The sequence below is a fragment of the Salvelinus namaycush genome, chromosome 34 (genome assembly GCF_016432855.1).
Source record: "Salvelinus namaycush isolate Seneca chromosome 34, SaNama_1.0, whole genome shotgun sequence".
Lineage (NCBI taxonomy): Eukaryota > Metazoa > Chordata > Actinopteri > Salmoniformes > Salmonidae > Salvelinus > Salvelinus namaycush.
This window is the reverse complement of record NC_052340.1, coordinates 38,525,086-38,589,847: the sequence shown is the minus strand read 5'-3', so window position 1 is coordinate 38,589,847 and position 64,762 is coordinate 38,525,086. Positions and strand designations below refer to the sequence as shown.

Genomic DNA, 64,762 nt, shown 5'->3' with positions numbered 1-64,762 from the left:
TTGTAAATAATCGTTCCCAAATTGAACTGCCTCATACTCAATTCTTGCTCGTACAATATGCATATTATTATTACTATTGGATAGAAAACACTCTCTAGTTTCTAAAACTGTTTGAATTATATCTGTGAGTAAAACAGAACTCAAGTTGCAGCAAACTTCCTGTCAGGAAGTGAGAAATCTGAAATCGGGCACTCTGTTCCAGGGTCAGTTTATTAATTTGCATGTAATCTATGGGTCGACATGCACTGCATACGATTTCCCCTAGATGTCAGTAAGCAGTGAGAATTGGAATGGGGTTGCTAGGTAGATCTGAGGCCGTATAAAAGCTCTTGGAACAGGGGGTGCAGTCTTTTCAACGTTCGTCATGACGCGAGACAGACCTCAGGATGGCATTCTGAAAAGCTCTCGTTATAGGCGTTAGATATATCCGGCTCTGATTTTATTCGATATAGGTGTTAAAAACATCATAATGTAGTTATTTTAAACCGAGTTATATCAGTTTATATCAGTATATTGTGATTTTCGGAATTTTCTTTGTGCTGCGTTATGAAGAGTTGGACACGTCTGCGCCACATAGCTAATGTTTGCTGCTAATTCCAAAGTTGAAGACGACAATCTACAACCGAGCAACGATGATTCTGGACAAAGGACAACTTGCACAAGATTCTGATGGAAGCTCATCAAATAGTAAGAACTATTTATGCTGTTAATTCGTATTTCTGTTGAAAAATGTTAACCTGTTTGGGCTGCAGGGGCAGTATTGAGTAGCCTGGATAAAAGGTGCCCATTTCAAACGGCCTCGTACTCAATTCTTGCTCGTACAATATGTATATTATTATTACTATTGGATAGAAAACACTCTCTAGTTTCTAAAACCGTTTGAATTATATCTGTGAGTAAAACATAACTCATTTTGCAGCAAACTTCCTGACAGGAAGTGGAAAATCTGAAATCGATGCTCTGTTCTAGGGCCTGCCTATAAATGTCCTTGATATTTATTAGAATACATGCACTTCATACGTCTTCCACTAGATGTCGACAGAGAAGAAATGGAGTGTATAACTTGATCTGGGGTCGAATAAAAGCTCTTTGTATGACGTGTCACCAGTTTCCTGTTTTCTGGAGAGCGTGTGAAAGGACCTGGTTTTGCCTTCTGATAAGCTGTCGTTATAGACGACTAATATCTCCGGCTTTGATTTTATTTGATACATGTGACAATATCATCGTAAAGTATGTTTTTTCAATATAGTTTTATTAGATTATTGAAATTTTTTCGGGACGTTAGGCGTGTTGCTTTGTCTGCGTATGTTCAGGAAGGAGTGCTTCGCGCCACTTTGCTAGCTTTCCGTGCTAATTGACTGGAGAAGAGGACATTCTAAATCCAAACAACGATTGTTCTGGACAAAGAACCCTTGTACAACATTCTGATGGAAGATCGTCAAAAGTAGGACCCATTTTATGATGCTATTTCATATATCTGTCGAACATGTTGTACTAGTAGTTTGCGCCCAGAGTTTGGGCACTCTCTCTCTATAACTAAGCTGGATGTCGGAATGAAGTTATTTTTAGAATTCTAACACGGCGATTACATTAAGAACTAGTGTATCTATCATTTCCTATACAACATGTATTTTTTAGTAATGTTTATGAATAGTTATTTGGTCAGAATATGTGGGTGTCAGAAAAATATCCGGACGTTGTGGGAAAAAGATGCTACGTTAGCACAATGTATAACCACTGATTTCAGCTCTAAATATGCACATTTTCGAACAAAACATAAGTGTATGTATAACCTGATGTTATAGGACTGTCATCTGATGAAGCTTATCAAGGTTAGTCAAAAATTATATATCTTTTGCTGGTTTGTTACGATCGCTAACTTTTGCTGCTGGGGAATGGCTTGTGTTTCTGGTTATTGTGGTAAGCTAATATAATGCTATATTGTGTTTTCGCTGTAAAACACTTAAGAAATTGGAAATATTGGCTGGAATCACAAGATGCCTGTCTTTCATTTGCTGTACACCATGTATTTTTCAAAAATGTTTTATGATGAGTATTTAGGTATTTGACGTTGGTGTCTGTAATTACTCTGGCTGCTTCGGTCCTATTTGTGATGGTAGCTGTGATGGTAGCTGCATTGTAAAACTGATTTATACCTCAAATATGCACATTTTTCGAACAAAACATAGATTTATTGAATAACATGTTATAAGACTGTCATCTGATGAAGTTGTTTCTTGGTTAGTTTGGTTGGTTCTTGGTTAGTTAGGTTGGCTTTGTGCATGCTACCTGTGCTGTGAAAAATGTCTGTCCTTTTTTGTATTTGGTGGTGAACTAACATAAATATATGTGGTGTTTTCGCTGTAAAACATTTTAAAAATCGAACATGTTGGCTGGATTCACACCATGTTTATCTTTCATATGCTGTATTGGACTTGTTAATGTGTGAAAGTTAAATATTTCTAAAAAATATATTTTGAATTTCGCGCCCTGCACTTGAAGTGGCTGTTGTCATATTGTGCCCGGCTTCGGGCTTGCAGCCCAAAGAAGTTTATGATTAGTTATTGATTAGATTAGGTGCCTCTCCCAAGATTTCTCCCGACATTTTGTTTGAAGTTTGGCTACTATTGACATTGTATAACCACGATTTGTGCCGCTAAATAAGCACATTTTCGAACAAACTCTATATGTATTGTGTAATATGATGTTATAGGACTGTCATCTGAAGAAGTTTGAGAAGGTTAGTGAAAAAATTAATATCTTTTGCTGGTTTATTCGCTAACGCTAACGTTATGTTGAATGAATGGGGCTGTGTGGTAGGCTATTGTAGTAAGCTAATATAATGCTATATTGTGTTTTCGCTGTTAAACACTTAAAAAATCGGAAATATTGGCTGGATTCACAAGATGTTTATCTTTCATTTGGTGTCTTGGACTTGTGATTTCATGAGAATTTTATTATATGATATCCCTGTCGCTTTAGGCTAGGCTATGCTAGTCAGCTTTTTTGATGGGGGGATCCCGGATCCGGTGTTGTGACTCGTTAGAGGTTAAGAAATCTACAGAACAAAAGACTATACATTCACAGTCTGCAGCTGTATATGTAAAATAGGCTAGGAAACTCGACCCGAAAAGGAGAGAAGAATATTTCCCTATCAAACGACCATTGGTACGTCTGACGTTTTTATTATAACAGACACTCCGAGAAATCTGAGAAGCTCCAGCTACAAAATAAATTGTGACTTCTAAGGAACACAACCAGACTTCTGATGAATTACTCTCCACAGAAAATGGTGATTTCTACAGAGAAAGACAACAAGACATACAAGCGTAAATATGTACATTGCAATTCTTTTCAAATGAGCGGCCGTTCATGTGCAAAGTATTAGCATTTCCATGAGCATAGGTACCAACTGTAAGTAGTGGATCCATTCCGTCTTTCCCGGCTCTTTATCTGTCCCCACCCCTTTCCATTGTCTTCTAAGCCATCATATCGGCTTAGTCCACTAGGGACTTTTCATTGCATTGTGTAGTAACCATGCTTCTACACCTGCATTGCTTGCAGTTTCGGGTTTTAGGCTGAGTTTCTGTACAGCACTTTGAGACATCAGCTGATGTAAGAAGGGCTTTATAAATACATTTGATTTGATTTTGATTTGATCAATGTGTAAGCTATCCTGTTTGTGTGTATATTTCCTTCTGTGTGATTATTTAATTAATAATTAAGCCAATTTGTATATCGCTGATTCATCATTTATGCTAGGTTTTGTGCAGATATCCAAGAGTTTTGTGACATTCCGAATGAGATTGATAGAAGGTAACAACTAATTAATGACTGATTGATGACTGAAATGTAAGAGCTCTTTATATCTTTAAGAGTTCATTCGGAAAACGGTAACTAGTTAAATAAACGTTTTTTCCATGGTGCCCCAAGAATACTATTTAATTAATTGTTATATGTTTAACTTCTAACCTTTGATGATCTTCATCAGATGACACTCATAGGACTTCATGTTACACAATACATGTGTGTTTTGTTCGATAAAGTTCATATTTATATCCAAAAATCTCAGTTTACATTGGCGTGTTACGTTCAGTAATGTTTTGCTTCCAAAACATCCGGTTATTTTGCAGAGAGCCACATCAATTTACAGAAACACTCATCATAAATGTTGATATAAATACAAGTGTTATGCATGGAACTTTAGATAAACTTCTCCTTAACCTCTAACGCCTCCCTAACCCGGATCCGGGATCCCCCCCAACACAAAAGCTGACTAGCATAGCCTAGCCTAAAGTTACAGGGATATCATAAAATAAAATGTTCATGAAATCACAAGTCCAAGACACCAAATGAAAGATACAGATCTTGTGATTCAAGCCATCATCTCTGATTTGTAAAATGTTTTACAGGGAAGACACAATATGTAAATCTATTAGCTAACCACTGTTAGCAAAAGACAACAATTTTCTTACTCCACCATTTTCTTACTGCATCAGTAGCTATCACCAATTCGGCCAAATAAAGATATTGATAGCCACTAACCAAGAAAAAACCTCATCAGATGACAGTCTGATAACATATTTATTGTATAGGATAGGTTTTGTTAGAAAAATGTGCATATTTCAGGTATAAATCATAGTTTACAATTGCACCCACCATCACAACTCGACTAGAAAAAATACAGAGAGCAACGTGTATTACCTAATTACTAATCATAAAACATTTCTTAAAAATACACAGCGTACACTAATTGAAAGACACAGATCCTGTGAATCCAGACAATATTTCAGATTTTCTAAGTGTCTTACAGCGAAAACACAATAAATCGTTATATTACCATAGCACATGTGCAAACATTACCCCAGCATTGATTCACGGCAAAGAGAGCGATAACGTTATCATCGCCAAAATATATTAATTTTTTCACTAACCTTCTCAGAATTCTTCAGATGACACTCCTGTAACATCATATTACAACATACATATAGAGTTTGTTCGAAAATGTGCATATTTAGCCACCAAAATCATGGTTAGACAATGAGAAAAGTAGGCAAGCTGGTCAGAAAATGTCGGGCGCCATATTAGACAGTGATCTAGTCTTATACATAAATACTCATAAACTTGACTAAAAAATACAGGGTGGACAGCGATTGATAGACAATTTAATTCTTAATGCAATCGCTGAATTACATTTTTTAAATTATCCTTACTTTTCAATACAGGTTGCGCCAAGCGAAGCTACACCAAACAAAATGGCGGCATAAGCGTTTAACATTTTTCGACAAACACGATTTATCATCATAAATAGTTCTTACTATGAGCTGTTCTTCCATCAGAATCTTGGGCAATGAATCCTTTCTCCGGTCTAATCGTCTTTTGGTCGAAAGATGTCCTCTTGTCCCGTCGAAATGGCCAATTACGTTCACCATGCACTCGAAAAGTGCCCAGCTCCTCAAAGTGTATCACACAGAAATGCCATAAAATCGCCCTAAACGGATATAAATTGCTATAAAACGGTTCAAATTAACTACCTTATGATGTTTTTAACACCTATAACGAGTAAAAACATGACCGGAGAAATATTACTGGCTAAACAACAGCTTGGAAAGACGGCAAGTCCGATGTCCATCGTGCGTCAGGCGCAGGCAGGTAAAGAAAGCTACTTCCGGTCTTTGGTGTTTTATAGAGGCCCTGATTGCGCAATCGACTCCATTCAAAGCGTCACCACGTACTGACATCCAGAGGAAGACGTAGGCAGTGTTTGTTTCTTCATAGCATTTACAGGGACTTTACAACCGACCTGGGAACAGGGGCAAAGATTTCTGAAATCTCACTCCCTGTCATGAAAAGTGCTGTAGAAGGAGTTCTGTTTCACTCAGAGACAAAATTCCAACGGCTATAGAAACTAGAGAGTGTTTTCTATCCAATAATAATAATAATATGCATATTGTACGAGCAAGAATTGAGTAGGAAGCCGTTTAATCTGAAGACCGATTTATGCTAAGTCGAAACAGCACCCCCTATATTCGCAAGAAGTTAATGCAACCGCTGTGTCAGATTTCAAAAAAGATTTACTGAAAAAGCACACCATGCAATAATCTGAGTACAGCGCTCAGAGCCCAAACAAGCCATACAGATATCCGCCATGTTGTGGAGTCAACAAAGTCAGAAATAGCATTATAAATATTCACTTACCTTTGATGATCTTCATCAGAAGGCCCTCCCAGGAATCCCCGTTCCACAATAAATGCTTGATTTGATCGATAAAGTTCATTTATGTCCATATACCTCCTTTTTGTTCGGCGTTTAGTACACAATCCAAACTCACGGCGCGCGGGAAAAGTCATACTACAGTTCGTAGAAACATGTCAAACTAAGTATAGAATCAATCTTTAGGATGTTTTTATCATAAATCTTCAATAATGTTCCAACCGGAGATTTCCTTTGTCTGTAGAATTGCATTGGATCACAAGCTACCTCTCACGTGGACGCGCATGACCAACTCATGCCACTCTGGCAGACCACTGACTCATTCAGCTCCCATTCCCCCCTCCTTTACAGTAGAAGCATCAAACAAGTTTCTAAAGACTGTTGACATCTAGTGGAAGCCTTAGGAAGTGCAATATGACCCCATTTCCACTGAATTTTGGATAGGCAAAGAGTTGAAAAACTACAAACCTCAGATTTCCCACTTCCAGGTTGGATTTTTTCTCAGGTTTTTGCCTGCCATATGAGTTCTGTTATACTCACAGACATCATTCAAACAGTTTTAGAAACTTCAGAGTGTTTTCTTTCCAAATCTAATTGTATGCATATTCTAGCTTTTAGGATTGAGTATCAGGCAGTTTACTCTGGGCACCTTTTTATCCAAGCTACTCAATACTGCCCCCCTGTCCCAAAGAAGTTAACATACAGTGCATTCGGAAACTATTCAGACCCTGTGACCTATTCCACCTTTTATTAGTTACAGCCTTAACATTGATTACATGTAAAGTGTTCCTCTTCAATATACACACAATACCCCATAATCACACAGCGAAAACAGGTTTTTATACATTTTTGCAAATGTATAAAAAATGCAAAACATAAATACCTTATTTACATAAGTATTAAGACCAAATTGTCATACTTGAGTAAAAGTAAAGATACCTTAATAGGAAATGACTCAAGTAAAAGTGAAAGTCACCCAGTAAAATACTAGTTGAGTAAAAGTCTAAAAGTATTTGGTTTTAAATAATGTAATTCCTAAAATTTACTTTAGTATGAAAAGTAAAAGTAAAAGTTTAAATAATTTCACATGCATTATATTAAGCAAACCAGACACCACAATTTCATTTTTTATTTTATTTACGATAGCCAGGGCACACACACCAACACTCAGACATCATTTACAAATGAAGCATGTATGTTTATTGAGTCCACCGGATAAGAGGCAGTAGCAATGACCAGGGATGTTCTCTTGATGTGTGTGAATTGGACCATATCCCTGTCCTGCAAAATTTTCTAAATGTACTTTTGGCTGTCAGGTAACATATATGGAGTAAAAAGTACATTATATTGTTTAGGAATGTATTGGAGTAAAAGTCAAACTTGTCAAAAATATAAATAGTAAAGTACATATACCCATAAAAAACAACTTAAGTGGTACTTTAAAATATTTACACCTTTGCCTGCAACCTGGTTCAGGTTATCCGTCAACCTCACAGGGTAGTTACAAACAGAACAGGACTAAAGTCATCAGCATGTATTCATCACAAATGTACTAATGCTGCAGAAATTTGCTTGAAAGCAGTATCCAAATCCATCGGATGTTGTCACGATCATCTTGAGGATAATGAGTGGACCAAGGCGCGGCGTGTGAAAAATACATATTTTATTAGGAAGACAAAAACGAACGAAAACAACAAACAGACGAACGTGAAGCTATGAAAGACTAAGTGCTAACATGCAACAGACATAGACAATTACCCACGAAAGCCTACTGTCTATGGCTGCCATATGGCTCCCAATCAGAGACAATGAATGACAGCTGTCTCTGATTGAGAACTATTCAGGCAACCATAGACTTGCCTAGACAACTATACTAAACCCAACCCCATACACTCAACAAAACCCCCTATACAATACAACCACCCAAGACGAGACAAAACATACAAAACATCCCCCCTGTCACACCCTGACCTAACCAAAATATTACAGAAACAAAGAATACTAAGGCCAGGGTGTGACAGTACCCCCCCCCCCCCCCCAAAGGTGCGGACTCCGGCCGCAAAACCTGACACAGAAGGGGAGGGTCCGGGTGGGCCTTCCTATGGTGGCGGCTCGGGTGCGGGACGTGGACCCCCCTCCACCATTGTCACTAACCGCTTTGGTGGCGCCTCTGGAACGGCGAGTCCCGGACTGAATACCATCCCAGAGGGCGCCACTGGACGGAGGGGCAGCTCCGGACTGAGGGGCAGCTCCGGACTGAGGGGCAGCTCCGGACTGAGGGGCAGCTCCGGACTGAGGGGCAGCTCCGGACTGAGGGGCAGATGGCTCTGGCGGATCCTGGCTGACTGACGGCTCTGGCGGATCCTGGCTGGCTGACGGCTCTAGCGGATCCTGGCTGGCTGACGGCTCTGGCGGATCCTGGCTGGCTGACGGCTCTGGCGGATCCTGGCTGGCTGGCTCTGGCGGATCCTGGCTGGCTGGCTCTGGCGGATCCTGGCTGGCTGGCGGATCCTGGCTGGCTGGCTCTGGCGGATCCTGGCTGGCTGGCGGATCCTGGCTGGCTGGCGGATCCTGGCTGGCTGGCGGATCCTGGCTGGCTGGCTCTGGCGGATCCTGGCTGACTGACGGCTCTGGCGGATCCTGGCTGGCTGACGGCTCTGGCGGATCCTGGCTGGCTGACGGCTCTGGCGGATCCTGGCTGGCTGACGGCTCTGGCGGATCCTGGCTGGCTGGCTCTGGCGGATCCTGGCTGGCTGACGGCTCTGGCGGATCCTGGCTGGCTGGCTCTGGCGGATCCTGGCTGGCTGGCTCTGGCGGATCCTGGCTGGCTGGCGGATCCTGGCTGGCTGGCTCTGGCGGATCCTGGCTGGCTGGCGGATCCTGGCTGGCTGGCGGATCCTGGCTGGCTGGCGGATCCTGGCTGGCTGGCTCTGGCGGATCCTGGCTGGCTGGCGGCTCTGGCTGGTCATGGCTGGCTGACGGCTCTGGCTGGTCATGGCTGGCTGACGGCTCTGGCTGGTCATGGCTGGCTGACGGCTCTGGCTGGTCATGGCTGGCTGATGGCTCTGGCTGGTCATGGCTGGTTGACGACTCTGGCTGGTCATGGCTGGTTGACGGCTCTGGCTGGTCATGGCTGGCGGACGGCTCTGGCTGGTCATGGCTGGCGGACGGCTCTGGCTGATCCTGTCTGGCGGACGGCTCTGGCTGATCCTGTCTGGCGGACGGCTCTGGCTGATCCTGTCTGGCGGACGGCTCTGGCTGATCCTGTCTGGCGGACGGCTCTGGCTGATCCTGTCTGGCGGACGGCTCTGGCTGATCCTGTCTGGCGGACGGCTCTGGCTTATCCTATCTGGCGGACGGCTCTGGCTGATCCTGTCTGGCGGACGGCTCTGGCTGATCCTGTCTGGCGGACGGCTCTGGCTGATCCTGTCTGGCGGACGGCTCTGGCTGCTCCTGACTGGCGGGCAGCTCTGACGGCTCGGGACAGACGGGCAGCTCTGACGGCTCGGGACAGACGGGCAGCTCTGACGGCTCGGAAACAGACGGGCAGCTCTGACGGCTCGGAAACAGACGGGCAGCTCTGACGGCTCGGAAACAGACGGGCAGCTCTGACGGCTCGGGACAGACGGGCAGCTCTGACGGCTCGGGACAGACGGGCAGCTCTGACGGCTCGGGACAGACGGGCAGCTCTGACGGCTCGGGACAGACGGGCAGCTCTGACGGCTCTGGGCAGACGGACAGTGCAGGCGGCACTGGGCAGACGGCAGACTCTGGCCGGCTGAGGCGCACAGTAGGCCTGGTGCGTAGTACCGGAACTGGAGGTACCGGGCTAAGGACACGCACCTCAAGGCTAGTGCGGGGAGCAGCAACAGGACGCACAGGACTCTGGAGACGCACAGGAGGCTTGGTGCGTGGTGCCGGAACTGGTGGTACCGGGCTGGAGACACGCACCATAGGGCGAGTGCGTGGAGGAGGAACAGGGCTCTGGAGACACACTGGAAGCCTGGTGCGTGGTGTTGGCACTGGTAGTACTGGGCTGGGGCGGGGAGGTGGCGCCGGATATACCGGACAGTGCAGGCGTACTGGCTCCATTGAGCACTGAGCCTGCCCAACCTTACCTGCTTGAATGCTCCCCGTAGCCCGACCAGTGCGGGGAGGTGGAATAACCCGCACTGGGCTGTGTTGGCGAACCGGGAACACCATGCGTAAGGCTGGTGCCATGTATGCCGGCCCGAGGAGACGCACTGGAGACCAGACGCGTTGAGCCGGCTTCATGGCACCTGGCTCAATGCCAAATCTAGCCCTGCCAGTGCGGGGAGGTGGAATAACCCGCACCGGGCTATGCACACGTACAGGAGACACCATGCGCTCTACCGCATAACACGGTGTCTGCCCGTACTCTCGCACTCCACGATAAGCATAGGGAGTTGGCGCAGGTCTCCTACCTGACTTCGCCACACTCCGTTGTAGCCTCCCCCCCAAGACATTTTTGGGTTTGACTTGCGGGCTTCCAGCCTTGCTTCCGTGCAGCCTCCTCATATCGCCTCCTCTCGGCTTTAGCTGCCTCCAGCTCTTCACAAGGGAGGCGATATTCTCCCGGTTGTGCCCAAGGTCCCTTACCATCCAATATCTCCTCCCAAGTCCATGAATCCTGTATGCGCTGCTCCTGCTGCTGCTTGACACGCTGCTTGGTCCTTGTTTGGTGGGTAATTCTGTCACGATCGTCTTGAGGATAATGAGTGGACCAAGGCGCGGCGTGTGAAAAATACATCTTCTTTTATTAGGAAGACAAAAACGAACGAAAACAAAACAACAAACAGACGAACGTGAAGCTATGAAAGACTAAGTGCTAACATGCAACATAGACATAGACAATTACCCACAAAAGCCTACTGTCTATGGCTGCCTTAAATATGGCTCCCAATCAGAGACAATGAATGACAGCTGTCTCTGATTGAGAACCATTCAGGCAACCATAGACTTGCCTAGACAACTATACTAAACCCAACCCCATACACTCAACAAAACCCCCTATACAATACAACCACCCAAGACGAGACAAAACATACAAAACATCCCCCCTGTCACACCCTGACCTAACCAAAATATTACAGAAACAAAGAATACTAAGGCCAGGGTGTGACAGATGTAGTGATCACCTTATAGTAGCCTTATCTAGGAAAAACAAAGCTCCAAAGGATGGGTCTAATATAGTGTATAAGAGGTCATACAATACGTTTTGTAGAGATTCCCACAGTATGTTGTTGATGAACATCATATTTGTTGGTCCGTGGTGTGTAATGACAAGCAACCAGATGCTGCACTTCACACATTTTATGAAATTGCTTATCCCAGTTACTAATAAGCATGCATTCATTATGAAAATAACTGTAACAACTGTTAAATCCCTGTGGATTGATGAGGAATGGAAATATTGTATGGTTGAGAGGGATGAGGCAAAATAAATGGCAAATAAGTCAGGCTGCACAACCGATTGGCAAACATACTGCAAATTGAGAAACATACTGCAAATTGAGAAATCATGTGACTAAACTGAATAAAAATAAGGCGAAACTACACTATGAAACAAAGAAACATGACTGAAAGAATGATAGTAAAAAGCTTTGGAGCACTTTAAATGACATTTTGGGCAAAAAGGCAGCTCCATCATTCATTGAATCAAATGCCTCATTCGTCACAAAACCCACTGATATTCCCAACTACTTTAATGATTTTTCCATTGGCAAGACATGCCAGCATCTTCAGTGTACAACATAAAACACCAAATAATGCAGGCAGAACAGAATTAGGCCGATAACTGCTAATTATCAAAATCCAGAAAAGAGCCGTTAAATTATACGACCACCTAAAATGAAGTGATTCCCAAACCTTCCATAACAAAGCCATCACCTACAGGGAGATGAACCTGGAAAAGAGTCCCCTAAGCAATCTGGTCCTGGGGCTCTGTTCACAAACACAAACAGACCCCAGAGAGTCCCAAGAAAGCAACACAATTAGACCCAAAAATATATTACTTGACACATTGGAAAGAATAAACAAAAAACTAAGAAAACTAGAATGCTATTTGGCCCTAAACAGAGAGAACACAATGGCAGAATGCCTGACCACTGTGACTGACCCACAATGAAGGAAAGCTTTGACTATCAACAGATTCAGTGAGAATAGTCTTGCTATTGAGAAAGGCCGCTGTCGGCAGACCTGGCTCTCAAGAGAAGACAGGATATGTGCACACTGTCCACAAAATGAGGTGGAAACTGAGCTGCACTTCCTAACCTCCTGTCAAATGCATGACCATATTAGAGACACATATTTCCCTCAGATTCCACAGACCCACAAAGAATACAAAAACAAGTCCAATTTTGTTATACCACAGTGTGCAATCATAGCAGCAATATGTGTGACCTGTTGACACAAGAAACGGTCAACCAGTGAAGAACAAATACCATTGTAAATACAACCCATATGTATGTTAAGACAAAATTTGACATTTGAAATGTCTCTACTATTTTGAACTTGTGAGTGTAATATTTACTGTAATTGATTATTTCACTTTTGTACATCCCTTTCACTTCCCTTTCACTTGCTTTGGCAATGTAAACATACAGTTGAAGTCGGAAGTTTACATACACTTAGGTTGGAGTTATTAAAACTTGTTTTTCAACCACTCCACAAAAATCTTGTTAAAACTTCTCTAGGATGATAGGGGGCAGCATTTTCACATTTGGATGAAAAGCATACCCAAATTCAACTGCCAGCTACTCATCCCCAGAAGATAAGATATGCATATTATTAGTCGATTTGGATAGAAAACTCTCTGAAGTTTCTAAAACTGTTTGAATCATGTCTGTGTATAACAGAACTTATTTAGCAGGCGAAACCTAGAGGACAAACCATTCAGATTTGTTTTTTGTTGAGGTCACTCTCTTTTCAATGAGGTTTAATTGGGAATCCAGAATTCTAAGGGACCTTCTTGCAGTTCCTACCGCTTCCACTGGATGTTAAAAGTCTTTAGAAATTGGTTGAGAGTTTTTCCTTTGTGTAATGAAGAAGTAGCCCTGTTCAGAACGAGGGTCGAGTGAAGTGTACTGTTTGTTAGAGGCGCGTAACCAGAAAGCATGCTACAGTTTGTTTTAATCCTGTATTGAACACAGATCATCCCGTCTTCAATTTTATCGATTATTTACGTAAAAAAATACCTAAAGTTGTATTACAAAAGTACAAAATGTTTTGTCAAAGTTTACAGGTAACCTTTGAGATATTTTGTAGCCACGTTGAGCAAGTTGGAACCAGTGTTTTTCTGGATCAAATGCGCCAAATAAATGGACATTTTGGATATATATCGACGGAATTAATTGAACAAAAGGACCATTTGTGATGTTTATGGGACATATTGGAGTGCCAACAACAGAAGCTCGTCAAAGGTAAGGCAATAATTATATTTTTATTTCTGCGTTTTGTGTCGCGCCTGCAGGGTTGAAATATGCTTCTCTCTTTGTTTACTATGGTGCTATCCTCAGATAATAGCATTGTTTGCTTTCACTGAAAAGCCTATTTGAATTCTGACATGTTGGCTGGATTCACAACCTGTGTAGCTTTAATTTGGTATCTTTCATGTGTGATTTAATGAAAGTTAGATTTTTATAGTAATTAATTTGAATTTGGTGCGATGCATTTTCTCTGGCTTTTGGCCAAGTGAGACAGTAGCGTCCCGCCTAAACTCAGATTTTTGGATATAAATATAAACTTCACCGAACAAAACATACATGTATTGTGTAACATGAAGTCCTATGAGTGTCATCTGATGAAGATCATCAAAGGTTAGTGATTAATTTTAAATCTATTTCTGCTTTTTGTTACTTCTCTCTTTGTCTGAAAAAATGGCTGTGTTTTTCTGTGGCTATGTACTGACCTAACATAATCGCAAGGTGTGCTTTCGCCGTCAATCCTTTTTGAAATCAGACACTGTGGCTGGATTAACGAGAAGTTTATCTTTAAAATGGTGTATAATACTTGTATGTTTGAGGAATTTTAATTATGAGATTTCTGTTGTTTTGAATTTGGCGCACTGCAATTTCACTGGCTGTTGGTTAGGTGGGACGCTACAGTCCCACATATCCCAGAGAAGTTTTAACCTGTTTGGGCTGCAGGGGCAGTATTGAGTAGCCGGATAAAAGGTGCCCATTTCAAACGGCCTCGTACTCAATTCTTGCTCGTACAATATGCATATTATTATTACTATTGGATAGAAAACACTCTCTAGTTTCTAAAACCGTTTGAATTATATCTGTGAGTAAAACAGAACTCATTTTGCAGCAAACTTCCTGACAGGAAGTGGAAAATCTGAAATCGATGCTCTCTTCTAGGGGCTGCCTATTAAAGTCCTTGATATTTATTAGTTTAGATGCACTTCATACGTCTTCCACTAGATGTCGACAAGGAGTGAGAGAAGAAATGGAGTGTGTAACTTGATCTGGGCTTGCATAATAGCTCTTGGCATGACGTGTCACCAGTTTCCTGTTTTCTGGAGAGCGCGCGAAGGGACCTGGATTTGCCTTCTGTACAGCTGTCGTTATAGACAACTAATATCTCCGGCTTTGATTTTATTTGATACATGTGACAATATCATCGTAAAGTATGTTTTTTCAATATAGTTTCATTAGATTATTGAAATTTTTTCGGGACGTTAGGCGTGGTGCGTTGTGTGCCTTTGTTCAGGAAGGAGAGCTTTGCGCTACTTTGCTAGCTTTCCGTGCTAATTGACTGGAGAAGAGGACATTCTAAATCCAAACAACGATTGTTCCCGACAAAGGACCCCTCGTACAACATTCTGATGAAAGATCATCAAAAGTAGGACCCATTTTATGATGCTATTTCATATATCTGTCGAACATGTGAAATAGTCGTTTGCGCCCAGCTTTTGGGTACTCTCTTGCCATAACGTAAACTGCATATCGTAATGAAGTTATTTTTAGAATTCTAACAGGGCGACTGCATTAAGAACTAGTGTATCTATCATTTCCTATACAACATGTCTTTTTTAGTTATGTTTATGAATAGTAATTTGGTCAGAATATGTGTGTCAGGAAAAGTGTCAGAAAAATATCTGGACGTTGTGGGAAAAAGATGCTACGTTAGCACAACGTTAGCACAATGTATAACCACTGATTTCAGCTCTAAATATGCACATTTTCGAACAAAACATAAGTGTATGTATAACCTGATGTTATAGGACTGTCATCTGATGAAGCTTATCAAGGTTAGTCAAAAATGATATATCTTGCTGGTTTATTCGCTATCGCTAACGTGCCTATTGCTATCGCTAACGTGCCTTGATGAATGAATGCGGTAGTGTGGTAGGCTATTGTAGTAAGCTAATATAATGCTATATTGTGTTTTCGCTGTAAAACACTTAAAAAATCGGAAATATTGGCTGGATTCACAAGATGTTTGTCTTTAATTTGCTGTACACCATCGATTTTTCAGAAATGTTTTATGATGAGTATTTAGGTATTTGACGTTGGTGTCTGTAATTATTCTGGCAGCTTTCGGTGCAATTTCTGATTGTAGCTGCAATGTAAACTATGATTTATACCTGAAATATGCACATTTTTCGAACAAAACATAGATTTATTGAATAACATGTTATAAGACTGTCATCTGATGAAGTTGTTTGTTGGTTAGTTTGGTTGGTTCTTGGTTAGTTAGGTTGGCTTTGTGCATGCTACCTGTGCTGTGAAAAATGTTAGTGCTTTTTTGTATTTGGTGGTGAGCTAACATAAATATACGTGCTGTTTTCGCTGTAAAACATTTTAAAAATCGGACATGTTGGCTGGATTCACAAGATGTGTACCTTTCATTTGCTGTATTGGACTTGTGTGAAAGTTAAATATTTCTAAAAAATATATTTTGAATTTCGCGCCCTGCACTTGAAGTGGCTGTTGTCATATTGATCCCGACTTAGGGCTTGCAGCCATAAGAAGTTAACAAACTTTAGTTTTGGCAAGTCGGTTAGGACATCTACTTTGTGCAGGACACAAGTCATTTTTCAAACAATTGTTAACAGACTATTTCACTCATAATTCACTGTTCCAGTGGGTCAGAAGTGTACATACACTAAGTTGACTGTGCCTTTAAACAGCTTGGAAAATTCCAGAAATGATGTCATGGCTTTAGAAGCTTCTGATAGGCTAATTGGCATACTTTGAGTCAATTGGAGGTGTACCTGTGGATGTATTTCAAGGCCTACCTTCAAACTCAGTGCCTCTTTGCATGACATCATGTGAAAATCAAATTAAATCAGCCAAGACCTCAGAAAATAAATTGTAGACCTCCACAAGTCTGGTTCATCCTTGAGAGCAATTTCCAAACGCCTGAAGGTACCACGTTCATCTGTACAAACAATAGTACGCAGTATAAACACCATGGGACCACGCAGGCGTCAAATGTATTTGGCTTAGGTATATGTAAACTTCCGACTTCAACTGTATGTTTCCCATGTTAATAAAGCACCTTGAATTGAATTGAGAGACAGAGACAGAGACAGATATAGATAGTTTAACATGTATAATATATTGTTCTCTCCACAGGTGAGCTACTTTGCGACCTGTACCTGTCTGACAGATAGTTTAACATGTATAATATATTGTTCTCTCCACAGGTGAGCTACTTTGCGACCTGTACCTGTCTGACAGATAGTTTAACATGTATAATATATTGTTCTCTCCACAGGTGAGCTACTTTGCGACCTGTACCTGTCTGACAGATAAACTCTCCTATCCCTCGTTCCTGCGCACTGTGCCCAGTGACCTGTTCCAGGTATGAAGGAAGATGGGAACGTTTTAGACATAAGTAGTTTTAGATATAAGTAGTGCAAAAGCAATGTGTTAAGTACACTTTTATGTCTTTGTGTATTGCTCAGTTTACTAAACTCCAGTTAAATAATCACCTCCTTATAATGCAAATTGCTAAAGAAAAAATATCAAATTGAATCATGGTGCCAGATTACAATGAGGTTTACTGTAAATGTTTCTCTCAAAACATTGCTTTTGCTGCTATGAAAATGTGCCCCATAATTTATCTTATGACATGCTCTCTGTCTAATCCTTCTCTTCTTTATCTCATCCTAGGTTCGGGGTTTAGTCCAGTTGGTGAGCCACTTCGGCTGGCGCTGGGTTGGCATCCTGGGCACCTCGGACGACTACAGTCGCTATGGCATCCAGGCCTTTACCAAGCAGCTGAAGGACCAGGGAGGCTGCCTGGCGTTCCACCTCACCATCCCCAATTCCCCCTCCCCAGCTGGGCTACGTGCCATGGCCGACACCCTGCAGAGCTCCAGGGCTCGCGTGGTGGTAGCCTTCGCTACAGAGGGCCAGCTGCTGGAGTTTCTCTCTGAGGTGAGTTCTCCTCTTTAAAATGTTCTGTCAGGTATTTACTTCATTTTGATTTATTTATCTTCCTTTCTTCTAGTTTTATTGTGCTAAATAAAACTATGTAGAAACTCTCTGAGAACGTGGATAAGCAACATACAATACCAACTGTTTAATTCTTCATCCTCAGCTGGCATATGTACTGGTTCAAAAGATCTGAGTGACACAGAGAGAATTTAATCTAATGTGTCTCGGCTCAGGATAAGACCCAGATGCAGACACAGGGCGCCAATAGTTTGAATCTCCAATATTTATTATAACACAAGAGTAAGGCAAACGGCAGGTCGGGGGCAGGTAGAGGATCGTAATCCAGGTCAGAGTCAGGCAGGTACAGGACGGCAGGTAAGCTCAGGGTCAGGACAGGCCGAAAGATCAGAACCGGGCAGACTAGAAACAAAACTTGAGAACAGGAACATGGGGAAACTCGCTGACCTGACAAGACAAGATGAACTGGAAACAGACAAGGAGAAAAGGCAGGTCTTAATACACAGGAGAAAATGGGTAAAAATGGGAGACACCTGGTGGGGGGTGGAGACATGCGCAAGACAGGAGAAACAGATCTGAGTGTGACATTGAGTCAGGATCTCCTATTGTGTGTGTGTGTGTGTGTGTGTGTGTGTGTGTGTGTGTGTGTGTGTGTGTGTGTGTGTGGGTGTGTAAGTAAGTGTGATTATTTATGAATGTATTTCCAGTAATATTTAATAATACTTCTATGTTACTTGTTTTTACGACATGATCTCCTCCCCTCACCCTCCCCTTTCTCTTTGCTTATTTGAGCTGTCCTTGCCATAATATGTACTTGGTCTTTTACCAAACAGGGCTATCTTCTGTATACCCCCCCTACCTTGCCACAACACAATTGATTGGCTCAAACACATTAAAGAAGGAAAGAAATTCCACAAATGAATTGAAATGCATTCCAGGTGACTACCTCATGAAGCTGGTTGAAAGAATGCCAAGAGAGTGCAAAACTGTCATCAGAGCAGAATAATCTAAAATCCAAAATATTGTTTGATTTTTTTTAACACTTTTTTTGGTTACTACATGAATCCATATGTGTTTTTTATTAGTTTTGATGTCTTCACTATTATTCTACAGTGTAGAAAATAATTGAAATGAATTGAAATGAGTAGGTGAGTAGGTATGTTCAAACTGTTGACTGGTACTGCAAGTAGAGAACAACTTAATGTTAAGTGTTACTCATAACCACAGCTCATAATGGTTGCTGCCAACTACAGTACTTGTGCTCCAGAGTGGTGCAGCGGTCTAAGGAAATGCATATATGTGCTAGAGGCGTCACTACAGACCCTGGTTTGATTCCGGGCTGCATGACAACCGGCTGTGATTGGGAGGCCCGTAGTGCGACGCACAATTGGCCCAGCGTCGTCCGTGTTAGGGTTTGGCTGGGGTGGTCTGTAATTGTAAATAAGAATTTGGTCTTAAATGTCTTGTTAAATAAATAGAAATTGAAGTACTATACATTGCACTAGAAACTATTTGGCTTCTTGAACAGTGTGTGTCTTAATTAACTGCTCTAGTAGGTGATGTAAGCATGAGAAGACTGACCATCACTGGACACTGGGTTGAAGTGTTAATGTGAAAAGGTTGGTTTGTTTGTGATCTGTAATTAATAACATGCAATAAATATTAAAAAACAAGGTATCGAACAAATGTGGATTGACAGGCCAAGCAATCATTGACATGACACCAATATATCTGAAAATGTTTATTATATTATACTACTATAATACATAATATGATGAATTACAATAGCAATTGAACACATGCACTTCAATGTTATATCAATTCATATAAGAATAAAGCTTTTCTCCAACAACATGGAAGTGGTTCCACTCTGTAGGCTACTGCTAATCACATCATTTAGCAGGTCAAATTAGATTTTAACACTCTAGATTAGAACAATCTCTCATAACATTGGAATATCTAAAGTGAACCTGTGTCATGTTACTAGTTACAATGTTACCAATGATTAGCTGCTAAATTGTTGGTCATCTCTGACAGAGTAGTCCTACCTAACTGTATGATAAACCATATAACTGAACGTTACAATGTTTTTTCACCTCAATCATTTCTTAATAACGTGTATCATTGGATGTCTTCTCCATAAGGTGTTTCTTGTTGTTCTTCTCCGGCCTGAACAGAATAATGAAGCATTTAGGAACAAATAATAGAAAGAACAACCCAAAGCTAGAGGTGATGATGGCAAAGATCTCCACAGCTACAGTGAACTTCCCAGGAGAGCTGACATAAGCTGGGATAAAGGTGATCCAGACTGCACAGAATATGAGCATGCTGAAGGTGATGAATTTGGCCTCATTGAAGTTATCAGGCAGCTTCCGAGCCAGAAAAGCCAGCACAAAGCACAAGAGAGACAGGAGTCCTATATACCCCAAAACAGCCCAGAATGCACCTACAGAGCCTAAGTCACACTCGAGAAGGACCTTTTCCTTGTAGGTAGTGAGGTTTTTAATGGGGAAGGGAGGGGACAGGACCAACCACAGAGTGCATATCAAAGCCTGGACAAACGTGAAGGACACTACAGTCAATCTCTGCTGTGGAGGACCAAACCATTTCATGACATTACTGGCTGGAAGTGTAGCCCTGAAGGCCATCAACACCACTATTGTTTTCCCCAGAACACAAGAGATGCAGAGGACGAAGGTGATCCCAAACGCTGTGTGACGCAGCATACAGGACCATTCAGAGGGCCGGCCAATGAAAGTAAGAGAACACAGAAAACACAGAGTCAAGGAGAAGAGCAGCAGGAAGCTCAGCTCAGAGTTGTTGGCCCTGACGATGGCCGAAGTTCGGTGGCGGTAGAAGACAGTTGCCGTGGCGATGGCCAGACAAGCACCGCCCACAGAAAAGGCGGTCAGGATGATTCCGAGGACCTCGTGGAAGGACAGGAACTCCACAGGCTTAAGGATACAGCGGTCTCTCTCAGCGTTGGGCCAGTACTCCTTGGGACAGATCAGACAGTCTGAAGAATCTGACAGGACAAAAGAACAGACATCAAATGTTGCTAATAATAGATTCAGGTTTTATTTATTTACAAATACATGTCCCACAATGCTGCACTTTGTCAGTTTACAATACAGAATGTAGAATTAATGTGCAGCTTACATGAGATAATAATAACAGGAATATGATTGACAGACACTACCTTTGTAGTGCTGGTAATATGAATAAACCACTACTTAGTAAACCGTGATAGAAATTACAACACATTTTTGCCAACTGTTCCTATAGTCCTACCTGTGTTATTACTTATTTCTCCCTCTGCACATTGGATACAGTCATAACAGCATACAGGCTTTCCTTTCTGTACAGCCTTACGAGTGCCTGGGGGACAGCTGTCACTGCACACTGACACAGGTACTTGTGTACTGTTCTTTACCCAGGTGATTTCCTTCTCCATGTTAAACATCTGGTCAGGAGGCATGGACGCATCATAGCGCCCCACTGTCACAAACTCCATCTTACCACTCTCCCCTATCTGCCAGTTGACCAGCTCATATGTGGGAATTGGGTCCCCGTTGGCATCGAAAGACACCTGGTACCCGTTACGAGAGAAGTTCACCGTCCTCAATCTCTCCAGGACCTGGGGGTGGGAAGGGCAAGGGAGAGAGAGAGGGGACAAGAGAGAAGGAGAGAGGGGAAGAGAGATGGAGAGAGGGGAAGAGAGATGGAGAGATAGATGGAGAGAGGGGAAGAGAGATGGAGATAAGGGAAGAGAGAGAAGGAGTGAGGGGAAGAGAGATGGAGAGAGAGAAACAGAACTTTCACTTGACTCGTATATTTCTCAAAGTGTTACTTCAAATCCAGCCGTAATGGCCTTCATACATGTAGTCTAAATAAACATATATATCAGGACATTATACTATCGTCTTGTCATTCACCTGTGTTGGCTTCACATGGAGGTTTTTGTAACAGTTCACAGTGGAGTTTTCTCTCTCTTCGCAAACGATGCTGTGGATGGCGTGTGCTATGGCGTAAACAGCTTTGTACACCATGTTAGTGACACGCAGCTGGGATGTATCTGTGTAGGGGGTCTGTAGCTGCTGTATATCCTCACTGCCATCACACACCTTCTCTTCAACCCCAACACCTGTAGAGGTCCCTACAGACAGACAGAGAGAGAGAGAGAGAGAGAGACAGATGATAGAGGTACAGATAGATAGATAGATAGATAGATAGATAGATAGATAGATAGATAGATAGATAGATAGATAGATAGATAGATACCTATCCCCAGCCGACAGCCAAAGGCTCCCTCCCAGAACTCAGTGAGCAGGGGAGAGTTGGACACCTTCTGTGGGGAGAGGTCCAGGAGGAAGTCCCTGAGGCCGGGGATGACAGAGCGTTGGATGCCAAAGCCGATGGCCCCGGCACACAGGCCGAAGCGCAGCATATCTGGGTCAGTGACCCAGGTCTCGCTCCCGATCCACTGGCGGGGAGGAGAGGGCAGGCGGTCCAACTCCCTCAGCAGGATCCTCATGTCCCCAGTGGCTGCAAATGCAACCACCACCCGGGCTGTGGAGCTGGGGAACATGATTATATCATAATACAAGATTGTCATGTTTGTCATTCATTGGAATGTCTCAGTGAAGTGAACATGAACATTAGTATTAATCAACACTTTTGACATGTTTAAGATATGCAAATCATGTTGATCTCACAGATCAGCTTTGGGAAAAGAGAGAAATTAATAATTGCAGCTTTTACAAATATGGTCTTGCATTTGTGTGAATAAAAAGTTCACAAGTAGTCACGGATCACCTGCGGATCACGTCGGCCACCCGTTGCACTCTGCTGAGTGGGTTGGTACGGTAGAAGGCTTCAGAATACTCCACACAGATACCTTCCTCTTGTGCTGCCTGTAGGAAAGCCGCCATCCCGTTATTACCGTAGTCAGAGTCGGAACGGACCGCCCCAATCCAGGTCCAGCCGAAGTGCCTGATGAGGCGGGCCAGAGCGGCAGCCTGGAACTGATCACTGGGGATGGTTCTGAAGAAGGTTGGATACTGTTTCTTATCACTCAGACACGCACAGGTGGAAAAGTGGCTCACCTAGGTAGAAACAGACAGTCGAAAACATGAGAAAGAACATCACGTCGGCCTAACAACTAGTGTATTGGCTACTTCCTGATTTTTTTCTTTAGCTATGTATTATGATGTTAGGGAGACAATAATAATAAGCCGATTTATTGTTTTTCGTTTTGCCAGAATGAAAAGGATGTACACAAAGTGTGAAACTAATCCCTGGTCTAATCCCTGGCCCATAACAACCTAGCCTATGAAAGATAGTCCTAGATAGGATGTACACATTTCTACCCAAGACCTTGGTCATTCTATTCATATTGATAATAGTTTTATAAGTCATACTGGTGCTGTGAAAAACATGAGTAAAAGGTGTTACAACAATCCCTGGTCTCCCATAACAACCTAGCCTATGAAAGATAGTCCTCAGATCAAGTTTAAATGCCTCCAGACGTTCTCCAGACTCATAGTTCTCAGTCTATGTTGAAATGCCTATAGAAGTTCTCCAAACTTTCTCCACATAATTTCACACAGAAATGTATATTCCTGAAAGAGAGGAGAATACAGTTGAATATACAGGAAGTTAAAAGAGGATTTCTTTCCTGAAAGAGAGGAGAATATATGATTTCTTTCCACAGGAGTTTACCTGAGGAATACCGAAAGGACCGATGATGCGCAACATGCTGATGGTAGGCGTGGAGCCAGACTCGCCCACGATAGCTGTCACCGTAGCTGATTTCAAGCACTGTTCTCCAGTATCAAACATGGGATCCAGGCCGTTAGCCAGTTGGAAGGCCACTTTCACGGCCATGGGGACCGAGGAACATGAGTCATGCACTTGATAACCGAGTGTGACACCCGGTAGAAGGTCAGAACTGTTGTTTATCTCCTCAACTGCGAAGACCATGGCGCGCGAGAAGCGCAACTCACGGGAATCCAAACTGTAAATAGAAGATAGGTGAGTGAGCACCACTTGACTAAATGGTAAACTAGCATATAGAATACATGGTTATACGAGGCCAAACATCTTAATATCTAGCCTTATTTTCCACCCTGTCTACATGCCTACACTTTTGTTATCGGTAGTTGAGGACATTGTAGGATAGCCTGCTTTTTGAAAATGTGACCCTTTGTAACAGTAGGCTTTACCTACTCTCTCAGATACAAACACACTTTTTATCTGTCTTTAAAACACTGTTTGTCTGTCTTTAAACACTTTTTCTATGTCTTTAAAACACTGTTAATCTGTCTTTAAAACATTTATATCAGTCTGTAAACACACTGTTTATATGTCTTTAAAACACATTTTATCTGTCTTTAAAACACTGTTAATCTGTCTTTAAAACATTGTTTATCTGTTTGTAAACACACGTTTTATATGTCCTTAAAACAATGTTCCTCTGTCTTGTAAACACAATTCATCTGTCTCCCCAAGCAGTCACAGTCCTGTCCCCTGTTCCCTCTTGCGCTCACTGACCTCCCTGTGCACTGCAGGGGCTCAGGCAGGCTGGTGTAGCTGTGTTCCACAGTGTGCATATAGTAGTGCATGGAGAAAACACCCCCGATGACAAAGTCCCCGTCCTGGGAGAACGCCGGAGGACGAGGGCTGCCTTGGAGCCTGCATCTAACAGACTCCAGCCCAGAGGCAGAGGCAGAGGCAGACGAGAGCAAGGCAAGCCCACCAGCCACCACAGCTAGATGTAGCAGACCAAGACTACCAGCCAGACTTGGATCCAGAGCAGGAGCCGGAGAGAGCCTCATTCCCCTGATGTGTAGAAGGTATGGCGTAATACAGTGCCACACAGACCCACATAGGTCAGGTTACCTCTCTACTCTGGTTTAAATACCCACCGTACCTCTGTGGGGATTCCTCTGAGGACCACACTGTGGGTATGGCCATGCCAAGGAGGGAGGGGTTAGAGGCTGCTCTGCTCACCCAGTCAGATCATGATTCTTTCAGCTGTAGAGAGAATATGCAACTGCATCAGACCTACGTTGACTGTAATGGTTTAGATAGACATAAACATACATTAGACACAATAACCATCTGGCCCTCTTATATTTCCTCTACAGTCTTGTCCTCTTGGCACGCTGGCTCTAAAGGAAGCTTGTTCTCAAGTGTCTGTCCTATATCTGAGAAAGGTCACAATGTATTATTATATATTTTTTATTTTAACATGTGTTTATATTTGGCACTAAACAGTTCCCATACTATAAAGTCGTGGCCAAAAGTTTTGAGAATGACACAAATATTAATTTTCACAAAGTCTTCTGCCTCAGTTTGTATGATGGCAATTTGCATATTCTCCAGAATGTTATGAAGAGTGATCAGATGAATTGCAATTAATTGCAAAGTCCCTCTTTGCCATGCAAATTAACTGAATCCCCAAAAACATTTCCACTGCATTTCAACCCTGCCACAATAGGACCAGCTGACATCATGTCAGTGATTCTCTCTTTAACACAGGTGTGAGTGTTGACGAGGACAAGCCTGGAGATCACTCTGTCATGCTGATTGAGTTCGAATAACAGACTGGAAGCTTCAATAGGAGGGTGGTGCTTGGAATCTTTGTTCTTCCTCTGTCAACCATGGTTACCTGCAGGGAAACACGTGCCGTCATCATTGCTTTGCACAAAAAGGGCTTCACAGGCAAGGGTATTGCTGCCAGTATGATTGCACCTAAATCAACCATTTATCGGATCATCAAGAACTTCAAGGAGAGTGGTTCAATTGTTGTGAAGAAGGCTTCAGGGCGCCCAACAAAGTCCAGCAAGCGCCAGGACCATCTGCTAAAGTTGATTCAGCTGCGGGATTGGGGCACCACCAGTACAGAGCTTGCTCAGGAATGGCAGCAGGCAGGTGTGAGTGCATCTGCATGCACAGTGAGGTGAGGACTATTGGAGGTTGGCCTGGTGTCAAAAAGGGCAGCAAAGAAGCCACTTCTCTCCGGGAAAAACATCAGGGACAGACTGATATTCTGCAAAAGGTAGAGGGATTGGACTGCTGAGGACTGTGGTAAAATATTTTTCTCTGATGAATCCCCTTTCCGATTGTTTGGGGCATCTGGAAAAAAGCTTGTCCTGAGAAGACAAGGTGAGTGCTACAAACAGTCCTGTGTCATGCCAACAGTAAAGCATCCTGAGGCCATTCATGTGTGGGGTTGTTTCTCAGCCAAGGGAGTGGGCTCACTCACAATTTTGCCTAAGAACACAGCCATGAATAAAGAAGGTACCAACACATCCAATGCACGTTCTCCAAACCATCCAGGAACAGTTTGGTGATGAACAATGCCTTTTCCAGCATGATGGAGCACCTTGCCATTAGGCTAAAGTGATAACTAAGTGACTCGGGGAACAAAACATAAAAATGTTGGGTCCATGGCCAGGAAACTCCCCAGACCTTAATCCCATTGAAAACTTGTGGTCAATCCTCAAGAGGCGGGTGGACAAACAAAAACCCACAAATTCTGACAAACTCCAAGCATTGATTATGCAAGAATGGGCTGCCAACAGTCAGGATGTGGCCCAAAAGTTCATTGACAGCATGCCAGGGCAGATTGCAGAGGTCTTGAAAAAGAAGGGTCACCACTACAAATTTTGACTCTTTGCATCAACTTCATGCAATTGTCAATAAAAGCCTTTGACACTTATGAAATGCTTGTAATTATACTTCAGTATTCCATAGTAACATCTGACAAAAATATCTAAAGACACTGAATCAGCAAACTTTGTGGAAATTAATATCTGTGTCATTCTCAAAACTTTTGGCCACGAATGTACATACTTCCATCATTTTTTATAACTGGTACCGGGGACATTCAGACGAGTATTGTGATGCCTGTGGGTTTCCTCGAGCAAAACAACCAACTAGTCTCACATTTATTAGTGTGTTGTCCAAACGGTTTGGACGCTACAAAACAGAAGTTGGCAGATCGGCTGTACTGAATTCAGACGAGTCCCAAGAGCGTGTGTAGGTCAAATAGAAAAACGGAGAATACCATCGTGTTCGTGAGAGACTCATCTTTCAATAGAGTTCGTAGGCGAACCATTTGGATGCTACAGATGATTTTGTGAGAAGACCAATTTTCGAGATGTCTCATGGTCTGACAAACATCGCTCTATCTCTGTCACCTATCACCACAGATGCGGAAGTGTGACATCCGCAGATTTGGTGGATGGAGACGCATCCAACGCAAAAAAATATCGCTAATCTTAAACTGACAGATTTTTATGGGGATTTTTTTACTATGCTGTTTGAATTTCTGTGGGTCTGCGGAAATCGACTCTAGGGGATTTTAATGTTAATGCTCAGTGGTGCCCAAATTAAGCGGTTTGTTACCATAAATAGTCAGTCAACATGATTTCTGTGGAATTGCAATAGATTTTTCTGGGTGATTATGTGAGTTTCATTTGTTCATGATTTTTCTGTGCTCTAATTTGGAAATTTATATTGAGGTTTTCATATTTTTGTCTCCCAAGTGTACCAATTACAGTAATTAGAGTCGCAACAATAACTCCAGATTAATAAATATACATTTTATTTTTTCATCTTCCATGCAGCAAGATTCTACTCAACAGTTGTTGAGGTGGAAGATACAATTGTTAAACAAAGTTTCACACATAGTACTTACACTGAGTTTATAAAACATTAGGAACACCTTCGAAATATTGAATTGCACCACCCCCCTTTTTGCCCTCAGAAAAGCCTCAATTCGTTGGGGGATGGACTCTACAAGTGGTCAAAAGTGTTCCAGAGGGTTTCTGACCCATGATGACTCCAATTCTTTTAAGTTGGCTGGATGTCCTTTGGGTGGTGGACCATTCTTGATACACACAGGAAACTTTTGAGTGTGAAAAACACAGCAGTGTTGCAGTTCTTGACACAAACCGGTGCACCTGGCACCTACTACCATAACCCATTCAAATGCACTGAAATATCATTCACCCTCTGAATGGCCTAAACCTAAACCCACTCCAATTTGCTTTCCGCCCCAATAGGTTCACTGATGATGCAATCGCCATCACACTGCACACTGCCCTATCCCATCTGGACTAGAGGAATACCTATGTAAGAATGCTGTTCATTGACTACAGCTCAGCATTTAACACCATAGTACCCTCCAAACTCGTCGTAAAGCTCAAGACCTTGGGTCTCGACCCCGCCCTGTGCAACTGCGTCCTGGACTTTTAGACGGGCCGCCCCCAGGTGGTGAAGGTAGGAAACAACATCTCCACCCCGCTGATCCTCAACACTCAACATCATCAAGATTGCAGACGACACTACAGTGGTAGGCCTGGTTACCAACAACGACGAGACAGCCTAAAGGGAAGAGGTGAGGGCCCTCGGAGTGTGGTGTCAGAAAAATAACCTCTCAATCAACGTCAACAAAACAAAGGAGATGATCGTGGACTTCAGGAAACAGCAGAGGAAGCTCCCCCATCCACATTGACGGGACAGTAGTGGAGATGGTATATATATATATATATATATATATATATATATATATATATATATATATATATATATATATATATAATACTTATGTCATGCAATAAAATGCAAATTAATTACTTAAAAATCATACAATGTGATTTTCTGGATTTTTGTTTTAGATTCCGTCTCTCACAGTTGAAGTGTACCTATGATAAAAATTACAGACCTCTACATGCTTTGTAAGTAGGAAAACCTGCAAAATCGGCAGTGTTTCAAATACTTGTTCTCCCCACTGTAAATGATGGACATTATCGAACAAAACTAACATTTATTGTCGAACTGGGATTCCTCGGAGTGCATTCTGATGAAGATCATCAAAGGTAAGTGAATATTTATATTGCTATTTCTGACTTCTGTTGACTCCAACATGGCGGATATGTCCTTGGGTTGATTTTGTCGTCTGAGCGCCGTACTCAGATTATTGTATGGTTTGCTTTTTCCGTAAAGTTTTTTTGAAATCTGACATAGTGGTTGCATTAAGGAGAAGTGGATCTAAAATTCCATGTATAACACTTGTATTTTCATCAACATTTATGATGACTATTTCTGTAAATTGATGTGGCTCTCTGCAAAATCACCGGATGTTTTGGAACTACTGAACATAACGCTCCAATGTAAACTCAGATTTTTGGATATAAATATGAACTTTACCGAACAAAACATACATGTATTGTGTAACATGAAGTCCTATGAGTGTCATCTGATGAAGATTATCAAAGGTTAGTGATTAATTTTATCTATATTTCTGCTTTTTGTGACTCCTCTATTTGGCTGGAAAAATGGCTGTGTTTTTCTGTGACTTGGCTCTGACCTAACGTAATCGTTTGGTTTGCTTTCGTCGTAAAGCCTTTTTGAAATCGGACACTGTGGCTGAATTTACAACAAGTGTATCTTTAAAATGGTGTAAAATACATGTATGTTTGAGGAATTTTCATTATGGCATTTCTGTTGTTTTGAATTTGGCGCCCTGCAGTTTCACTGGCTGTTGACGAGGTGAGACGCTACCGTCCCACATACCCTAGAGAGTTTAATAATGTTTATATATCCTACATTACTCATCTCATATGTATATACTGTATTCTATACCATCTACTGCATCTTGCTTATGCCACAGGGCCATCGCTCATCCATACATTTATATGTACATATTCTTATTCATCCCTTTACATTTGTGTGTTTACGGTAGTTGTTGTGAATTTGTTAGATTACTTGTTAGATATTACTGTACTGTCGGAACTAGAAGCACAAGCATTTCGCTACACTTGCATTATTAACATCTGCTAACCATGTGTATGTGACCAATACAATTTGATTTGATGTGATTTGATTTGACATACACAATCCAATTGTCTCAAGGCTTAAAACTCCTCCCCTTTATATGCTTTTGTGTTACATAAAACGTATAGTACGTCTCAAATAATGTACAATATACACTGTGTATACAAAAAATTAAGAATCACATTTGGCAGCGATTACAGCTGTGAGTCTTTCTGGGTAGGTCTCTAAAAGCTTTGCACAACTGGATTGTATTATATTTTCCCATAAACATTTTAAAAATCTTCAAGCTCTGTCAAGTCGGTTGTTGATTATTGTTAGACAGCCATTTTCAAGTCTTGCAAAGACTTGGCAAAGGATGGATTTTTTAAGCTATGGCAAAGGATGGATTTTTTAAGCTATGGCAAAGGATGGATTTTTTAAGCTATGGTAAAGGATGGAGAAAAAGTGTGACACCAATAAAGCCCAGCCCTTCTGTAGGGGAAATACTATGTAGTGCCAGGGTGCCAAGAGGACTAGACTGTAGGGGAAATGCTGGGTAGTGCCAGAGTGTCAAGAGGACTAGACTGTAGGGGAAATACTATGTAGTGCCAGGGTGCCAAGAGGACAAGACTGTAGGGGAAATACTATGTAGTGCCAGAGTGCCAAGAGGACTAGACTGTAGGGGAAATACTATGTAGTGCCAGAGTGCCAAGAGGACTAGACTGTAGGGGAAATACTATGTAGTGCCAGAGTGCCAAGAGGACTAGACTGTAGGGGAAATACTATGTAGTGCCAGAGTGCCAAGAGGACTAGACTGTAGGGGAAATACTATGTAGTGCCAGAGTGCCAAGAGGACTAGACTGTAGGGGAAATGCTGTGTAGTGCCAGAGTGCCAAGAGGACTAGACTGTAGGCGAAATGCTGTGTAGAGCCCGCGTGCCAAGAGGCCTAGACTGTAGATGAAATTCTATGTAGAGCCAGCGTGCCAAGAGGACTAGACTGTAGGGGAATTGCTGTGTTGATCCAGCGTGCCAAGAGGACTAGACTGTAGGGGAAATAGTCATGAAATCTATGCAGCCTGCTAAGCTCAGCAAAAAAGAAACGTCCCTTTTTCAGGACCCTGTATTTCAAAGATAATTTGTAAACAGATCTTCACAGATCTTCATAGTAAAGGGTTTAAATACTGTTTCCCATGCTTGTTAAAGGAACCATAAACAAGTAATGAACATGCTCCTGTGGAACGGTGGTTAAGACACTAACAGCTTGGTAGGCAATTAATGTCACAGTTATGAAAACTTAGGACACTAAAGAGGCCTTTCTACTGACTCTGAAAAACACCAAAAGAAAGATGCCCAGGGTCCCTGCTCATCTGTGTGAACATGCCTTGGGAATGCTGCAAGGAGGCATGAGGACTGCAGATGTGGCCAGGGCAATAAATTGCAATCCGTACTGTGAGACGCCTAAGACAGCGCTACAGGGAGACAGGACGGACAGCTGATTGTCCTCACAGTGGCAGACCACGTGTAACAACACCTGCACAGGATCGGTACATCCGAACATCACACCTGCGGGACAGGTACAGGATGGCAACAACAACTGCCCGAGTTACACCAGGAACGCACAATACCTCCATCAGGGCTCAGACTGTCCGCAATAGGCTGAGAGAGGCTGGACTGAGGGCTTGTAGGCCTGTTGTAAGGCAGGTCCTCACCAGACATTACTGACAACAACGTCGCCTATGGGCACAACCCACCGTCGCTGGACCAGACAGGACTGGCAAAAAGTGCTCTTCACTGACAAGTCACGGTTTTGTCTCACAAGGGGTGATGGTTGCACAGAGACCTGTACTCTGGAGCGGGATTGATTAGGAGATGGAGGGTCTGTCATGGTCTGGGGCGGTGTGTCACAGCATCATTGGACTGAGCTTGTTGTCATTGCAGGCAATCTCAACGCTGTGCGTGGCCAGTGAACAGCCCAGATCTCAATCCCATTGACCACGTCTGGGACCTGTTGGATCGGAGGGTGTGGGCTAGGGCCAATCCCCCAAGAAATGTCCAGGAACTTGCAGGTGCCTTGGTGGAAGAGTGGGGTAACATCTCAAAACAAGGACTGGCAAATCTGGTGCAGTCCATGAGGACTGCAGTACTTAATTTAGCTGGTGGCCACAACAGATACTGACTGTTACTTTTGATTATGTCCTCCCCCCTTTGTTCAGGGACACATTATTCAATTTCTGTTAGTCACATGTCTGTGGACTTGTTCAGTTTATGTCTCAGTTGTTGAATCTTGTTATGTTCATACAAATATTTACACATGTTAAATTTGTTGAAAATAAACGCAGTTGACAGTGAGAGGATGTTTCTTTTTTTGCTGAGTTTAATTCACTTTTTATAGCCACCGTTTGCTTGCCTCTTGAGCCGTATACAGCATTCCTCACTGAGTTCCTTGAATTCCTATCAGACCTTGTAGTCATGGCAGATGACGTTCTTATTTTTTGTGACTTTAATATTCACATGGAAAAGTCCACAGACACACTCCAAAAGGCTTTCAGAGCCATCATCGACTCAGTGGGTTTTGTCCAACATGTCTCCGGACCTACTCACTGCCAGAGTCATACTCTGGACCTAATTTTGTCTCGTGGAATAAATGTTGTGGATCTTAACCTCTAATTCCTCCCAAACCCGGATCCGGGAGCACCCCCATCAGTAAAAAAGCTGACTAGCATAGCCTAGCATAGCGTCACAAGTAAATACTAGCATCTAAATATCATTAAATCACAAGTCCAAGACACCAGATGAAAGATACACATCTTGTGAATCCAGCCATCATTTCTGATTTTTAAAATGTTTTACAGGGAAGACACAATATGTAAATCTATTAGCTAACCATGTTAGCAAAAGACACCACTTTTTTTACTCCACCATTTTTTTACTGCATCAGTAGCTATCACAAATTCGACCAAATAAAGATATAAATAGCCACTAACCAAGAAACAACTTCATCAGATGACAGTCTGATAACATATTTATTGTATAGCATATGTTTTGTTAGAAAAATGTGCATATTTCAGGTATAAATCATAGTTTACCATTGCAGCCACCATCACAACTCTCACCAAAGCGACTAGAATAACTACAGAGAGCAACGTGAATTACCTAAATACTCATCATAAAACATTTCTGAAAATACACAGCGTACAGCAAATGAAAGACAAAACATCTTGTGAATCCAGACAATATTTCAGATGTTTTAAGTGTTTTACAGCGAAAACACAATATAGCATTATATTAGCTTACCACAATAGCCAGAAACACAACACCATTTACCAGCAGCAAAGGTTAGCGATCGTAACAAGCAAGCAAAAGATATATAATTTGACTAACCTTCATAAACTTCTTCAGATGACAGTCCTGTAACATCATATTACACAATGCATATAGGGTTTGTTCGTAAATGTGCATATGTAGCGGCACAAATCGTGGTTATACAATGTGAGTAGTGGCCAAAACTTCAAGCAATCTGTCCGGCGCCATCTTGGAGAGGCACCTAATCTAATCGAAAACTATTCATAAACTTGACAAAAAAATACAGGTTGGACAGCAAATGAAAGATACATTAGTTCTTAATGCAACCGCTGTGTTAGATTTTTTAAATTAACGTTACTGCGCATACAGCGTGCGCTAAAGCGAGACCGCACCGAAATTCATGGCGGAATTATTGTTTAACATTTGTCAACATAAATACGAATTAACAGCATAAAGACTTCTTACTATTTGACGAGCTTCCATCAGAATCTTGGGCAAGGTGTCCTTTCTCCAGAACAATCGTCTTTTGGTTGAAAGATGTCCTCTTCTCCTGTAGAAATAGCAGCTAACGCTAGCTATGTGCAGGAGAGGTGTCCAACTCGTGAAAGCGCGTGACTAAGAAATTCCAGAAAATCGCAATAAACTGATATAAACTGCTATAAGTCGGTTTAAATTAACTACCTTATGATGTCTTTAACACCTATAACGAATAAAAACATGACCGGATATATCTAAAGGCCTATAACCGGAGCGTTCTAGAGCCACAGCCAGATGTCCTCCCTGCGCCAGAGCGAAGTGAAAAATGGCCGGACACTTTGTTCCGAGGTCTTTTATAAGCTTTCAGTTCTGCCTAGCAACCCCATTTCAACTCTCACTATTCGCTGACACCCAGGGGAAGACGTATGCAGTGCATCTCAACCAATAGAAGACAGGCAGATTTATAAACAGATCTCAGAACAGCAAGAAGATTTATGCATTCTCACATCCTCATAGGAAAAATGCTCTAACTCGAGTTCTGTTTCACTCACAGATATAATTCAAACGGTTTTAGAAACTAGAGAGTGTTTTCTATCCAATAGTAATAATAATATGCATATTGTACGAGCAAGAATTGAGTACGAGGCAGTTTAATTTGGAAACGAAATATTACAAAGTGCAAATAGCACCCCCTATTGAGAAGTTTAATGTATTTCCTCATAATCCTGGACTATCGGACCACCATTTTATTACGTTTGCAATCGCAACAAATAATCTGCTCAGACCCCAATCAAGGATCATCAAAAGCAGTGCTACAAATACTCGGACAACCCAAAGATTCCTAGATGCCTTTCCAGACTCCCTCCACCTACCCAAGGACGTTAGAATAAAACAATCTGTTAACCACCTGAGGAACTTATTTTAACATTACGTAATACCCTAGATTCAGTCGCACTCCTAAAAACAAAAAACATTTGTCCTAATAAACTAGCTCCCTGGTATACAAGCTTCCAGAAAATTGGAACGGAACTGGCACTACACCAAACTGGAAGTCTTCCGATTAGCTTGGAAGGACAGTACCATGCAGTATCGAAGATCCCTCACTGCTGCTCGATCATCCTATTTTTCCAACTTAATTGAGGAGAATAAGAACAATCCTAAATTCATTTTTGATACTGTCGCAAAGCTAACTAAAAAGCAGCATTCCCCAAGAGAGGATGGCTTTCACATCAGCAGTGATAAATTCATGAACTTCTTTGACGAAAAGATCATGATCATTAGAAAGCTAATTACGGACTCCTCTTTAAATATGCGTATTTCTCCAAAGCTCAGTTGTCCTGAGTCTGCGCAACACTGACCTAGGATCAAGGGAGACACTCAAGTGTTTTAATATCTCTTGACACTTTGATGAAAATAGTAATGGCCTCTAAACCTTCAAGCTGCATACTGGACCCAATTCCAACTAAACTACTGAAAGAGCTGCTTCCTGTGCTTGGCCCTCCTATGTTGAACATAATAAACGGCTCTCTATCCACCGGATGTGTACCAAACTCACTAAAAGTGGCAGTAATAAAAGCCTCTCTTGAAAAAGCCAAACCTTGACACAGAAAATATAAAAACTATCGGCCTATCAAAACTCCCATTCCTCTCAAAAATGTTAGAAAAAGCTGCTGCACAGCAACTCACTGCCTTCCTGAAGACAAACAACATATACAAAACACTTCAATCTGATTTTAGATCCCATCATAGCACTGAGACTGCACTCGTGAAGGTGGTAAATTAGTTTTTAATGGCGTCAGACCAAGGCTCTGCATCTGTCCTCGTGCTCCTAGACCTTAGTGCTGCTTTTGATACCATCAATCACCACATTCTTTTGGAGAGATTTGAAACCCAAATTGGTCTACACGGATAAGTTCTGGCCTGGTTTAGATCTTATCTGTCAGAAAGATATCAGTTTGTCTCTGTGGGTGGTTTGTCCTCTGACAAATCAACTCAATTGTTTTCACTATATATTTTACATCTTGGTTAATTTTCACTGCTATGTGGACGATACACAGCTGTACATTCCGATGAAACATGGTGAAGCCCCAAATTTGCCCTCCCTGGAAGCCTGTGTTTCAGACATAAGAAAGTGGATGGCGGCAAATGTTTTACTTTTTAACTCAATAGAGATATTCTATTGAATCTGACAACTAATCTTGATGGTTGTACAGTTGTGTTAAATAAAACTGTGAAGCGCCTCGGCGTAAATCTGGACCCTGATCTCTCTATTGACGAACATATCAAGACTGTTTCAAGAAAAGCTTTTTTCCATAACATAACATTGCAAAAATCTGAAACTTTCTGTCCAAAAATTATGCAGAAAAATGTATCCATGCTTTTGTCACTTCTAGATTAGACTACTGCAATGCTCTACTGTCCGGCTACCCTGATGAATCACTAAATAAACTTCAGTTTGTGCTAAACACGGCTGCTAGAATCTTGACTAGAACCAAACAATTTGATCATATTACACCAGTGCTAGCCTCTCTACACTGGCTTCCTGTTAACTTCTTGCCACTATAGGGGGTGCTGTTTCGCATTAGCATAATTTGCTCTACAGATTAAACTGCCTAGTACTCAATTCTTGCTCGTACAATATGCATATTATTGTTATTATTGGATAGAAAACACTCTCTAGTTTCTATAGCCGTTTGAATTATGTCTCTGAGTGAAACAGAACTCATTCTACAGCACTTTTCCTCCCAGTGTGTGAGATTTCAGAAATCTTGGCCTCTGGTTCCAGATCAGTTTTAAAGTCCCTGTAAATCCTATGAGGATACAAACACTGCCCACGCCTTCCTCTAGATGTCAGTAAGTGGTGACAATTTGAATGGAGTCGATTGCGCAATCAGTGCCTCTATAAATCACCAAATACCGGAAGTAGCGTTCTTTTGGACCCTGCGCTCAACGCAAGAAGGACGTCGGACTGGGCTTTTTCCAAGCCTTGGTTTAGCCAGTAATATAGCGCCGGTCATGTTTTTACTCGTTATAGGTGTTAAAAACATCATAAGGTAGTTAATTTAAACCGTTTTATAGCAATTTATATCCGTTTAGTGCGATTTTGAGGCATTTCTATGTGATGCTCTTTGAAGCTTTGGGCACGTTTCGGGGTCCCGGTCGAACGTTAGTGGGCATTTCGACGGACAGAGGACATCTTTCGACCAAAAGAAGATTAGACCCAAGAAAGGATACATTGCCCAAGATTCTGATGGAAGATCACCTCATAGTAAGAAATATTTAAGATGGTAAATCGTTGTTCTGTCGAAAAATTTTAAACGCATATTCCGCCATTTTGTTTGGTATAGCTTCGCTTGGCGAACCCTGTATTGCACAGTAAGGATAATTTTAGAAATGTAATTCAGCGATTGCATTAAGAACTAATTTGTCTTTCGATAGCTGTCCAACTTATATTTTTTTAGTCAAGTTTATGAATAGTTATCCATGAGACAAGATCACTGTGAAAGATGGCGTCCGACATTTTCAGGCTAGTTTTGCTAGTATTGTCATTGTATAACCACGGTTGTTTGTGGCTAAATATGCACATTTTCGAACAAACTCTATATGTATGTTGTAATATGATGTTACAGGAGTGTCATCGGAAGAATTCTGAGAAGGTTAGTGAAAAAATTAATATATTTTGGCGATGATAACGATATCGCTCTCTTTGGCTTGAATCAATGGTCGGGTAACGTTTGCATATGTGGTATGCTAATATAACGATTTATTGTGTTTTCGCTGTAAAACACTTAGAACATCTGAAATATTGTCTGAATTCACAAGATCTGTGTCTTTCCATTGCTGTGAGTTGTGTATTTTTAAGAAATGTTTTATGATTAGTAATTAGGTAATACACGTTGCTCTGTGTATTTATTCTAGTCGAGTTGTGATGGTGGGTGCAATTGTAAACTATGATTTATACCTGAAATATGCACATTTTTCTAACAAAACCTATCCTATACAATAAATATGTTATCAGACTGTCATCTGATGAGGTTTTTTCTTGGTTAGTGGCTATCAATATCTTTATTTGGCCGAATTGGTGATAGCACCTGATGGAGTAAGAAACTGATGGAGTTAGGAAAGTGGTGTCTTTTGCTAACGTGGTTAGCTAATAGATTTACATATTTTGTCTTCCCTGTAAAACATTTTAAAAATCTGAAATGGTGGCTTTATTCACAAGATCTGTATCTTTCATTTGGTGTCTTGGACTTGTGATTTAATGATATTTAGATGCTACTATTTAATTGTGACGCTATGCTAGCGATGCTAATCAGTGTGGGGGGGGTGGGGGGTGATCCCGGATCCGGGGTTGAGAGGCGGTAAAAGTTAAGACTAGTGCTGATTTCAAGGTTTTACTGCTAACCTACAAAGCATTACATGGACTTGCTCCTATCTATCTTTCTGATTTGGTCCTGCCATACATACCTACACGTACGTTACGGTCAAAAGACGCAGGCCTCCTTATTGTCCCTAGAATTTCTAAGCAAACAGCTGGAGGCAGGGCTTTCGCCTATAGAGCTCAATTTTTATGGAATGGTCTGCCTATCCATTTTGAGAGACGCAGACTCGGTCTCGACCTTTAAGTCTTTATTGAAGACTCATCTCTTCAGTAGGTACTATGATTGAGTGTAGTCTGGCCCAGTGGTGTGAAGGTGAATGGAAAGATACTGGAGCGACGAACCGTCCATGCTGTCTCTGCCTGACCGGTTCCCCTCTCTCCACAGCGATTCTCTGCCTCCAAACCTATTACGGGGGGTAAGTCATTGGCTTACTGGTGCTCTTCCATGCCATCCCTAGGAGGGGTGTGTCTCTTGAGTGGGTTGAGTCTCTGACGTGATCTTCCTGTCCGGGTTGGCGCCTCCCCGGGTTTGTGCCGTGGGGGAGATCTTTGTGGGCTGTACTCAGTCTTGTCTCAGGGTAGTAAGTTGGTGCTTAAAGATATCTAGTGGTGTGGGGGCTGTGCTTTGGCACATTGTGTGGGTTTATATCTGCCTGATTAGCCCTGTCCGGGGGTATAGTCGGACGGGGCCACAGTGTCTCCCGACCCCTCCTGTCTCAGCCTCCAGTAATTATGCTGCAATAGTTTATGTGACGGGGGGGCTAGGGTCAGTCTGTTATATCTGTAGTATTTTTCCTGTCTTATCCAGTGTCCTGTGTGAATTTAAGTATGCTCCCTCTAATTCTCTCTCTCTTTGTCTTTCTCTTCTCCCGGAGGACCTGAGCCCTGGGAGCATGCCACAGGACTACCTGGCCTGATGACTCCTTGCTGTCCTTTGTCCACCTGGTCGTGCTGCTGTTCCAGTTTTAACTGAACCCTGACCTGTTCACCGGACGTGCTACCTTGTCCCGGACCTGCTGTTTTCGACTCTCTCACTCCCCACACCTGCTGTCTCTAACGTTTGAACATCTTGGCCATGTACTGTTATAATCTCCACCTGGCACAGCCAGAAGAGGACTAGCCTCCCCTCAGAGCCTGGTTCCTCTCCAGGTTTCGTTGTAGGTTCCAGTGTAGAGCCAGCATGCCTAGAGAGCAATGGAAATGTAAGAGAAGCAGCGTGCCAAGAGGACTAGACTGTTGTCACGGCCATCAAAGGAAGTGGACCAAAGAGCAGCGTGGTGAGTGTACATATTCCTTTATTTAGGTGACCCCAACAAAAACAATAAACAATACAAAACAACCTTGAAGCTTAAGGGCTATGTGCCAAAAACAAACTTAACTTCCCACACAGAAAGGAGGGAAAAGGGCTACCTAAGTATGGTTCCCAATCATAGACAACGATAGTCCCTGATTGAGAACCATACCCGGCCAAAACAAAGAAATACAAAAACATAGAAAATAGAACATAGAATGCCCACCCAAATCACACCCTGACCAAACCCAAAATAGGTCAGGGCGTGACAACTGTAGTGGAAATATAAGAGAGGAAACATACCAAGGGGACTAGACTGTAGTATAAAAATAAGAGAGGCAGTGTGCCAAGAAGACTAGAGTGCATACCCCCAGGTTGGGAATACCTTATACAGATGATTAACAAAACATGCACATGACAGTATTCATACCTTTTTGTGGTGAATGTGAATGAAAAAACCTGTTTTGATAATGGTTTTCATACACACACCTTGTCCATAATGTAGAGACCTTTATATGTTGAATTTGCAGACGTGTTGCTGTGCGTTTTGTTGCTGTGCGTTTTGTTGCCAACTTTACTTTGCTAGCTGACAACTTTACGTTTTTTTTTTCTTTTTAATTACCGTTTATATTTTTAGTTTTTCCATCGCAACTTTTTTCCCTCATTCAACTTTTTCACTCCGGACGCTTTTTCTGGACATGGTTCATCAGCACCTTCAACAGCCGAAGCTAAGTAGTAACATTAACATGATGTCTTCTAATTGCAGTCGCTGTACTCATAATATACAGGAGAACGATCGCCTTATGGCGAGGATAGCTGTGCTGCAAGCCCAGCTTCAGACGCAATCGTTAGGCAAGGGTAATTTCAGTGTAGGAAAGGAAGAAACAGCGTCTGTGCCACCAGTAAGTACAGATACTAACGTTAGTATAAACCCCCCCGCACAGTCCCCGCAGCCGGACAACTTTCTCATGGCTTCTGGAGGGAAATGCTGTTGGAATGCTCAACTGGTGTCGCTCATTCAGCCGACAGAAACTTTCAACCAGTTTTCCCCATTATGTAGCGAGTCGGAGTCTGAGGCTGAGTCTTCTCTTGTCTCTACTCCTCCCGCTACGGGGTCTGAGACGCCGAAGGCTCCAACCATTAGCTCTGACAAATTGAAAACCCTAGTCATTGGCGACTCCATTACCCGCAGTATTAGACTTAAAACGAATCACCCAGCGATCATACACTGTTTACCAGGGGGCAGGGCTACCGACGTTAAGGCTAATCTAAAGATGGTGCTGGCTAAAGCTAAATCTGGCGAGTGTAGAGAGTATAGAGATATTGTTATCCACGTCGGCACCAACGATGTTAGGATGAAACAGTCAGAGGTCACCAAGTGCAACATAGCTTCAGCGTGTAAATCAGCTAGAAAGATGTGTCGGCATCGAGTAATTGTCTCTGGCCCCCTCCCAGTTAGGGGGAGTGACGAGCTCTACAGCAGAGTCTCACAACTCAATCGCTGGTTGAAAACTGTTTTCTGCCCCTCCCAAAAGATAGAATTTGTAGATAATTGGCCCTCTTTCTGGGACTCACCCACAAACAGGACCAAGCCTGACCTGCTGAGGAGTGACGGACTCCATCCTAGCTGGAGGGGTGCTCTCATCTTATCTACTAACATAGATAGGGCTCTAACTCCTCTAGCTCCACAATGAAATAGGGTGCAGGCCAGGCAGCAGGCTGTTAGCCAACCTGCCAGCTTAGTGGAGTCTGCCAATAGCACAGTCAGTGTAGTCAGCTCAGCCATCCCCATTGAGACTGTGTCTGTGCCTCGACCTAGGTTGGGCAAAACTAAACATGGCGGTGTTCGCCTTAGCAATCTCATTAGGATAAAGACCTCCTCCATTCCTGCCATTATTGAAAGAGATCGTGATACCTCACATCTCAAAATAGGGTTACTTAATGTTAGATCCCTCACTTCAAAGGCAGTCATAGTCAATGAACTAATCACTGATCATAATCTTGATGTGATTGGCCTGACTGAAACATGGCTTAAGCCTGATGAATTTACTGTGTTAAATGAGGCCTCACCTCCTGGTTACACTAGTGACCATATCCCCCGTGCATCCCGCAAAGGCGGAGGTGTTGCTAACATTTACGATAGCAAATTTCAATTTACAAAAAAAAAAAAAATGACGTTTTCGTCTTTTGAGCTTCTAGTCATGAAATCTATGCAGCCTACTCAATCACTTTTTATAGCTACTGTTTACAGGCCTCCTGGGCCATATACAGCGTTCCTCTCTGAGTTCCCTGAATTCCTATCAGACCTTGTAGTCATAGCAGATCATATTCTAATTTTTGGTGATTTTAATATTCATATGGAGAAGTCCACAGACCCACTCCAAAAGTCTTTCGGAGCCATCATCGACTCAGTGGGTTTTGTTCAACATGTCTCTGGACCTACTCACTGCCACAGTCATACTCTGGACCTAGTTTTGTCCCATGGAATAAATGTTGTAGATCTTAATGTTTTTCCACATAATCCTGGACTATCGGACCACCATTTTATTAAGTTTGCAATCGCAACAAATAATCTGCTCAGACCCCAACCAAGGAGCATCAAAAGTCGTGCTATAAATTCTCAGACAACACAAAAATTCCTTGATGCCCTTCCAGACTCCTTCTGCCTACCCAAGGACGTCAGAGGACAAAAATCAGTTAACCACCTAACTGAGGAACTCAATTTAACCTTGCGCAATACCCTAGATGCAGTTGCACCCCTAAAAACGAAAAACATTTGTCATAAGAAACTAGCTCCCTGGTATACAGAAAATACCCGAGCTTTGAAGCAAGCTTCCAGAAAATTGGAACGGAAATGGCGCCACACCAAACTGGAAGTCTTCCGACTAGCTTGGAAAGACAGTACCATGCAGTACCGAAGAGCCCTCACTGCTGCTCGATCATCATACTTTTCCAACTTAATTGAGGAAAATAAGAACAATCCAACATTTCTTTTTGATACTGTTGCAAAGCTAACTAAAAAGCAGCATTCCCCAAGAGAGGATGGCTTTCACTTCAGCAGTAATAAATTCATGAACTTCTTTGAGGAAAAGATCATGACCATTAGAAAGCAAATTACGGACTCCTCTTTGAATCTGCGTATTCCTCCAGGGCTTAGCTGTCCTGGATCTGCACAGCTCTGCCAGGGCCTGGGATCGGGAGAGACACTTAAGTGTTTTAGTACTATATCTCTTGACACAATGATGAAAATAATCATGGCCTCTAAACCTTCAAGCTGCATACTGGATCCTATTCCTACTAAACTACTGAAAGAGCTGCTTCCTGTGCTTGGCCCTCCTATGTTGAACATAATAAACAGCTCTCTATCCACCGGATGTGTACCAAACTCACTAAAAGTGGCAGTAATAAAGCCTCTCTTGAAAAAGCCAAACCTTGACCCGGAAAATATAAAAAACTATCGGCCTATATCGAATCTTCCATTCCTCTCAAAAATTTTAGAAAAAGCTGTTGCGCAGCAACTCACTGCCTTCCTGAAGACAAACAATGTATACGAAATGCTTCAGTCTGGTTTTAGACCCCATCATAGCACTGAGACTGCACTTGTGAAGGTGGTAAATGACCTTTTAATGGCGTCAGACCGAGGCTCTGCATCTGTCCTCGTGCTACTAGACCTTAGTGCTGCCTTTGACAACATCGATCACCACATTCTTTTGGAGAGACTGGAAACCCAAATTGGTCTACACGGACAAGTTCTGGCCTGGTTTAGATCTTACCTGTCGGAAAGATATCAGTTTGTCTCTGTGAATGGTTTGTCCTCTGACAAATCAACTGTACATTTCGGTGTTCCTCAAGGTTCCGTTTTAGGACCACTATTGTTTTCACTATATATTTTACCTCTTGGGGATGTTATTCGAAAACATAATGTTAACTTTCACTGCTATGTGGATGACACACAGCTGTACATTTCAATGAAACATGGTGAAGCCCCAAAATTGCCCTCGCTAGAAGCCTGTGTTTCAGACATAAGGAAGTGGATGGCTGAAAACTTTCTACTTTTAAACTCGGACAAAACAGAGATGCTTGTTCTAGGTCCCAAGAAACAAAGAGATCTTCTGTTAAATGTGACAATTAATCTTGATGGTTGTAAAGTCGTCTCAAATAAAACTGTGAAGGACCTCGGCGTTACTCTTGACCCTGATCTCTCTTTTGACGAACATATCAAGACTGTTTCAAGGACAGCTTTTTTCCATCTACGTAACATTGCAAAAATCAGAAATTTTCTGTCCAAAAATGATGCAGAAAAATTAATCCATGCATTTGTTACTTCTAGGTTAGACTACTGCAATGCTCTACTTTCCGGCTACCCGGATAAAGCACTAAATAAACTTCAGTTAGTGCTAAATACGGCTGCTAGAATCCTGACTAGAACCAAGAAATTTGATCATATTACTCCAGTGCTAGCTTCCCTACACTGGCTTCCTGTTAAGGCAAGGGCTGATTTCAAGGTTTTACTGTTAACCTATAAAGCGTTACATGGGCTTGCTCCTACCTATCTTTCCGAGTTGGTCCTGCCGTACATACCTATACGTACGCTACGGTCACAAGACGCAGGCCTCCTAATTGTCCCTAGAATTTCTAAGCAAACAGCGGGAGGCAGGGCTTTCTCCTATAGATCTCCATTTTTATGGAACGGTCTGCCTACCCATGTGAGAGACGCAGACTCGGTCTCAACCTTTAAGTCTTTACTGAAGACTTATCTCTTCAGTAGGTCATATGATTGAGTGTAGTCTGGCCCAGGAGTGTGAAGGTGAACGGAAAGGCTCTGGAGCAACGAACCGCCCTTGCTGTCTCTGCCTGGCCGGTTCCCCTCTCTCCACTGGGATTCTCTGCCTCTAACCCTATTACAGGGGCTGAGTCACTGGCTTACTGGTGCTCTTTCATGCCGTCCCTAGGAGGGGTGTGTCACTTGAGTGGGTTGAGTTACTGACGTGATCTTCCTGTCTGGGTTGGCGCCCCCCCTTGGTTTGTGCTGTGGTGGAGATCTTTGTGGGCTATACTCGGCCTTGTCTCAGGATTGTAAGTTGGTGGTTGAAGATATCCCTCTAGTGGTGCGGGGGCTGTGCTTTGGCAAAGTGGGTGGGGTTATATCCTTCCTGTTTGGCCCTGTCCGGGGGTATCTTCGGATGGGGCCACAGTGTCTCCTGACCGCTCCTGTCTCAGCCTCCAGTATTTATGCTGCAGTAGTTTATGTGTCGGGGGGCTAGGGTCAGTTGGTTATACCTGGAGTACTTCTCCTGTCTTATCCAGTGTCCTGTGTGAATTTAAGTATGCTCTCTCTAATTCTCTCGTTCTCTCTTTCTTTCTCTCTCTCTGAGAACCTGAGCCCTAGGACCATACGTCACAGCAAACCGGGCATGATGACTCCTTGCTGTCCCCAGTCCACCTGGCCTTGCTGCTGTTCCAGTTTCAACTGCTCTGCCTGCGGTTATGGAACCCCTACCTGTCCCAGACCTGCTGCTTTCAACTCTTAATGATCGGCTATGAAAAGCCAACTGACTTTTATTCCTGATTATTATTTGACCATGCTTGTCATTTATGAACATTTTGAAAATCTTGGCTCTCTCTAATTCTCTCCTTCTCTCTTTCTTTCTCTCTCTCGGAGGACCTGAGCCCTAGGACCATACGTCAGGACTACCGGGCATGATGACTCCTTGCTGTCCCCAGTCCGCCTGGCCTTGCTGCTATTCCAGTTTCAACTGTTCTGCCTGCGGTTACGGAACCCCTACCTGTCCCAGACCTGCTGTTTTCAACTCTTAATGATCGGCTATGAAAAGCCAACTGACATTTATTCCTGATTATTATTTGACCATGCTTGTCATTTATGAACATTTTGAAAATCTTGGCTCTCTCTAATTTTCTCCTTCTCTCTTTCTTTCTCTCTCTCGGGGGACCTGAGCCCTAGGACCATACGTCAGGACTACCGGGCATGATGACTCCTTGCTGTCCCCAGTCCACATGGCCTTGCTGCTATTCCAGTTTCAACTGTTCTGCCTGCGGTTATGGAACCGCCACCTGTCCCAGACCTGCTGTTTTCAACTCTTAATGATCGGCTATGAAAAGCCAACTGAAAATTATTCATGATTATTATTTGACCATGCTTGTCATTTATGAACATTTGAACATCTTGGCCATGTTCTGTTATAATCTCCACCCGGCACAGCCAGAAGAGGACTGGCCACCCCTCATAGCCTGGTTCCTCTCTAGGTTTCTTCCTAGGTTTTGGCCTTTCTATGGAGTTTTTCCTAGCCACCGTGCTTCTACACCTGCATTGCTTGCTGTTTGGGGTTTTAGGCTGGGTTTCTGTACAGCACTTCGAGATATTAGCTGATGTACGAAGGGCTATATAAAATAAACTTGATTGATTGATTGATTGATTGATTGTAGGGGAAATACTGTGTACAGCCAGCGTGCCAAGAAGACTAGATTGTAGGGGAAATACTGTGTAGAGCCAGGGTGCCTAGAAGACTAGATTGTAGGGGAAATACTGTGTAGAGCCAGCGTGCCAAGAGGACTAGACTGTAGAGGAAATACTGTGTAGAGCCAGCATGCCAAGAGGACTAGACTGTAGGGGAAATACTGTGTAGAGCCAGCGTGCCAAGAGGACTAGACTGTAGGGGAAATACTGTGTAGAGCCAGCGTGCCAAGAAGACTAGACTGTAGAGGAAATACTGTGTAGAGCCAGCGTGCCAAGAAGACTAGACTGTAGGGGAAATACTGTGTAGAGCCAGCGTACCAAGATGACTAGACTGTAGAGGAAATATAAGAGAGCCAGATGGTTATTGTGTGTCTACTGTATGTTTATGTCTATCTAAACCATTACAGTCAACGTAGTTCTGATGCTGGTGCATATTGTATAGCTAAAAGAATCCGGACCTGACTGGGTGAGCAGAGCAGCCTCTAGCCCCTCCCTCCTTGGCATGGCCATACCCACAGTGTGGCCCCCAGAGGAATCCCCACAGAGGTACGGTGGGTATTTAAACCAGAGTAGAGAGGTAACCTGACCTTTGTGGGTCTGTGTGGCACTGTATTACGCCATACCTTCTACACATCAGGGGAATGAGGCTCTCTCCGGCTCCTGCTCTGGATCCAAGTCTGGCTGGTAGTTTGGTTCTACTACATCTAGCTGTGGTGGCTGGTGGGCTTGCCTTGCTCTCATCTGCCTCTGCCTCTGCCTCTGCGTCTGCCTCTACTTCTGCCTCTGGGCTGGAGTCTGTCAGATGCAGGCTCCAAGGCACCCCTCGTCCTCCGGCGTTCTCCCAGGACGGGGACTTTGTCATCGGGGGTGTTTTCTCCATTCATTACTACATGCACACTGTGGATCACAGCTACACCAGCATGCCTGAGCCTCTGCAGTGCACAGGGAGGTCAGTGAACGCAAGAGGGAACAGGGGACAGGACTGTGGCTTTGTGGGTATACAGATAAATTGTGTTTTACAGACAGAGAGACAGTGTGTTTAAAGACAGATAAACAGTGTTAATGACAGAGAAACAGTGTGTTTTAAAGACAAATAAACAGTGTGTTTAAAGACAGATAAAACGTGTGTTTGTGTCTGAGAGAGTAGGTAAAGACTACTGTTACAAAGGATCACATTTTCAATTGCAGGCTATCCTACAATGTCCTCAATTACAGACAACAGAAGTGTAGGCATATAGACTGTATGGAACATAATACTAGATATTAGGCTGTTTGCCATGGTAACATTCTATAGGCTAGTTTATGATTCGTCAGGAGGTGCTCACTGACCTATCTTCTATTTACAGAATGGATTCCCGTGAGTTGCGCTACTCGCGCGCCATGGTCTTCGCAGTTGAGGAGATAAACAACAGTTCGTACCTTCTACCGGGTGTCACGCTTGGTTATCAATTGCACGACTCCTGCGCCTCGGTCCCTATGGCTGTGAAAGTGGCCTTCCAGCTGGCTAACGGCTTGGACCCCATGTTTGATACCGGAGAACAGTGCTCGGGGTCGGCTACAGTGACAGCTATCGTGGGCGAGTCTGCCTCCACGCCTACCATCAGCATGTTGCGCATCACCGGCCCTTTCGGCATTCCTCAGGTAAACTCCTGTGGAAAGAAATCATTCAGCTTTTTCTAATTTACTATATTCCTAGTGTATTTTCTCCTCTCTTTCAGGAAATCCTCTTAACTTCCTGTATTCTCCTCTCTTTCAGGAATATATATTTCTGTGTGAAATTATGTGGAGAAAGGCATTTGAACATAGACTGAGGACTATGAGTCTGGAGAACTTCTATAGGCATTTGAACATAGACTGAGAACTATGAGTCTGGAGAACTTCTATAGGCATTTGAACATAGACTGAGGACTATGAGTCTGGAGAACTTCTATAGGCATTTGAACATAGACTGAGAACTATGAGTCTGGAGAACTTCTATAGGCATTTGAACATAGACTGAGGACTATGAGTCTGGATGAATTTAAACATGATCTGAGGACTATCTTTCATAGGCTAGGTTGTTATGGGAGACCAGGGATTGGTGTCACACTTGTGTGTATCCTTTTCAATCTGGCCTAATGAAAAACAATGAGTTGGCTTATTATTATTAATGTCTCCCTAACATCAAACTACATAGCTAAATAAAAAAAGCAGGAAGTAGCCAATACATTAGAGTTGTTAGACCGACATGATGTTCTTTCTCATGTTTTCGACTGTCTGTTTCTACCTAGGTGAGCCACTCTTCCACCTGTGCGTGTCTGAGTGATAAGAAACAGTATCCAACCTTCTTCAGAACCATCCCCAGTGACCAGTTCCAGGCTGCCGCTCTTGCCCACCTCATCAGGCACTTCGGCTGGACCTGGATTGGGGCGGTCCGTTCCGACTCTGACTACGGTAATAACGGGATGGCGGCTTTCCTACAGGCAGCACAAGAGGAAGGTATCTGTGTGGAATATTCTGAAGCCTTCTCCCGTACCAACCCACTCAGCAGAGTGCAACGGGTGGCCGACGTGATCCGCAGGTGATCCGTGATTACATTTGACCTTTTCATCCATACAAATGCAAGACTGTATATATAAAAAATACTATTGTTATTAATTTCTCTCTTTTCCCAAAGCTGATCTGTGAGACCAACATGATTTGCATATCTTAAACATGTCAAAAGTGTTGATTAATACTAACGTTCATGTTCACTTCACTGAGACATTCCAATGAATGACAAACATGACAAGCATGTGTTATGATATAATCATGTTCCCCAGCTCCACAGCCCAGGTGGTGATTGCATTCGTAGCCTCTGGGGACATGAGAATCTTGCTGGAGGAGATGGACCGCCTGCCCTCTCCTCCCCGCCAGTGGATCGGGAGCGAGACCTGGGTCACTGACCCAGACATGCTGCGCTTCGGCCTGTGTGCCGGGGCCATCGGATTTGGCATCCAACGCTCTGTCATCCCCGGACTCAGGGACTTCCTCCTGGACCTCTCCCCACAGAAGGTGTCCAACTCTCCCCTGCTCACAGAGTTCTGGGAGGGAGCCTTTGGCTGTAGGCTGGGGATAGGTATCTATCTATCTATCTATCTATCCATCCATCCATCCATCCATCCATCCATCCATCCGTCTGTCTATCTATCTACTTACATGTCTGTCTGTCTGTCTGTCTGTCTGTCTGTCTGTCTGTCTGTCTGTCTGTCTGTCTGTCTGTCTGTCTGTCTGTCTGTCTGTCTGTCTGTCTGTCTGTCTGTCTGTCTGTCTGTAGGGAACTCTACAGGTGTTGGGGTTGAAGAGAAGGTGTGTGATGACAGTGAGGATATACAGCAGCTACAGGCCCCCTACACAGATACATCCCAGCTGCGTGTCACTAACATGGTGTATAAAGCTGTTTACGCCATAGCACACGCCATCCACAGCATTGTTTGTGAAGAGAGAGAAAACTCCACTGTGAACTGTGACAAAAACCTCAATGTGAAGCCAACACAGGTGAATGACAAGTCTGTAGTATAATGTCCTGATTGATATGTTTATTTAGACTACATGTATGAAGGCCTAGGAGTTCTCATCATACTTTACAACTTCTTCTGAAGAAACACATCTGATAAATATGAGTTGAATTAATGTTCTGTTTCTCTCTCCATCTCTCTTCCCTTCTCTCAATATCTCTCTTTCCATCTTTCTTCCCCTTTCTCCATCGCTCATCTCTCTTCATCTATCTCTCCATCTCTCTTCCCCACACTCATCTCTCTCTCCCTTATCTCCATCTCTCTTCACCTCTCTCCTTCTCTCTCGTCCCCTCTCTCTCTCCCTTGCCCTTCCAACCCCCAGGTCCTGGAGAGATTGAGGACGGTGAACTTCTCTCGTAATGGGTACCAGGTGTCTTTTGATGCCAACGGGGACCCAGTGGCCACCTATGAGCTGGTCAACTGGCAGATACGGGAGAGTGGGAAGATGGAGTTTGTGACAGTGGGGCGCTATGATGCGTCCATGCCTCCTGACCAGAGGCTTGACATCAAGAGGGAAATCACCTGGGTAAAGAACAGTTCACACGTACCTGTGTCAGTGTGCAGTGAGAGCTGTCCCCCAGGCACTCGTAAGGCTGTACAGAAAGGAAAGCCTGTATGCTGTTATGACTGTATCCAATGTGCAGAGGGAGAAATAAGTAATAACACAGGTAGGACTATAGGAACAGTTGTGGTTTATTCATATTACCAGCACTACAAAGGTAGTGTCTGTCAATCATGTTCCTGTTCTTATTATCTCATGTAAGTTGCACATTAATTCAACATTCTGTATTGTAAACTGACAAAGTGCAGCATTGTGGGACATGTCTTTGTAAATAAATAAAACCTGAATCTATTATTACTAACATTTTATGTCTGTTGTTTTGTCCTGGTCAGATTCTTCAGACTGTCTGATCTGTCCCGAGGAGTACTGGCCCAACGCTGAGAGAGACCGCTGTATCCTTAAGCCTGTGGAGTTCCTGTCCTTCCACGAGGTCCTCGGAATCATCCTGACAGCCTGCTCTGTGGGCGGGGCTTGTCTGGCCATCGCCACGGCAACTGTCTTCTACCGCCACAGAACTTCGGCCATCGTCAGGGCCAACAACTCTGAGCTGAGCTTCCTGCTGCTCTTCTCCTTGGCTATGTGTTTTCTGTGTTCTCTTACTTTCATTGGCCGGCCCTCTGAGTGGTCCTGTATGCTGCGTCACACAGCGTTTGGGATCACCTTCGTCCTCTGCATCTCTTGTGTTCTGGGGAAAACAATAGTGGTGTTGATGGCCTTCAGGGCTACACTTCCAGGCAGTAATGTCATGAAATGGTTTGGTCCTCCACAGCAGAGATTGACTGTAGTGTCCTTCACGTTTGTCCAGGCTTTGATATGCACTCTGTGGTTGGTCCTGTCCCCTCCCTTCCCCATTAAAAACCTCACTACCTACAAGGAAAAGATCATTCTAGAGTGTGATGTGGGTTCAGCTATTGGTTTCTGGGCTGTGTTGGGCTATATAGGACTCCTGTCTCTCTTGTGCTTTGTGCTGGCTTTTCTGGCTCGGAAGCTGCCTGATAACTTCAATGAGGCCAAATTCATCACCTTCAGCATGCTCATATTCTGTGCAGTCTGGATCACCTTTATCCCAGCTTATGTCAGCTCTCCTGGGAAGTTGACTGTCGCTGTGGAGATCTTTGCCATCATCACCTCTAGCTTTGGGTTGTTCTTTCTGTTATTTGTTCCTAAATGCTTGATTATTCTGTTCAGGCCGGAGAAGAACACCAAGAAACACCTTATGGAGAAGACATCCAATGATACACGTTATTAAGAAATGATTGAGGGGAAAAAACATTGTAACGTTCAGTTATATGGTTTATCATACAGTTAGGTAGGACTACTCTGACAGAGATGACCAACAATTTAGCAGCTAATCATTGGTAACCTTGTAACTACTAATATGTAACAGGTTCACTTTAGATATTCCAATGTTATGAGAGATTGTTCTAATCTAGAGTGTTAAAATCTAATTTGACCTGCTAAATGATGTGATTAGCAGTAGCCTACAGAGTGGAACCACTTCCATGTTGTTGGAGAAAAGCTTTATTCTTATATGAATTGATATAACATTGAAGTGCATGTGTTCAATTGCTATTGTAATTCATCATATTATGTATTATAATAATATAATAAACATTTTCATACACAGTTGAAGTCGGAAGTTTACAAACACTTAGGTTGGAGTCATTAAAACTAGTTTTTCAACAACTCCACACATTTCTTGTTAACAAATTATAGCCTGTTAGGACATCTACTTTGTGCATTACACAAGTCATTTTTCCAACAATTGTTTACAGACAGATTATTTCACTTTTAATTCATTGTTTCACACTTCCAGTGGGTGAGATGTTTACATAGACTAAGTTGACTGTGCCTTTAAATAGCTTGGAAAATTCCAGAAATATATATCATGGCTTTAGAAGCTTCTGATAGGCTGATTGACATCATTTGAGTCAATTGGAGGTGTACCTGTGGATGTATTTCAAGGCCTACCTTCAAACTCAGTGCCTCTTTGCTTGACATCATGGTAAAATCAAATGAAACCAGCCAAGACCTCAGAAAATAAATTGTAGACCTCCACAGTCTGGTTCATCATTGGGAGCAATTTCCAAACGCCTGAAGGTACCACGTTCATCTGTACAAACAATAGTACGCAAGTATAAACACCATGGGACCACACAGGCATCATACTTCTCAGGAAGAATACACGTTCCGTCTCCTAGAGATTAATGTACTTTGGTGCAAAAAGTGCAAATCAATCCCAGAACAACAGCAATGGAACTTGTGAAGATGCTGGAGGAAACAGGTACGAATGCATTTATATCCACAGTAAAAGGAGTCCTATATCGACATAACCTGAAAGGCCGATCAGCAAGGAAGAAGCCACTGCTCCAAAACCGCCATAAAAATGCCAGACTACGGTTTGCAACTGCACATGGGGACAATTTACCTTCTGCACAGATACCAGCCCTTTTTTTTTTTTTTTGGCCTGGATAATACTCGCCAGCCTACCAGTACCAGACTGTTTCTCCACTACAATGCCAGACTCCTGCTGTAATCCCTGGACCATTACTCCTGATCTTCATAGCTAGCTAGCACCCACCGAGTTACCCATTACCGAAGCTATCCCTGAGGCCCACCTCCCGGCCTACTCAGTTGTTCACCCGGACTCCACCCAAACACGGCTAGAACCCACTACTCCACCGGATCCTTGCCGTAAACTCTGGACCTTGGCACCGGATCCCTGCTGCTACCGAGTGGCTATAGTGGCTAACGCCCCTGCCCCGAAGCTAGCACCAGTTACACGTGAGCCAGGCGCATCTCCCGGCTAGCAAACTAAATTAATACAATTACAATATCTCTTTCGCCATCTGGTTTGGATCCTTTGTCGACACGGCGCCCCGCCGTACCACCACGACTGGTCTGCCGACGAATACTCCATCCGCTGTGCCTTCAACCGGCCTCCGTCAGACGTCAGAGCAGACGCTTCTACCTGCCCCGGGTTACTAACTTCAAACGCTGTGTCGCGCGTGTGCTAGCGTAGTAGCGACTACTCCTCGGCTTCCCTGTTCCACCTATTGCTGTCCCCTGGACACTATAATCACTTGGCTACATAGCTGATGCCTGCTGGACTGTCCATTAATCACGGTACTCCATTCTGTTTATTTTTTGTTTATCTGTCAGCCCCCGCCGCGAACTCAGGCTCTGTGTGTAGTTAACCGAACCTCTCTGCCCAGTCATCGCTATTTTTCCTGTTGTTGTTGTTTTAGCTGATTAGCTGTTGTTGTCTTACCCGTTGTTGTCTTAGCTAGCTCTCCCAATCAACACCTGAGATTACTTTATGCCTCGCTGTATGTCTTTCTCAAATGCCAATATGCCTTGTCTACTGTTCTTTAGATTTGTTCTAGTTTACAATGGAGCCCCTAGTTCCACTCATCATACATCTGATACCTCCTTTGTCCCACCTCCCACACATGCGGTGACCTCACCCATTATAACCAGCATCTCCAGAGATACAACCTCTCTTATCATCACTCAGTGCCTGGGCTTACCTCCGCTGTACCCGCACCCCACCATACCCTTGTCTGCACATTATGCCCTGAATCTATTCTACCACGCCCAGAAATCTGCTCCTTTCATTCTTTGTCCCCAACGCTCTAGGCAACCAGTTTTGATAGCCTTTAGCCATACCCTCATCCTACTCCTCCTCTGTTCCTCGGGTGATGTGGAGGTAAACCCAGGCCCTGCGTGTCCCCATTCACCCTCATTTGTTGACTTCTGTGATCGAAAAAGCCTTGGTTTCATGCATGTTAACATCAGAAGCCTCCTCCCTAAGTTTGATTTACTCACTGCTTTAGCACACTCCGCCAACGCTGATGTCCTTGCCGTGTCTGAATCATGGCTTAGGAAGGCCACCAAAAATTCTGAGATTTCCATACCCAACTACAACATTTTCCATCAAGATAGAACTGCCAAAGGGGGAGGAGTTGCAATCTACTGCAGAGATAGCCTGCAATGTTCTGTCATACTTTCCAGGTCTATGCCCAAACAGTTCAAACTTTGAATTTAAAAAATGTATCTCTCCAGAAATAAGTCTCTCACTGTTGCCGCCTGCTATCGACCCCCCTCCGCTCCCAGCTGTGCCCTGGACACAATTTGTGAATTGATCACCCCCCCCCCATCTAGCTTCAGAGTTCGTTCTGTTAGGTGACCTAAACTGGGATATGCTTAACACCCCGGCAGTCCTACAATCTAAGCTAGATGCACTCAATCTCACACAAATCATCAAGGAGCAACCCTAAATGGGCATGAGCACTCTCATAGACATTATCCTGACCAACTTGCCCTCCAAATACACCTCCGCTGTTTTCAATCAGGATCTCAGCGATCTCTGCCTCATTTCCTGTATCCGCTATGGGTCCGCGGTCAAACGACCACCCCTCATCACTGTCAAACGCTCCCTAAAACACTTCTGCAAGCAGACCTTTCTAATCGACCTGGCCAGTATCCTGGAAGGATATTGACCTCATCCGGTCAGTCAAGGATGCGTGGTCATTCTTTAAAAGTAATTTCCTCACCATCTTAGATAAGCATGCCCCGTTCAAAAAATGCAGAACTAAGAACAGATATAGCCCTTGGTTCACTCCAGACCTGACTGCCCTTGACCAGCACAAAAACATCCTGTGGAGGACTGCAATAACATCGAATAGTCCCCACGATATGCAACTGTTCAGAGAAGTCAGGAACCAATACACGCAGTCAGTCAGGAAAGCAAAGGCTAGCTTTTTCAAGCAGAAATGTGCATCCTGCAGCTCTAACTCCAAAAAGTTTTGGGACACTGTAAAGCCCATGGAGAACAAGATCACCTCCTCCCAGCTGCCCACTGCACTGAGGCTAGGAAACACTGTCACCACCGATAAATCCATGATAATCGAAAATTTCAATAAGCATTTCTCAATGGCTGGCAATGCCTTCCTCCTGGCTACTCCAACCCCGGCCAACAGCTCCACACCCCCGTAGCTACTCGCCCAAGCCTCCCCAGCTTCTCCTTCACCCAAATCCAGATAGCATGTTCTGAAAGAGCTGCAAAACCTGGACCAGTACAAATCAGCTGGGCAAGACAATCTGGACCCTCTCTTTCTTAACCTCTACTTCATCCCCTTCATCGACCTGGCCAAGTCTTTCGACTCTGTCAATCACCAAATTCTTATCGGCAGACTCAATAGCCTTGATTTTTCTAATGACTGCCTCGCCTGGTTCACCAACTACTTTGCAGACAGAGTTTAGTGGGTCAAATCGGAGGGCGACTCATTTCTCTGTACAAACTTCTGCTGAGGCCTTTGGAAAGAAGCCCCCAAAAAAGGTGACCTACTATTCCTAGGAGTAAAGTTATTTTTATGGTACATGTCACTGTGACTCAAAATGGCTTTTATGTGTTAGCCTGTACTCATCTGCAAGGATTGCTGCATCACTTGGAGACTTAACTTTACGTTCATTCATGGATGTAGCAACCTGGTCAGACACAGAATTTTTGAACTGTTCTAACACAATCAAATTAGACAGACCCTCAAAAGTACTAACTTCAGAAGCTGTACACCAACGATTAAATGCAGAAGTCAAATCACGAACAAACTCAGAATAGGTTTGTGAATCTAACTTTTTCCTGTAACGAAAACGTTGACGATATGCCTCTGGCACAAGCTCGTAGACCTTCAGAACTGCTGATTTAACTTTAGCAAAAACTTTACTGTCAGCTACACTCAGTGCTGCAAAAGCCTGAAGTGCTTTACCTGTAAGTACACATTGCAACAACATAGTCATGTCCAAATCTGACCAAGCTCTAGCTTCCGCAATACGTCTCTTTAATTTTTTTATCAACAATCTCAATCTGATAATGTTCAGCAATTTCAATTAACTGCTCCTTAGTACACAACTCTAAGGCTACCTCTGAAGGAGCTTGAACAAAACTACTCAAAATGGAAGACATTTTCCTCAACCAATACAACTATTACAAATGCTCACACAACTCACCTGCTGTCAGTCTGGGTTCAAGGACAGGAGCCACACCCCACTATCCTCCAAAAACGACTTTGTGCAGTCACATGTGGTGGGGTTTTATGCACACAAAACCAGTGGAGTGGAAAAGACAACCAGAAACTGGCAGCCCTCCCATAACCAGGGAGGTGCTCCCGAGCCGATGTAGGGGAAAAGGGAAAGGGATGCTCTACCCACGTTCACTGCCACCTAAAACAAAAACACCACAAGCCTCCTATTGACACTCGCTGATAAGCCTGAACAGGAGAGGACTCCCACCTGAACAAAACCCAGAAAAACACAGAGTGAATTGCTTAGCTACCAAGCTAACTGAACCAAAAGAACACATGGCTCTCAACGCTCTTTTCAACAAAATTGGCCCAACCAAAACATCCCCTCAAACAAATTTTTTTGGGCAATCTGAACTCAACTAACCCAAGTTAACTACTATCCCGGACGAGCCCCCACTTGCCACAGGCCGGCTCATAGCCTGTGACAAAAATGAGGGGAAACGAACAACAGGTATAGGCCAATTAAAAAGGTTCTTTATTCTAAACAAAACTATTAACTTTAAACAAAGAAAAAGCAATGAGGTGTGGAAGTATCATAATGTAAGGTGTATGTAAAGTGCATGGATGCGTGAATATGTGTGTGTGAACATGACTGAGTGAAAACTATGCAAAAATACAAAGGAACAAACAAAACAGGATCATACCTGGAGGAGCAGAGAGAGAGAGAGAGATTAGTGAAGCAGCAGTTTAAATACCCTGAGCCCAGGTGACTCCAATCACTAACGACCCTCCTCTGCCTGCAGGAGGAACCGCCCCCTGCACTGCAGAGGAGGGGCCGTGACATCAATGATGTCGCTCTTGCTGCGGGCGATTCCCTGATCCACCTCTACACAGACCACCATTCTGTATACTTCTGGCCCTTCCTTGGACACGGTGCTAACTAACCTCCAAACGAGCTTCAATGCCATACAACACTCCTTCCGTGGCCTCCAACTGCTCTTAAACGCAAGTAAAACCAAATGCATGCTTTTCAACCGTTCGCTGCCCGCACCCACCCGCCCGACTAGCATCACCACCCTGGACGGTTCCGACCTAGAATATTCGGAATAACTATACATACCTAGGTGTCTGGTTAGACTGTGAACTCTCCTTCCAGACTCATATTTAACATCTCCAATCCAAAATCAAATCTAGAATCGGCTTTCTATTTCGCAACAAAGCCTCCTTCACTCACGCTGCCAAACTTACCCTAGTAAAACTGACTATCCTACCGATCCTCGACTTCGGCGATGTCATCTACAAAATAGCTTCCAATACTCTACTCAGCAAACTGGATGCAGTCTATCACAGTGCCATCCATTTTGTTACCAAATCACCTTATACCACCCACCACTGCGACCTGTATGCTCTAGTCGGCTGGCCCTCGCCACATATTCATCGCCAGACCCACTGGCTCCAGGTCATCTATAAGTCTATGCTAGGTAAAGCTCAGCCTTATCTCAGTTCACTGGTCACGATAACAACACCCACCCGTAGCACACGTTCCAGCAGGTATATCTCACTGATCATCCCCAAAGCCAACACCTCATTTGGCCGCTTTCCTTCCAGTTCTCTGCTGCCAGTGACTGGAACGATTTGCAAAAATCGCTGAAGTTGGAGACTTTTATTTCCCTCACAAACTTTAAACATCAGCTATCTGAGCAGCTAACCGATCGCTGCAGCTGTACATAGTCCATCTGTAAATAGCCCACCCAATCTACCTACCTCATCCCATACTGTTTTATTTACTTTTCTGCTCTTTTGCACACCAGTATCTCTACTTGCAAATCATCATCTGCTCATTTATCACTCCAGTGTTAATCTGCTAAATTGTAATTATTCGCTCCTATGGCTTATTTATTGCCTACCTCCTCATGCCTTTTGCACAAACTGTATATAGACTTTCTTTTTTTCTACTATGTCATTGACTTGTTTATTGTGTTATTGGCTTGTTTATTGTTTATTCCATGTGTAACTCTGTGTTGTTGTCTGTTTCACACTGCTTTGCTTTATCTTGGCCAGGTCGCAGTTGTAAATGAGAACTTGTTCTCAACTAGCCTACCCGGTTAAATAAAGGTGAAATAAAAATAAAAAAAGTGACCATCGTTATGTTTGGAGGAGAAAGGAGGAGGCTTGCAAATCGAAGAGCACCATCCCAAACGTGAAGCACGGGGGTGGCAGCATCATGTTGTGGGGTTGCTTTGCTGCAGGAGTGACTGGTGCACTTCACAAAATAGATGGCATCATGAGGAGAGAAAATTATGTGGATAAATTGAAGCAACATCTCAAGACATCAGTCAGGAAGTTAAAGCTTGGTCGCAAATGGGTCTTACAAATGGACAGTGACCCCAAGCAAACGTCCAAAGTTGTAGCAAAAATGGCCTAAGGACAACAAAGTCAAGGGATTGGAGTGGCCATCACAAAGCCCTGACCGCAATGCAATAGAAAATGTGTGAGCAGAACTGAAAAAGCGTGTGTGTGAGCGAGGAGGCCAACAAACCTGACTCAGTTACACCAGCTCTGTCAGGAGGAATGGGCCAAAATTTTTGGGCCAACTTATTGGGCCAACTTATTGTGGGAAGCTTGTGGAAGGCTACCAAAAATGTTTTACCCAAGTTAAACTATTTAAAGGCAATGCTACCAAATACTAATTGAGTGTATGTAAAATTCTGACCCACTGGGAATGTGATGAAAAAAATAAAAGCTGAAATAAACTTTTCACATTCTTAAAATAAAGTGGTGACCTATAAACTGACCTAAAACAGGGATTTTTTACTTGGATTAAATGTCTGGAATTTAGAAAAACTGAGTTTAAATGTATTTGGCTAAGGTGAATGTAAACTTCCGACTTCAACTGTAAGTGAGGCAACGTGCCAGGAGGACTAGACTGTAGGGGAAATAATCTGTAGAGCCAGCGTGCCAAGAGGACTAGACTTAAGGGGAAGTACTGTGTAGAGCCAGCGTACCAAGAGGACTAGACTGTAGGGGAAATACTGAGTAGAGCCAGCTTGCAAAGAGGACTAGATTGTAGGTGAAATATAATTGAGGCAAAGTGCCAAATTAACTAGACTGTAGCAGAAATACTGTGAAGAGCCAGCGTACAAGAGGACTAGACTGTAGAGGAAATATAAGTGAGGCAAAGTGCCAAATGGACTAGACTGTAGGGCAAATACTTTGTAGAGCCAGTGTGCAAAGAGGACTAGACTGTAGAGGAAATATAAGTGAGGCAAAGTGCCAAATGTACTAGACTGTAGGGGAAATATTGTGTAGAGCCAGCGTTGCAAGAGGACTGGACTGCATTGGAAATGTAAGTGAGGCAAAGTGCCAAATGGACTAGACTGTAGGGTAAATACTGTGTAGAGCCAGCGTGCCAAGAGGACTAGACTGTAGAGGAAATATAAGAGAGGCAGTGTGCCAAATGGACTAGACAGTAGGGGAAATACTGTGTAGAGCCAGCTTGCCAAGAGGACTAAACTGTAGGGTAAATACTGTGCACAGCCAGCGTGCCAAGAAGACTAGACTGTAGTGTACATACTGTGTAGAGGCAATTTGCCAAGAGGACTAGACTGTAGAGGAAATATAAGTGAGGCTCATGGTTATTGTATGTCTAATGTATGTTTATGTCTATCTAAACCATTACAGTCAACGTAGTTCTGATGCTGGTGCATACACTCTCTATATCTGAAAGAATCAGGACCTGACTGGGTGAGCAGAGCAGCCTCTAACCCCTCCCTCCTTGGCATGGCCAAACCCACAGTATGGCCCCCAGAGGAATCCCCACAGAGGTATGGTGGGTATTTAACCCAGAGTAGAGAGGTAACCTGACCTATGTGGGTCTGTGTGGCGCTGTTGCTACCCCATACCCTCTAATCATCAGGGAAATGAGGCTCTCTCCGGCTCCTGCTCTGGATCCAAGTCTGGCTGGTAGTTTGGGTCTTCTACGTCTAGTTGTGGTGGCTGGTGGGCTTGCCTTGCTCTCGTCTGCCTCTGCCTCTGCCTCTGCCTCTGGGCTGGAGTCTGTCAGATGCAGACTCCAAGGCACCCCTCGTCCTCCGGCGTTCTCCCAGGACGGGGACTTTGTCATCGGGGGTGTTTTCTCCATCCACAACTACATGCACACTGTGGATCACAGCTACACCAGCATGCCTGAGCCCCTGCAGTGCACAGGGAGGTCAGTGAGCGCAAGAGGGAGCAGCGGACAGGACTGTGGCTGTGTGGGGAGACAGATAAATTGTGTTTTAAAGACAGAGAAACAGTGTGTTTAAAGACAGATAAACAGTGTTTTAAAGACAGATGGACAGTGTTTTAAAGACAGATAAAATGTGTTTAAAGACAGGTAAACAGTGTGTTTAAAGACAGATAACGAGTGTCTTAAAGACAGAAAAGTTTTTTTAAACAGATAAAAAGTGTGTTTGTATCTGAGAGAGTAGATAAATCCTACTGTTGCAAAGGGTCACATTTTCAAATGCAGAATATACTACAATGTCCTCAATTACCGATATCAAAAGTGTAGGCATCTAGACAGTGTGGAAAATAAGGCTAGATATTAAGATGTTTGGCCTCGTATAACCATGTATTCTATATGCTAGTTTACCATTTAGTCAAGTGGTGCTCACTCACCTATCTTCTATTTACAGTTTGGATTCCCGTGAGTTGCGCTTCTCGCGCGCCATGGTCTTCGCAGTTGAGGAGATAAACAACAGTTCGGACCTTCTACCGGGTGTCACACTTGGTTATCAAGTGCACGACTCATGCTCCTCGGTCCCCATGGCCATGAATGTGGCCTTCCATCTGGCTAACGGCCTGGACCCAATGTTTGATACCGGAGAACAGTGCTCGGGGTCTCCTACAGTGACAGCTATCGTGGGCGAGTCTGCCTCCACGCCTACCATCAGCATGTTGCGCAGCATCGGCCCTTTTGGAATTCCTCAGGTAAACTCCTGTGGAAAGAAATCATATATTATCCTCTCTTTCAGGAATATACATTTCTGTGTGAAATTAAGTGGAGAAAGGCATTTGAACATAGACTAATAACTATGAGTCTGGAGAACGTCTGGAGGCATTTTCACATGGTTTGAGGACAATCTGTCATAGGCTAGGTTGTTATGGGAGACTAGGGATAGTTGTCATACCTTTAACTCATGTTTTTCACAGCATCAGTATGTCTTATAAAACTATTATCAATACGAATAGAACGACCAAGATAGAAATGGAAAGAAATATGTATCCTTTTCATTCTGGCCTAATGAAAAACAATAAATTGGCTTATTATTATTAATGTCTCCTTAATATCATACCACACAGCTAAACAGAAAAAGCAGGAATTAGCCAATAACTGAGACTCGTTTGGCCGACATTATGTTCCTTCTCATGTTTTCGACTGTCTGTTTCTACCTAGGTGAGCCACTTTTCCACCTGTGCGTGTCTGAGTGATAAGAAACAGTATCCAACCTTCTTCAGAACCATCCCCAGTGATCAGTTCCAGGCTGCCGCTCTGGCCCACCTCATCAGGCACTTCGGCTGGACCTGGATTGGGGCGGTCCGTTCCGACTCTGACTACGGTAATAACGGGATGGCGGCTTTCCTACAGGCAGCACAAGAGGAAGGCATCTGTGTGGAATATTCTGAAGCCTTCTACCGTACCAACCCACTCAGCAGAGTGCAACGGGTGGCCGACGTGATCCGCAGGTGATCCGCGATTACTTGTGAACTTTTCATTCACAGAAATGCAAGACCGTATTTATAAAAAATACTATTGTTATTAATTTCTCTCTTTTCCAAAAGCTGATCTGTGAGACCAACATGATTTGCAGATCTTAAACATGTCAAAAGTGTTGATTAATACTAATGTTGATGTTCACTTTACTGAGACATTCCAATGAACGACAAACATGACAATCTTGTATTATGATATAATCATGTTCCCCAGCTCCACAGCCCGGGTGGTAGTTGCGTTCGTATCCTACAGGGACATGAAAATCCTGCTGAGCGAGATGGAACGCCTGCCCTCTCCTCCCCGCCAGTGGATCGGGAGTGAGTCCTGGGTCACTGCCCCAGACATGCTGCGCTTCGACCTGTGTGCCGGGGCCATCGGATTTGGTATCCAACGCTCTGTCATCCCCGGCCTCAGGGACTTCCTCCTGGACCTCTCCCCACAGAAGGTGTCCAACTCTCCCACGCTCGCTGAGTTCTGGGAGGGAGCCTTTGGCTGTAGGCTGGGGATAGGTATCTACGTATCTATCTATCTGTCTATCTATCTATCTATCTATCTATCTATCTATCTATCTATCTATCTATCTATCTATCTATCTATCTATCTATCTATCTATCTATCTATCTATCTGTCCGTCCGTCCGTCCGTCCGTCCGTCCGTCCGTCCGTCCGTCCGTCCGTCTATCTATCTATCTATCTATCTATTTACATGTCTCTGTCTGTCTGTCTGTCTGTCTGTCTGTCTGTCTGTCTGTCTGTCTGTCTGTCTGTCTGTCTGTCTGTCTGTCTGTCTGTCGGTCTGTCGGTCTGTCGGTCTGTCGGTCTGTAGGGACCTCTACAGGTGTTGGGGTTGAGGAGAAGGTGTGTGACGGAAGTGAGGATATACACCAGCTACAGACCCCCTACACAGATACATCCCAGCTGCGTGTCACTAACATGGTGTATAAAGCTGTTTACGCCATAGCACACGCCATCCACAGCATCGTTTGTGAAGAGAGAGAAAACTCCACTGTGAACTGTGACAACAACCTTAATGTGAAGCCAACACAGGTGAATGACAAGTCTATAGTATAATGTCCTGATTGATATGTTTATTTAGAATACATGTATGAAGGCCTAGGAGTTCCCATTATACTTTACTTCTTCTGAAGTAACACATCTGATAAATATGAGATGAATTAATGTTCTGTTTCTCTCTCCATCTCTCTTCCCTTCTCTCAATATCTCTCTTTCCATCTTTCTTCCCCTTTCTCCATCTCTCCTCTCTCTCTTCCCCTCTCTCCATCTATCTCTCCATCTCTCTTCCCCTCACTCATCTCTCTCTTCCCTTATCTCCATCTCTCTTCACCGCTCTCCTTCTCTCTCACCCCCTCTCTCTCTACCTTGACCTTCTAACCCCCAGGTCCTGGAGAGATTGAGGAGGGTGAACTTCTCTCGTAACGGGTACCAGGTGTCTTTCGATGCCAACGGGGACCCAGTGGCCACCTATGAGCTGGTCAACTGGCAGATACGGGAGAGTGGGAAGATGGAGTTTGTGACAGTGGGGCGCTATGATGCGTCCATGCCTCCTGACCAGAGGCTTGACATCGAGAGAGAAATCACCTGGGTAAAGAACAGTACACAAGTACCTGTGTCAGTGTGCAGTGAGAGCTGTCCCCCAGGCACTCGTAAGGCTATACAGAAAGGAAAGCCTGTATGCTGTTATGACTGTATCCAATGTGCAGAGGGAGAAATAAGTAATAACACAGGTAGGACTATAGGAACAGTTGGCAAAAATGTGTTGTAATTTCTATCACGGTTTACTAAGTAGTGGTTTATTCATATTACCAGCACTACAAAGGTAGTGTCTGTCAATCATGTTCCTGTTCTTATTATCTCATGTAAGCTGCACATTAATTCTACATTCTGTATTGTAAACTGACAAAGTGCAGCATTGTGGGACATGTATTTGTAAATAAATAAAACCTGAATCTATTATTATTAACATTTGATGTCTGTTGCATTGTTCTGGTCAGATTCTTCAGACTGTCTGATCTGTCCCGAGGAGTACTGGCCCAACGCTGAGAGAGACCGCTGTATCCTTAAGCCTGTGGAGTTCCTGTCCTTCCACGAGGTCCTCGGAATCATTCTGACCGCCTGCTCTGTGGGCGGGGCTTGTCTGGCCATTGCCACGGCAACCATCTTCTACCACCACCGAACGTCGGCCATCGTCAGGGCCAACAACTCTGAGTTGAGCTTCCTGCTGCTCTTCTCCTTGACACTGTGTTTTCTGTGTTCTCTTACTTTCATTGGCCGGCCCTCTGATTGGTCCTGTATGCTGCGTCACACAGCGTTTGGGATCACCTTCGTCCTCTGCATCTCTTGTGTTCTGGGGAAAACAATAGTGGTGTTGATGGCCTTCAGGGCTACACTTCCAGCCAGTAATGTCATGAAATGGTTTGGTCCTCAACAGCAGAGATTGACTGTAGTGTCCTTCACGTTTGTCCAGGCTTTGATATGCACTCTGTGGTTGGTCCTGTCCCCTCCCTTCCCCATTAAAAACCTCACTACCTACAAGGAAAAGATCATTCTAGAGTGTGATGTGGGGTCAGCTATTGGTTTCTGGGCTGTGTTGGGCTATATAGGACTCCTGTCTCTCTTGTGCTTTGTGCTGGCCTTTCTGGCTCGGAAGCTGCCTGATAACTTCAATGAGGCCAAATTCATCACCTTCAGCATGCTCATATTCTGTGCAGTCTGGATCACCTTTATCCCAGTTTATGTCAGCTCTCCTGGGAAGTTCACTGTAGCTGTGGAGATCTTTGCCATCATCACCTCTAGCTTTGGGTTGTTCTTTCTATTATTTGTTCCTAAATGCTTCATTATTCTGTTCAGGCCGGAGAAGAACACCAAGAAACACCTTATGGAGAAGACATCCAATGATATACGTTAATAAGATATGATTTAGGGGAAAAACATTGTAACGTTCAGTTATATGGTTTATCATACAGTTAGGTAGGACTAGTTTGACAGAGATGACCAAAAATGTTGCAGGTAATCATTGGTAACATTGTAACTAGTAACATGTAACAGGTTCACTTTAGATATTCCAATGTTATGAGAGATTGTTCAAATCTAGAGTGTTAAATTCTAATTTGACCTGCTAAGTGATGTGATTAGCAGTAGCCTACAGAGTGGAACCACTTCCATGTTGTTGGAGAAAAGCTTTATTCTTTTATAAATTGATATAACATTGAAGTGCATGTGTTCAATTGATATTGTAATTCATCATCGTATGTATTATAATAATATAATAAACATTTTCATACACAGTTGAAGTCGGAAGTTTACAAACACTTAGGTTGGAGTCACTTCTTGCCACTATAGGGGGTGCTGTTTCGCATTAGCATAATTTGCTCTACAGATTAAACGGCTTCCTACTCAATTCTTGCTCGTACAATATGCATATTATTATTATTATTGGATAGAAAACACTCTCTAGTTTCTATAGCCGT

At 43.4% G+C, this 64,762-nt stretch overlaps 3 protein-coding genes across 3 annotated transcripts; 2 read left to right on the top strand and 1 right to left on the bottom strand.

The window, feature by feature from the left end:
- Positions 1 to 19,753: 19,753 nt before the first annotated feature.
- On the bottom strand, positions 19,754 to 24,403 carry LOC120028797 (extracellular calcium-sensing receptor-like). Its single transcript, XM_038974037.1, has 7 exons — positions 24,198 to 24,403; positions 23,367 to 23,661; positions 22,461 to 22,750; positions 21,927 to 22,222; positions 21,581 to 21,801; positions 20,937 to 21,282; positions 19,754 to 20,670 (listed from the first exon to the last, which is right to left on the bottom strand). Exons 1-7 carry the CDS (start codon positions 24,266 to 24,268, stop codon positions 19,754 to 19,756), a joined length of 2,436 nt encoding a protein of 811 aa, XP_038829965.1. The 5' UTR covers positions 24,269 to 24,403.
- Positions 24,404 to 25,384: 981 nt separating this feature from the next.
- On the top strand, positions 25,385 to 50,746 carry LOC120028794 (extracellular calcium-sensing receptor-like). Its single transcript, XM_038974035.1, has 9 exons — positions 25,385 to 25,586; positions 31,931 to 32,037; positions 46,245 to 46,348; positions 46,746 to 47,040; positions 47,670 to 47,959; positions 48,201 to 48,496; positions 48,695 to 48,915; positions 49,258 to 49,603; positions 49,830 to 50,746. The coding sequence occupies exons 1-9, from the start codon at positions 25,391 to 25,393 to the stop codon at positions 50,744 to 50,746; spliced, it is 2,772 nt and encodes a 923-aa protein (XP_038829963.1). The 5' UTR covers positions 25,385 to 25,390.
- Positions 50,747 to 59,440: 8,694 nt separating this feature from the next.
- Positions 59,441 to 64,200, top strand: LOC120028785 (extracellular calcium-sensing receptor-like). Its single transcript, XM_038974028.1, has 7 exons — positions 59,441 to 59,730; positions 60,197 to 60,491; positions 60,958 to 61,247; positions 61,489 to 61,769; positions 62,113 to 62,321; positions 62,674 to 63,019; positions 63,287 to 64,200. Exons 1-7 carry the CDS (start codon positions 59,441 to 59,443, stop codon positions 64,198 to 64,200), a joined length of 2,625 nt encoding a protein of 874 aa, XP_038829956.1.
- Positions 64,201 to 64,762: the final 562 nt, after the last annotated feature.

Excerpts from the sequence above, each read along its gene's own strand:
- LOC120028797 (XM_038974037.1), bottom strand. The coding sequence starts at position 24,268 with ATGCACTACTATATGCACACTGTGGAACACAGCTACACCAGCCTGCCT. Across the intron at positions 22,751-23,366 it reads GTCCTTTCGGTATTCCTCAG|GTGAGCCACTTTTCCACCTG; the intron begins GTAAACTCCTGT and ends GTTTCTACCTAG. Across the intron at positions 21,283-21,580 it reads TCCATGTGAAGCCAACACAG|GTCCTGGAGAGATTGAGGAC; the intron begins GTGAATGACAAG and ends TCCCACCCCCAG.
- LOC120028794 (XM_038974035.1), top strand. The coding sequence starts at position 25,391 with ATGATTGCACCTAAATCAACCATTTATCGGATCATCAAGAACTTCAAG. Across the intron at positions 46,349-46,745 it reads CCTCTGCAGTGCACAGGGAG|AATGGATTCCCGTGAGTTGC; the intron begins GTCAGTGAACGC and ends TTCTATTTACAG. Across the intron at positions 47,960-48,200 it reads GTGGCCGACGTGATCCGCAG|CTCCACAGCCCAGGTGGTGA; the intron begins GTGATCCGTGAT and ends CATGTTCCCCAG.
- LOC120028785 (XM_038974028.1), top strand. The coding sequence starts at position 59,441 with ATGAGGCTCTCTCCGGCTCCTGCTCTGGATCCAAGTCTGGCTGGTAGT. Across the intron at positions 61,248-61,488 it reads GTGGCCGACGTGATCCGCAG|CTCCACAGCCCGGGTGGTAG; the intron begins GTGATCCGCGAT and ends CATGTTCCCCAG. Across the intron at positions 62,322-62,673 it reads TTAATGTGAAGCCAACACAG|GTCCTGGAGAGATTGAGGAG; the intron begins GTGAATGACAAG and ends TCTAACCCCCAG.